Genomic DNA, 58,781 nt, shown 5'->3' with positions numbered 1-58,781 from the left:
GCAATCATCTTGAATAAGGTACGTGTGCAGCATTTGTTTCATTTTTTTGGAGCTTGAACTTAATAATTTGTCATGAGTATTTGTTGGTTTACAAATGGGAGTTGTGTGTGATTTTTGTTTGTAGGTTTTAGGTGATGGAACCTTTAACCTGACTGTCTACCATGGTGGTAGATTTGGATATGACAATGGTACATTGGAGTATATAGGGGGACAAAGGACAGTGATCGAAAATGTTGATATGGATTGCTATTCTATTTTTGAGGCATATGCTGATGTGGGACAGTTTGGGTACACAAAGAAAAAGATTTCAGCTTTCTGGTATAAGGACCCAAGCTCTGAATGGTTAGAAAAGGATCTAAAGTTATTTGAGGGAGACAGAGATGCCATTGAGATGTGTAAAATAGCGGAAAAGAGGGGTCATGTTGAGCTCTATGTGGTCCATAAGGTTGAGGATGCTGAAGAATTTTCCGAAGTAGGGTTTCTTGATGTTGGAGGCCAGGGTGAACAGGGTCAGGAGGCGGAGAGGGGCAATGATGAAGAGGTACATAATCAGAATCAGTTGGTGATTTTTCAGGGTGAACAGAGTCAGGAGGTGGAAAAGGACAATGTAGAGAAGGTTAACGAACGACATAAATTGAACCCGGAGGAGCAGGTTAAATCAAATAATGACGATGATAGCGATGATGAGAATTTCATTCCATCGATGGTGAGGTTGACAGTGCATATGATGTGATGTTTACAGACAGTGGAGAGGAGTACGGTGATGAGAGCAGATTTGATGAAGCTAAGTAAGAGGTGGGACGGATGGTGATCGGGTTGATAAAGGAAAAGGGGTTGCAGGAGGTGATTTCAGTGATGAGGAGGTCCACCAGGTCTAGATAATCATCTCAGCCCCAACCAGCCACCACCTCATCTAAATCCAACTCAACCCATTCCAGGTCCAAGCCCACATCATCATCAACTAGGTCCAACAGTCCACCAGCAGGTACTCTCCACTGAAGGCCCAAGAGAAAGTCCACCAGAAGCACCACACAGCAACCACCAGCACCAAAGGAGAAGGGTGCATCCACCTCCAGCCAACCAGCCAGGACTGTCACCTTCAGTCACAGAATTTCACTTCATGTATCTCCAAGAAAATTGAAGCTCATGGCAAAACTTCCACCAAGACTTTGGAAAAAATTTTAGACTATTGTGAAAACATGAGTTTTGTGCTACTATTAATGTACTGTTGATTGAATAGACACAATATTTGTGACACTTTTTTTGGTTTGTTTGAAACTTACATAACATGGTTTATGATTCATCTTTCTTAGTGAGCAACAGAGTTGCTCTAGGTTTCTGTATGTCATAGAAATCCAGCTTTTGTTGTTGTTTTTTTAAGCCTAAAGACTATATTTTGTTCTGTGTCCATGTAATGGAATTGATGGTGACTGAAGTTTTCACCTTTTGGTGTTATTTTTCTATTCTTATTAATGAATTACACATAGTTGTGTTTTGCCTAATATTATTCTGGTTCTGTTTGATGAATTTCCACCTTTTAGTTGATATACTGTAAAGTTGATTAACACAACTCTTCAGTCATAATTTTTAGGCTAACAGATAAATTTTCCTTTCCAATTAATTGTCAAATTACAAGGGCATCATTTCACTCACATAATTAATCACCAAAACCCTAAACCAAATCCACATGTTCATTCAAGACCCAGTACAACTCAATTTACATAACTCAGACACAATGAAACAAATCCAAACTGAACCCTAAATTCTCCCCTAAAATAACCCATCCAATCGTTCCTAACACTGCAGCAACCTTGAACTTCCACTCAATGTCCCTCACTTTTGCTTTCAGTGCCGCAACTTTTCTCTTCATCCTTGCAACATGAGGATCCTCACTCTCTGCTTCTGGGTCTGCCTATCGGAAGAAATCACACTCCTCTTGGATCTGCAGCAACCCACCATAGTCAGTGTCTAGAACAAACAATACATTGCCATCGCCGACCTACAAAAACTTAAAACCCTAACCTCATAGTAGATACACCCCCAAAATCGTCGCCCAGGGTTGTTCTTTGTTCCCGAAATTCTAAGCACGGGTCTCTCCCCATGTCACACACAAGCTCCCTCTTCTGCGCAGACGACCGACTCCGACACGACCGTGAGTTCTCGGCAACCATGGCTCCACTCACCTTCGCAAGCCCTAGCTCCTGCTCTGCTTCGTTGGTTAGGGTTGACTGCTCTGTTTTAATTCCAACCCTCCCCAAACCAATTATTTATAAAAATAAATAAATAAACAAATAAATTAACTTTATTCATTAAAAGCTCCAACAGATAGTAACGGCTGAAAGGGCAAAAGTGTCCAAAAATTTTGTTTTAAGGAGGGAAGGATGTCTTTAAAGTGTTTTTGAACGTTCGGGATGGTTTTAATAACCAAAAAAGGTCGGGGACGAATTTGATTTTCGTCCCAGACCTTAGGGACGATTTTCGTACTTAACCCTTTTCTAAAAGAAAGTACTAATAAAGACCTATAAGATAACAGATGTAAATATATAACTTTTAAATTAACTCTTATAATTATGATAAATAGTTTTAATTTAAACTAACTTGTCCACGTTTGTTATCCTAAAAGAGTTTATTCGCACTTTTTTTTAAACTAATCTGTTCGAAATATAAATATTTAGAATTTATTTATCATTTTACTCAAATTAAATTTTGGATTTTTAATATCCCATTGAATTACAAGTTTAAACATTTTCTCTTTAAAAACCTTAACAAGTACCCTAACAATGTTTGTTATCCAAAATACTTAAATAACAATATGATTTTAATTTTTTTTTCGGTTTACAATATGATTTTAATTTGATTTACTATATTTAGTTTATATTTGATAATGATTTTGGTTTTAGACAGTGTTTATTTTATCAAAAATAATTTGTTTGGTTCAGACCCAATTGATTATATTTAACCTAAACTGTTTTTGGTAGTAAACAAATTTAGTAGTAACATTGCTACTTATTTTATTGAATTGAATTGGTTTTAAAAAATGGAGATCGTTTTTGTTTTTTCGGCTGTGGGGTTATGTGAATATTTGGGCCTACATTAATAAAATAAAGCCCACGGCCCAAAACCGTATAATAAAAGGTTTTCTAGGGTTTTGGCAGCCATCATCTTCATTCTTCATCGTTCAGAGTGTGTGTGTGTGTGAAGAACAGAGTCATCGGTGACAATGGTTCAGAGGCTCACTTATCGTAAGCGCCATAGCTATGCCACCAAATCCAACCAGCACCGTGTTGTCAAAACCCCCGGTGGGAAGCTGGTGTACCAGAGTACGAAGAAGAGAGCAAGTGGACCAAAATGCCCTGTCACCGGAAAGAGGATCCAAGGGGTATGTATGTTTGTTAATCTATCTATCAATTTGTTCTGAATCTTAATATGCTTGAAAATGATGTAGACAGCGAGATCCGATGATGTTTGTTGATGAAATTTGATGATTTTTTATAGTGATTTTTATGTTATTATGCGGTGGATTGTTTTGTTGGAAGCTTAAATTATGTTGCCTTGTGTTTGTTGAAAGTCCCCAATGGATGAAGCTAGCTAATAGGAACTAATATGTTAAGGAGCATTTCATGAACGCTTCATTAACCAAAATCAGATTATTGTTATTTATTTGATACATCTGATTTCCCTATCCGAAGCTGTGGTCAAATCATCAAATTGATTCATTGAAATAAAAACAAAATTCCATTGAATACATCTTCGATGCACCCATTTTTTCTAGAGATGAGTGCTTTACTACTTCTTGCTTGTTATCTTGTTAACTTAAGTTTCCTTCAAATATTGTCATCTCTTTCATTTTCTTTTGTCTTAAGGCATAACCCTAACTTGGTTGTCGTGGGATGTGCCAACTTGTTTGTGTGTCTTTAATGGCCCTGTTTGTCTTTCTCTCCCTTTCTGGTTGATGAAGTAGTAGACTTGCATTCTGTATAGCACTGCACCTGCTCCTGTTATTATTTTCTAACGCAGACTTTATATGTAGATTCCCCATCTGAGACCTGCTGAATACAAGAGATCTAGGTTGCCTAGAAACCGCCGTACAGTGAACCGCGCCTATGGAGGTGTCTTGTCTGGAGGAGCAGTTAGAGAAAGGATTATCCGTGCTTTCCTTGTTGAGGAACAAAAAATTGTGAAGAAGGTGTTGAAGATCCAAAAGGCAAAAGAAAAGCAAGCATCAAGGAGTTAAGCTGAGTGGACCATGGATAAAATATTAAAACCTCTTGAATTTCTGTTAAAATTTTGACGTTGGATTGTGTTACTGTTAACTATGAATGTGGAACTTTATTTGAAGTTTATTTTATGGATTCTTGTGCGTTTTGTTAGTTAATTTTTCAGTTTCATACATTATCAGGCTAATGCTTTTCAAGTGCATATCTTTTTAAGGATCCCTACATATAGAACAATTACTTATTTGATATTTTCTTTCAGATTGAGGTATTATCCTAATCATCCATTAGCCTGTAGTCAAAACGATCTGAATTGAAAGAATCCCACTAGAGAACTAATTGAGTATTTATACAATGTGTATAGAAAATGAACATTTAGAAAAAATATTACTGATTTTTTAAACATAATATATCTATATTATCTAGAATAATTATTTGGGTATCAGAGATAATAAACATTTAATATGCTAATGAATTAAACATTTGCATATCTCTATTGTACATATTGAATTGATACTCTGTTGGTTTTTAATACTTCCTCAAATTAAAAAGGTACACGATAACATTAACAAGGCCAGTTCTATGGTGTGAGTGGCATTAAACATCCACATCTGTGGATATTATGTGGATACTTTTTTCAATGAACACGTTTGGGATGTTGTGGATATTATGTGGATACATTTTTCAATGAACACGTTTGGGATGTTCATAGGTTTAGCTGATAGGACAGCAAATCAGGGAGTGGTATGTAGGAAAATTAATAAGTGCAATGAGATGCTAATTATTTTTGGTAAGTTGGGACTAATGAACAAGTTGTATTTTTTTTGTGTATGTGGCTATGACTAGGTTTTGGGTTTGGGTCACCATTTTTTTATGCAACAAGTCAAAGATAGCATTAAAAAGAAATGGACTAATATGTTTTTGGATTTGTTTGGGTAATTTAGTTTTTTAATTTCCAGTGGCTAAGTTTTTCTAAGTGACACCACTAATATCTTCTCTCACATCTGACCTTAACTCAAGCCATTTTATATACCATCCTTGTAAAATACATTGCACGAATTGCACCCACATCTCATGTGCAATAATATAGTAATTATAAATATTAAAAATATTAATAAAAATAAGAACAATAACAAAAAATAATATACAAATTAATATCTTTATTTGGATGAATAAAAATACAAACGAGAAAAAAGTGTTAAATATTTATATTTATTTATTTTTTAACGCATTTCATAAATATTATAATAAATTGTGTACTCATAAAGATTTTATTTACATTATTAATATGACATATGTAATGTTTAAAAGAAATTTTCTATTTTTATAGTTCATTAAAACTATGAAAATTTAAGCTATATAAATAATTACTAATAACAACATAATAAAGAGTAACATTCAAAAAATAATAAAAATATTATTTTTCTGTCTTAAATATTATTTTTCTATCTTATTAGTAGCATACATCACATATTTATTTATTTATTTATTTAGGTGGTTAAATATCAAAACAATGCACTGCATTTTTTTGTTTTTTTTTTTGGTCAGTGGATTATTTTTTTTTTTGTGTTTTGACGGGGCTTAGCGCCCAAGAAAATTAAAAATCAAGGATAAAACGGGGCAATGATACCCCTCTAGCATCATCATCTATAATGTTCCTTAGCCCTGCTGGCATAGTGTCTATGAAATGAAATCCAAGGCATGCTTGTAAACTCTCCTTCGCAAGCCAATCGGCGCTTTTGTTTCCTTCCCTGTATGTGTGACAGAGTTTTACATTCCAGTCTCTTTGTATTAACTGGCTGATGCTTCTTATGATTGTTTCCGGATGATTGTCGCTTTCTTCTCTTTTGCTAAGAATTTGGAATGCTATTTTTGAATCAGTTTTAAGAATGATTTTTTTGAATCCCAAATCCCAAGCTAGTTTCAATCCATGGAGAATTCCCCAGGCTTCTGCCATGAATGCTGTTCCTCTGCCAATATTCGCCAAGAACCCTGCTACCCATCTTCCACGGCTGTCCCGAATCAAGCCTCCACACCCTGCTGTACAGTGCTCCTGTGAGACTGCTCCATCACTATTGATTTTTAGCCATCCATCCTCCAGAGGTTGCCACGCAATATGTATTTCTTTTTTCTTCCTTACTCCCTTAAAGATATTGACTTTTTTAAAAGCATTATTGATCCTCTGCAAATATTCTTTAATACATAAATGTGCATTGCTTGGTCTTCTAAAAGGGGGGGTCAAAGATCTCCTTATTCCTCCATTTCCACAGCCACCAGCAAGTCACAACAAATTGGGACAGCCATGGTTGTGCATTAGCACCGACTTCCTCTGTAAGATTCCAGCGGATCCATGTCTCGAAGGGAGCTCTATAAAAAGTGGTTATGTAAGAGGGTTTCACTAATTGCTGCCAAATTCTTGAGGCTTCTGTGCAGTCCCTTAATGTGTGGAGTAATGTTTCTGTATTATTGGGGCATCGGTGGCAGTTTGGATTTGCACCAAAGATCCTCTGCCTCCTTTCTGAGGTCATCAGCTTGTTTTGAGTTGCTAACCACATAAAACATTTTATACGCTGGGGGCCTTTCCATTTCCATATAATATTCCAGGTTTGGTCTTGATTTTCATTTGCTTGAGAGAGTGTTTTATAAGCACTGGCTACTGTGAAGTTTCTATCTTGGGAGGGACTCCACATGATCTTGTCCTCACCTAGGCTCTCTTTTGGGGGATGGCATGCAGTAATCTTTAATATTTTATCTTCTGGAATGAGTCCCCTTAGAAATTCCAAGTTCCATTCTCCATTTTCTAACACTACATCAGCCACTTTCATATTGAGAATGGAAGTGTTTATTTCCTGTATATCCTCAATAAGAGCTTGTTCATGATACAACCACTTATCTCTCCATAGAGAAGTCGACTTACCATTTCCAATAGAAACACTCAGGTTCTCTTTCATGTCTTCTTTGATCTTTATCAAATCTCTCCAAAACTTTGAGTCTGATGCCCTATTTTCCATGTTCAGGATTGAATCTTTTCCCCTTCCATATTTATTGAAAAGGACTTTCGCCCACAGTGTCTCTTTTTCATGCATTAACCTCCATACTTGTTTCATAAAAAAGGCATCATTCATGATATGAAGCTTTCTCATGCCTAGGCCCCCATTTCTTTTCGTTTTACAGAGAGTGTCCCATTTCACAGCATGCAATTTTTGTGTGTTTGAGTTTTCTCCCAAAATAAATTTTCTCTGCCATTTTTCCACTTCATTGCAAATTCCAATGAGAATTTTTGTATGTAGCATATCGAAATTGAGCATTGGGCTGATTACAGTTTGTGCAAGAGTGATGCGCCCTGCAAAGGATAGGCAATTGGCCTTCCATCCTTTTAATTTGCTCTTTGTTCTTTCAATAATGCTTTTAAAGTCTTCCTTCTTCTTTCGGTTGTTTGTCAAGTAAGCACCTAAGTATCTTCCTAGGCATGGCACTTCATGGAAGCTGCATATCTCCTTTATGCCTACTCTTTTGCAGTTGGGAACGTTCTTAGAGAATACAATGGATGTCTTTTCTGCATTGATTTTGAAGCCCGATGCAGCTCCAAATTCGTCTAGAGTTTCAAGCACAACTTTCATTTGATTTTTTGTTGCTTTCGCAAACAGCAAGAGATCATCAGCAAAGAGAAGGTGTGATATTTGAGGTCCTCTTTATCCCGCTTCCATTGGTATCCACTTTCCTTTTGTAACGGTCTCTTCTATGAGTTGCGAGAGCTTGTCCATGGCGATGACGAAAAGGTAAGGGGACAGAGGATCCCCTTGCCTTAGTCCTCTATTTGGCTTGAACATATCAAGTTTCTCGCCGTTCCACAAGATCTTGAAGGAAACTGATGACACACACTGCATGATGATGGAGATAGTTTTTTCTGACATTCCGTACTCCAAGCAGCATTTTTCCAAGAAACGCCAGTTCAAACGATCATAAGCTTTTTCAAAATCAATTTTAATAGCCATAAATGAATTTTTCCCCTTCATTTTTCCCATGGTATGAACCATTTCTTTTGCAATGATGATGTTGTCATGGATTAGCCGACTTGGAATGAAACTCAACTGATTCGAAGCAATTCTTTCATTCAAAGTGGGCTTTATCCTTTTGACCAGAATTTTGCTCAAACACTTATATATCACATTGCATAGGGCAATGGGTCGAAATTGAGAGACAAATTCAGGCTGGTTGATCTTGGGTATAAGTGTTAGAAGAGTTTGGTTTACCTGTTGTATTGAGGGGGGATCTTGCCATAGTTTCTGAATGAAAGCGCAGATGGAGCATTGGAGGACCTTCCAATTTTCTTTAAAGAACAGTGCGGGGTACCCGTCTTCTCCAGGCGCCTTTAGGGAACCTATGCTGTGGATAGCTTCTTCAATCTCACTTGGATTGGGCATTCTTTCTAACATCTGTCTCTATTCTTCTTCCAATCTTTTATATTGCCAGCTGCATCGAATAGTGGGGCGCTCTGGTCTTTCATCTCGGTATAGGTCAGTGAAAAAATTTGAGACTATCGATTTTACAGCTTCTACCTCTTCACACCAGATACCATTATTGTTCCTCAGCTTCACTATCTTGTTCTTCCTTCTTCGCACTAGAGTTTTTGTGTGAAAATATTTAGTGTTTCTATCTCCTTCTACTAGCCACTTTTGTCTGGATTTTTGTAGCCAGAAGATCTCCTCTTGATCCAGGATTTTTTCCAATTCCTCCGAAAGGTCTTTTTCCAGCCCATCAAGAAACTTGTTCCTACCATAAAGCCTAGATTTTTGTATCCCTTGAATTATATTCAAAATCCTCCTCTTCTTTCGAAATATGTTACCAAAAGTTTCATTATTCCATTTTTTCAGACTTTCAGTTAAATTGTTTAAGGCTACTGGAAAGTCATACTCATTATTCCAAGCACTTCTAATTACATTTGGGAGGTCCTCATGTGTATTCCACATGGCTTCATACCTGAAAGGTCTCTCTCCTTGGGTGCTAGTCTCAGGTCTTGTGTATAGCAGCAGAGGGTGATGATCTGATTGTATTCTTGGTAGCACCTCCATAAATGCATTTGAGAAATTTGTACGTCACTCTGAGTTACATAAAGCTCGATCCAGCCTTTTATAACTCTTTCTTGGCCTTCTCTTATTCCCCCCTTCCATGTGAATCTTGATCCAGAATAGCCTACGTCTATGAGGTTGCATTTGTCAATCCAGCCTCTGAAACGTCTACACGCATGGGTATCATTTCCCCCTCCTTTCTTCTCACTTTGCTCTGCGATGTCGTTGAAATCACCTATCATCAGCCACGGTAAGTTCATGTTTCTTGAGATGTTGTGCAAAAGCACCCACATTTCTTTTCTTTGTGCTTCATGTGGACTTGCATACACAGCCATAAGGCTCCATCTCCTCCGTTGATTGTTTTCAATTTCCATATGCACAAATTGCTTGTGGGTTGACATAACTTTGATTTTGAAATCATCATTCTTCCAGAGGATCCAGATCCCTCCAACAAAACCGACAGCTTCTTCGACTATGGCATGATTGAATCCCATTGCCTTAATCACCTCTCTTGCTTTATTTCCGCTACATTTGGTTTCTACCAGAATAGTGAGGTCAGGTTTCTTTTGGTTTTGCAACTCCTTGAGGGTGCGAATGGTACCTTTGTTCGCTGCTCCTCTAATGTTCCACATCATGATCTTCATTATATAACGCAAAAGTCTTATCCAAAACTCTAATCCAAAACAAAGACACCCTAACCCAAAAGGTTGGGAAAGCAAAGAGGCTCAAGGCCTCTTAATCATCATGCATATCCTCCCTCGTTAATGAAGGAGGTACTTCTTCCTGTGCTTCTCCTTGGGCTTGTTCTCTTTCGAAAACTTCCATGGCTTCTACTAGATCTTCTGAATTTCCGGATCCAAAGTCTAGCGGGACTGGGTCAGGCGGTTCCTCCATGTCACAAGCCTCTATTCCAGTGGCCTCAACCATTTCAGTGAGTTGAGAGTCTTGGGTATGGTTGTTGTTTGCCCAATTTTCCTGAAAATGAACGGCTTTGTCTATAATGTTCATGCTAGTATCTTCCTGGGTTTGGGTTTTAGTCTTGGTTTGGGTTCTTTCTTTTCTCATGGTTTGGGCTGTTGGGTTGTTTTGGTTTTGGGTTTCTTGTGTTTTGCTATTTGTCTGTCCTGGTTTTGGGCTATTTTTGTGGGTCTGGTTATTTTCTTGTGGGATTTGGTCTTTTAGTTTTGCAGGAGTATTCCTCTCCAGAGCTCCTTTATTTCTTTTGTCTTTTTCGGTGGTTGCCTTGCTTCCAGCTGGATTTGTCTTATCGCTCTCATCCTTCTGTGATATCACCACAACCTCATTTTGCTCCTTGTCTCCCTCCACTACCTCATACTGCAGAGCTGCAAAGCGAGAGGTGTGCTCCTCGTACGACATAGCTTTTTCTTTTCCTTTTTGACCGTTACTGGTTCCCTCTCCATTTTTCACTAATTTCTTCCTCCTTGTCCTTTGGACTAGCATCCAAGGGCCAAATCCGTTATTCTCCTCTACAATTACGCCTTTGCCCTTACTTAACTCCCCTTTTCCAATTTTGCCCCCGTCTTCTTCCTCTGTCCCTGCCTTTTCGTCTCCCTTTTCTTCATTATTGTTACTGGCGTCTAGTTTTTCTTGTGACTTTAAGCTTGGGCATGAGAATTTTTCATGTCCAAAGCAGCCGCAATTGAAACACACCATATGGAGGCCTTTGTATTCTACTAGATGAGTGACACCATTGATTTGGTATTGGGACACCAGGGGTTTGCTTAAATCTATCTCCACGCAAATTCTAGCATATTTACCTTTGGAGATGTTTTCTGTTGTCATGTCAATCTTCATGGTCCTCCCAATAATGTTGCCAATCTTCTCCAATATTGTTCTATTGTAATACTCTATCGCAAGGCCTGGGAGACGAATCCAAGTTGCCAGTGTATCTATTGTTGCTGTGAGGGGGTTGAATTCTGGTTTCCACCATCTAATGGTTAAGTAGTGGTCAAGAATTTTCCAGGGCCCCTCCATGAGTGCAAAATCCAAATCTTCCATATTATAGAATTTCACAAGGAAGAAATCATTTCCGAGATCGATAACGTCAATGCTGCCGTTCTTCCCCCACATTGTCTCTAGTCTTCTTTTGAGCGCCACAAGAGAAATTCTCCTTCCCAAGAGCTTAACTATGATTGATTCCCACCATTCTTTGCAAATTTCTTTTTTCAAAGATTCGCTAATCACCAGATTGTATACCCCATTTTCAGTTTTTTCAATGCTGATTTCTTGCTCTTCATCACTCTCCTCAGCACTTTCTTCTTCCATTTTGTCCTCCTGAGACTCCTTCTCTACTTCCTTTCCATTTCCCCCTTGTTGTGCTTTTCCTGCCCTGACAGCTTGGGCAAAGGATCTCTTGCTGTTTTCTTCATTGTTTGCTCTCATCACTCCGATTACATGTATATCTGCTTCTGCTCCTTCAGTACCCCTTTCTTCTTCCATCCAATCTTCTTTTCTGGCTACTGGTGTAGAATTTCCCGTAAATTCTTCATCTTCTACTATCTTTCTCACCTTCTTCGAAGACCTGTGTAGCAGCTCTCCTTCCGATCTTGCGCTCAGCCTTGGCCCATGCGGTCTAGCAGCTCCCCCTCTCACAAAGCCACCTCTCATGGGGCTCTCCTTCGTTATCGTTCAGACTCACTTTGATTGAAAATCCCTTTAGTTTGGATTGATTAAAACTATAAGAACAGTATTTTTGGTCAGTGGATTAGACAACTCCCAATCTATCATTTTGTTTTTTTATCCATTTAACAATATACAATCCCTTCCATTTTATGAGAACACAATGACAAAAAAAAGTTAGAAAAATTTAGCCACATTTCCAAAAAATTAAAAAACCAGATTACCCAAACAAATCCAAAAACACATTAGCCCATTTTCTTTTTAACGCTATCTTTGACTTATTTTTATTCACAACAAAATTTGCTTCTGCACAGTTGCATAAAAAATGGTGACCTAAGTTTAAAATCCAATCATGGCCACATAATTAACATATCATTACACTTATTAATTTTCTTACATTATGCAAAATTACTGCTATTCCCTAATATGCTGTCCCATCAGCTGAACCTGTGAGTATGAATAATTCAAACGTATTCATCCAATAAGGTGTCCACATAATATTCACAAATGTGGATGTTTAATACCATCCACAATATAGAATTCGCCCATTAACAATTGATATTTATTTAAAGGAAAATATATACGAGAGTACCAACAAATGATATCATTATAGGTTGGTATAACTTAGAATAAATTGATATTATTATTATCTTGGGTTTTTCTTTTAGTAATTCATTGGTGTCATTTGTTCTAACTACATGTTTATTGTCTTAACTCTTAAAGTACCAATCTAATAGTGGCATAGTTGATTCTCTTTCCTTAAACATTTAAGGACCTTGAAGGTTTTTTGTTATATATATATATATATATATATATATATATATATATATATATATATAGGAATTAGAGTGATGTTTAGACAAGGGGGAAAATGTTGAAATCCCAATCAGTAAAAGGGCTTTCAAGTTTCAAGGATACCTTGGTAGAAGTTAACAACTTAACATAAGGTTTAAATTTTAATCATCCATTATAGCAACAATGTTAGTAAAAACAATCATGTACTACGCAAGTGGAAGAACTTTTATCTCAGATTGACCTCGAGTTGAGATGTATGCTCCAACAATAATTGTGAAAGTCTGACTGTAATAGGCTAATAGCACATAACTAGGACTTAGCGTGTAAGACTTTCATGTCAACACCAATAGTGTTAATTACATTGTATTTGTGGACCAACTTGAGAATTTGTCGTTAAAAAGAGTCGTAAGTTTCTAACTATTACTATTTATGAAAAGTTAAACGTTTTCATGTCAAGAATGGGATTCGAACCCATGCCCTTTCGGACCAGTACCTGAAACTGGCGCCTTAGACCAACTCGGCCATCTTGACCTTTGTTCTTAAAAATTCACAAAAGTTTACTTAATTGCAAAAAAAATAAACATGCTCATAATCCGAAATAACTCATGGTACCTTCTTTATTTTATTAGTTTAGATTTCTTCTGCAGCTGTGCATGTAGTAGAATGTTTCACACCAATGAAATGCAATTTGCACATTAATATACATTGTGCATACGATATTTTAACCGTAAAAATATAATAATGCGTAATTGCTACTTGCTGGACAATATTGAACACAGTCATTTATTTTCAGTGTCTCAGAATATGTTGAATGTAATTTGCTCATTATGCTAAATTTGACGGCTATTCAGGTAATGTTATGTTATCAAATAAAATTCCGATTACCTAAAATCAGTTAAGTTCTAGATAAGATCGTATTATATATTTATAGTGTGTCATTATTACCCTTAATAGCGAATATAGATTATTAGTATTACGTTACCTTTTATTATTATTATTATTATTATTATTATTATTATTATTATTATTTACCTTAATAAAATAATTAAAGACAAAAATTACACAAATATCCTTAATAGAGTTTGGTTATACGTCTATCTTAATTAAACTTGTGTAAATAGAATCAAGTAGATTTGATTTATGCACAAAAGTTTGCAGTCATGTAAATCGAATTAAACTAATTCGATTTAGTAGCGTAACAAGGAGAAATGTAGGTAAATCAAATTATCCAAACTCGATTTACAGAAAACAATTTTCATTGTAAATCAAATGCACCTAATTTAATTTAACTGTTGGGTTGTCTATTTAAGGCTTGAATTGCCTTCATACGATTTACATTCACTCATTCTCTCTTCTACCTACGCAAGAGAGGGTTCAGATGGTAGAAAATGACAAACTTAAAAAATGGGGGTCATGGAGGACAATCTGGATCGTATCTACTGACTAAATGGAGTTGTCGTCTATGTTGCTAGCAACATCAATGAAGAGGTAAGTACACAAAATTTTTTTCTTCATATTAGATTAATAATGTTAGCAATTCTTTGTAACTTAGTGTTGAGTTAAGAAATTAACTAACATAATTGATGATGACAAACATTAATTTTATTGAGCCAACTACCCAATTAGTTTTGATGATTTTGGTTGAGTGATGTAGGCCAAAACCAATACACAACAGCAGCCCAATTGGATGAAATTAGAACAAGGATGGTGGGCTACAAATAAATAGAAGCCCAAAGGAAAAACAAACCAAGGAATCAACTGAGTCAAAGAAATCAAACGGGTTGCTTGATGGATATCCGATCCAAGCCCGATAGCAATCAATTCCCTCTCATTTGCTTTCACCAAAAGCAACGTCCACTTTTTCATCTTGGTCAGAAATCAAAGAGAGAGAGAGAATGCTTAGTCCCTAAGTTGTTCACCAAATAAGCAAGAAAGAGAAGGTTAAGCAAAAAGGCTAAAGTCTAATCACCCACATCAAACTGAATCAAGAAGTCAGAAGCTAAAAGGTGATTTTATTTCCTTCTACATGCATCTTATTTTCTTCTCTTCATCTTCAACTCTCTGCCAGTCCGAAATGGATTACATGGGAAAGATGATCTCTGCTACTCAATGCTGTGCATCTACGGTCATATATGTCTTAGGGACCAAGTTATTTTTTCAATGGCCAAGATTTGGGTTTATCATTGAATATATCTATTTCTGCTGATATGTAGCTTTTGGTCAACAAGAGAATGTCAGAATCAAAGTTCCTATTTTGATGATTAATGGAAAAAAGTGAGATGGTGGGTGAGTGAAACACACAACTCAAGAAGTTGACATAGAAGAGAGCAACTCAGCAACATGCAAGGAAATACAAAAGAAGTTGGTTCACCATTCTAAAGCTAAGGAGAGATAACCAATGTTCTTGAGGTGTATGTTCTGAGAAGAGCTCTATGAAGAAGTTCATCCACTTGGACAGTGCATCCTAGTCATAGGAGCATTCCGCCAGAATGAAAATCTGAATAAGATACTAGCAAATCTGGTTTATCACATAGCAAAGAGGCTGTTAAAGAATCAATCTCCTTCATGTTTTACAGATTGTAACTTTCTTTTTAATGTTTATCTTTCTGTAATTTCTCAAGTGAAAAGGCATAATGAGAGAGTTCAAGTAAAAGCCAATGTGTGAAAAGGCTGAGTGATACACTTAAGAGAAAAGCCTAGCGTTATTTCAGATTTCTTTAGATTAAGTATGTGTCTTGTATCATGTACATGTGAGGTACCCCTTTCTTAGTTGGGTGAGCATTAAGAGTGAATAGTTAGGTATTAGCATAATCAAGTCAAGTTAGGTTAGAACTTGAGAGTAAAGGATTGTGTCAATCCTGTAGAATTGATGTATGTAATACTTTAACTATAGTGGAAATTCCACCACTGTTGTAGTGGAGACTGGATGTAGGTTGCACTGCACAAGACAACTGAACCAAGATACATGATGGTGTCAGCTTCTCTCTTCTCTGCTCTATTCTGTTTTCTGATATTCATGAGACAAAAATAAATTGTCTTATAAATTTTCTGCTGCTAAGTTCAAACAGAATTAGAATTGAAAGTTTGTTTTAAAAGGTTATTTCAGTAACATAAAAGAAAGGCATAGATTCAACTCCCCTTCTCTAAGCCTTTTACAACCTTCACTTAGAGTCTTAGATATTATTAGATTATAAATGTTAGTTAGAGTAGTGATTTAAAATTGTTGATTAGAATTTGTTTTAATTAGAAATGTTAGTGATAGTAGTGATTTAAAATTGTTGATCATAGCTAAATTTAGATGGGTAATAATTGTAGTTAAATGTAGAATTATTGAAATTTGATTTTTATGAATTTTATCGATAAGGATAGAGTAGCATATATGGTAGAGATATCAATTAGATTTTACATATATGACATGACTAGGCTTTAACTTTTTAGGATAAGATTGTCATCATTTTTTATAAGTAGTGGTTAATAAATGATATGATTATGAATTAGGTATTATATAATTTTTTTCAATGGGTTACTAATAATATTAAATTTTTTTAATCGAGTTATTTGTTGATTGTTTAAAGTTTATTATGAATTCTTAATAGATATTTTTTTACTATTTTGTAACCGACCTGGTGTATCAGCAGCATGGAGGCAGTATGGTATAACTCTGGATGATTGGATCATACTATACCTAGAGAGTGTCGGATTATACCACCTTGCTAGGTTCAACGACTACTGGGTTAAGTTGGATGAATTACTCATTAGCGTTTTTGTTGACAGATGGTGTCCGGAGACGCATACGTTTCATATATCGTTCGAAGAGTGCACGATCACATTACAGGATGTGGCGTACCAGCTAAGCCTTTTGATCAATGGTGACTACATAAATAAGTGCTAGACAAACTTCGAGAGATTTATTGAGGACAACAGATCTGATTGGACTTAGTTCGAGGAGGTATTCAATGTACTACCTCTTGTGAACTGTATTGACAAGTTCACTGTGAAGTGCATGTGATTTCAGGAACAATCAGTGGGGGTGGCAGAGGAGATGGTGGTAGGGGTAGGGTTGAGATGGTGGTAGAGATGGCGGGGGATTCGGTGGTATCGTTGGGGGCTTTTAGTGGTAGTGGTTGTGGAGATAGTGGTGGTGATGGTGGTGGTGGGAGATCGGGTGTATATGTCTACTTTATAGTAGGATCTAGTAGTTATATATATGGCTGAAGAGGAAAACAATCAAATATATATTAGCCAGAGTCAGTTGTGTTCGGATTTCGCTAATCTTACAACTATAGAGGAGTAGTTTGAAGGTTCACAGTTAGGGATGGCGATAGGTATTCATGGGGACAGGGACCTTCTCCCCGTTCTCCATTTAGGAAATAAAACATTCAACTAAATTTCCAACATACAAACTAAAATAAAACAAAATAGTAGAAAAGTTTCCAACATAACAACATAATAAATATTGGTCGACGATTATAGCTCGGTGATAGTACTCCCTTCTTGTAATGATACAACTTTGAATAATTAGTTGATGCAAATTTAGATATTATGCACATCATTAATTTATTTCTAAATAAAACTGAAAAAAAAAAGAATTAAACATATACTTACATCATATATATAAAGGGTATTTAATAATTTCACTTTAGTGGGAATTGGGTGGATACTTCAATCTCGACCCCATTCCCATTCCATCCCCGTGGAGATTTAATGAGTCTCTATTTTTCTCCCCATCGTTGGTAATCCTCACGGATTCCCGCGAGTTCGAGTATTTTTTGCCATCCCTATTCAGAGTTCCTTGATGAGTTATGGATGATGCTATGAGAGGAGGACGGGGAGCGTCCTAGACCACATGCTACCGAGGTTCAGCCACATCTTACAGTTGACTTGAATGAGCCTCCAACTAGTCTGTACGATGATCTTTTTGCATTGGGTGGGATGTTGCCCTCAATATTTGGTATAGAACTCCCTTCATATTTTAGCTATGTTCGATCCCCAAAGCATATAGCTTCAAAGACAGAGATAGATGATGATGGAGATGAGGATGAGGTACCTCTGGTCCAAAGAACTGAGAGAATCAAGTGTGTAGGTGTTGCTTCACAAGGTCCTACCTCTTTTGATTATGTATTTTATACTATGTCTTTTATGACTTTTAGTATGTTATTCTAGTATATTATTTAGTATGTTCTAGTATGTTTAGTATGTTTTAGACTGTGTTTAGAAAGAAGATTGAGACTGAGAGACTGAAACTGGATTAAGTTTTTATATTGTATTTGGTATAAAATGTACTGAATTGAGTTATGTCTTAGTATTATGTTTAATTTAAAATAAATATAGAGATTGAGAGGTAGATTTGAAATTTAAAAATTTAAATGAAAATATTTTTGATAAAAAATATTATTAAAATCTCAGTCTCCGTCCCAAAATTTCAGTCCCCTATGTTCTCACTTTCTGGAGGTACTGGAGGGATTAAAATTTTAGTTCCAATCTCTGATCACCAAATATAATACTGAGTCTCAATCCCCCTAACCAAATGCTACCGTATGTATTACACCATTTTAGTTTATTATTCAACTTCTTAGCTAACGTCGATGTCCATGAACATGACTTCGTTGCGTTCTTAACTTATTATTGACAATTATTATGATACTTATTCTAGTTATATGTTGAATTCATCAATTCGAAATACATGGTTATCATTAAAGTAGTAGTTATAGACAAAATACATGATTGTTATCATCAACATTAAAGGAAAATACATCATATTCTCGTAATAAAACTAAAAAAAAAAATACACTGAAAGAAATTATATGAAATAAAAGAAAAACTAAACACTTAATGACATAATACAATAAACAAAGTGATAATGAAAACAGAATAAAGTTATGCATTGTTGCCAGACGTAGAACTCAAAGTAAGTACTCGTTGTGTGTAATTTTTCTGAGTGTGTCCAGGTTAATTTGCAGAGTCTATATCGCTTTGGTCTGTTAAGAACCACCTCATTCATAGTAGTTCGGTCCTTGGTGAAAGCAGGGATGACTATGAGACCATCATATGGGAGCCAAAGACCATATGGAATCGGATGATTGAATCCCATTTTATAGACTTTGAACATGATGTTAAGGCGATACACCTTATGGACATAGGTCTCCCAATTTAGATGAGAATATACACAATAAACCTAGGCAGAAGCAAACGTTCTAGGTGTATCTATTGGACCTAGCACTTGCTAAATCGAATTACCATATTTCATAATATGTTAACAAGTAAATCGAATTGACTGGATTCAATTCATCGTGTACTTTATTCCTTTATAAATCGAATTGGTCTGCTTAATTTACCATAGAAAGAAGTTTAGATTTTAAAAAATGACACTCTTTCTCCTACGCTACTAAATCGAATTAGTTTAATTTGATTTATATGGATGCAAATTTTTGCACATAAATCAAATATGCTTGATCTAATTATGAATATATGCGTAAATCAAATTTGTCTAATTTAATTTACATAAATTTAATTAGAACATACATACAACTAAACTCTATTTAGAATGTATGTATAATGTTGGTCTCAAATCATTTTTATTAAGGTAAATTGCTCTTATTATTATTAGGATTAAGTATGATTTTAGTTTATAAGATATAGGCCAAAAATTTTTTTCGTCCCTAAGGTTTAACTTAGCTTTAAAACCGTCCTTCGGACCAAAATATCATTCTCCTTCTTCACAAAAATACCCAGTTTCTATTATTCTTTTTCTTCTTCTCGAGCAGCACCTCTTCTTCCTTTTCTTTTTTTTCATCACATCACCAGCAACAATAACAATAAAATCAAAAGCAAAACCAATGTAATAAACATAAAAAATAGAATCAGAAATACAAAGCTCAAAGAATTGATTTTGTTTTCTCAAATATACAAAATTCAGAGAAATATGGTATTGTGCATTGTAGCTTGTTTTCTCTATTGATAAAGCACTAGAATATCAAAAAAATTAGAACACAAACAATCAGAAGAACAAAACACAAAGAGATTAAAGAAATAGAAGAACAATGAAATAAAAACGCAACAACAATGAGATTAAAGAAACAGAATCAAAAGTACAAGAACAATGAAATAAGAATAAGAATCAGAAGCACAAGAACAATAAAATCAGAATAAAAAATAGAAGAAATTAGAAGCAGAAGCAGAACGAATAAAAAACAGAATCGAAACCCTAAGAAGGACCAATGATGAGGAGCAGCAGCGAGGACGTGAAGCGGCGATGAGAACCAGAAACACCGACGGTAGCGGCAGAGCGCGATGACGACGAGGCACCCTCTTCCTCTCGCTGGCCGTGCGTTTTCTCTCTCTTTTCACGAGCTCTTCGACGGTGGCAAGGCTCACGTCTCATCTCTTCCTTGCGAGCTTTCTCTCCCTCTGATTCTTATTCCCGATGTCAGTGGCTTTAAATCTCACCGGCGCCGTCCTCCCTTCCCCCTCTTCCTTTCTTTTTTTCCCTTCTCCTCCTCCTTCTTTTTCCTTCTCCCTCGGGATTTCTTTTTTCCTCCCCGTTCTTTCTTTTTTCTTTTTTAATTTATAATTTTTTTATTAAAAATAATTTGATAATAAAAATTAAAATTTTAGTACAAAAAATGATATCAAAATTAAGTTAAGAGAAATTCTCCACATACAAGCATTTTTTTATACAAGTCTTTACAAGTGCACCTTCTTCTTCTTATTGCGCACGTTCTTCTTCCTCTTCCTCTTCTTCTTCTTCTTTTTTTTTTCTTTCGTTTCTTGCCTCCTCTTTCTCCTTCTTCAACCATTACTGCACGTTTTTACTGCACCTTCTTCTTCTTCTTGCTGCACGTTCTTCTTCCTATTTCTCTTCTTCTTCTTCTTTTATTTCGTTTCTTGCCTCACTGCACCTTCTTCTTCTTCTTGCTGCACGTTCTTCTTCTTCTTCTTCTTCTTCTTCTTTTCTTTCGTTTCTTACCTTCTCTTTCTCCTTCTCCATTTACGTACTTTTCTCTCTGTTTTCTTTCTTCGTTATTCTCGATTTCCATTGTTTTTTGACACCAAGCTCTGAAATCATTTTTGAAGAAGAAGAAGTAGCACAAGATGAGGAGGAGAAAGAGAAAGAGTTCTGAATTATGCATAAGATGTACTTCAACGAATTTTGGGTGTATTTCTTAAATCCTTTAGGTGTAGTTTTTATAATTCTTTGGGTGTATTTCTGTAATCCTTTAGGTGTATTTCTATAATCGTTTGGCTGAATTCCTGTAACCGTTTATGTGTATTTCTGTAATCTTTTGGGTGTATTTCTATAATTCTTTGAGTGTATTTTTGAAGTTTCATTATCTTCAAATTTGACAAGAAATTCGTTAGAAGAGTCGTTTATAATGCATGGTGAGTAGCGCGCTTTGAAAACAGGAAGTAGTTTAATAATGTGCGTTTATTTAGTCTTAAATGTGGGAGTGTAATGCGTATTTTTTATTGAATTTGTACCAACTTATAAAACTTGTAAGCCAAAAAAATTTATATATATAACAAGCCTCTTAAATTAAATCTTAAAAATAATTTTATATGCAAACAAAATTAGGGATAAAAAATTTTTCGACTTATGCCTCAAAAATTATAATCGTATTACCGTTTATTATTATTTAGATTTTGATGTATTAGTAATTTAGTATACTTACTACTACAGCTATTTTAAAGCATGATAATAACGTTTAGATATTGCTGAATAAAATGTCAAAAATAACCTTACACAAAACACAAATCAAGTTCGCTGCCAACATCTTTTGCAGCTAAAGAAAGGGTAATATCGACCTTTCATATGATAATGTGGTTTCCAGTTTCGCAGAGTGTATTGTGTCAGTCCCAAAATATCTTTATCTAAAACCTTAATCTGATGTTCGACAAGAATGTGGGTCCCACATTTGCAACACAACACTAGACAGCACCAAAGTGTTGCCTTTGCACCCTTCCCTTCATATAAATACTCTTTTATACCAACGCCACCATCAAACTTTCACCTTTTTCATTCACAAACAACCCTTCAGCCGAATTCCCCTAACCCTTCTTTTCCTTCCCCTTTGAGAGCAAAAAAAAAATTGCAAATTTGCTTTTAAGCGGTTTTGATACCAGAAACCATGGTGGCAGATAAGGCAAAAAAACCCAAAGTGGGTCAAGGGGATGATTCTTCTGAACACATTGATGGAGAGCTTGTTCTTAACATTGAGAAATTGCAGGAATTGCAGGATGAGCTGGAAAAGGTTATACCTTTGACCACCCCATTTTTTGTTTTGTTCATGATTGCCCTTTTTGTTCCTGTTGGCTGTGTTTTGAATCTCTAGTATATTGTGTAATTGTGAACCTCACTCTTGGTTTTGGTGTCAGTTTTGATGGCGCGTTGGGGAATGAGGTTTTTTTGTTGGCAAGCAAATTAATTTATTTTGCTTGATGAGGTTTTATCTTCATGGTTTTGTTTTGTCATGGAATCAAGGGTGAAAGATTGCAGCTTTGATTTGTTTGGTTTACATTCCTAGAGCTGAGAGCTTTTGTTGTTAGGTTACAACTTATTATCTATGATGTAAAATTGATAGGGTATCATCAAGGGTTTGAGATGTCGAGCCTGATAGCTTTTGTAACTCTTGTTTTTTGTGGATATTATTATTAATATTATTTGTGTTGCTTTTCATATGCGTAGCTTGTTCTGTAGAGGTTCTTATATTTGTGAGTGTTGCTTCCGTGTGTATGCTGACTTGTTATTGTTTTTGTTGGATGATATTTTTGGTTTGTAATGTGAGTCTTTAGTAATGTTGGAACTTTATAGTTATATCATTTTAAGATTGGTTTCATGTTTTGATGAAAAATGATCCAGAATCATGTGTATCTATTTGAACCAATGAATACAAGCCTTTCTAAAAATCAGTGATTCTGAATCCATGTAGTGCTGTTACATTGAACATTAATCAAAATAAGCCCCTAAACAGTAATGATGTATTTGAGTGATTTGATTTTAAAGTGTCAGAGTATGGTTGTAGTTATACTTTATTTTAAAGTGATTTGATGCAGTTCCATCTAATTTGAAAGCTGCTTCAAAGTTATCATGAGTAGTAGTACATATAAGACATGTTTTTTTTTTTTTTTTTGCTTTCTATTTTCCAATGCTGCTTCATTTATCATAATAGTATTTTATACTCATCAGGTTAATGAGGAGGCGAGTGATAAAGTTTTGGAAGTTGAACAGAAATATAATGAAATACGCAAGCCTGTTTATGATAAGAGGAATGAAATCATCAAATCCATTCCTGACTTCTGGTTAACTGCGGTTAGTGAATATCCATGCTCGATTCATTCTTACTATAGTTTCATTTATTTTTTAACATAGTTGCAATAAGTTATTATTTGATTATTATGATAAATTACTCGTTTTACGTTTCACTGTGCAGTTCTTGAGTCATCCTGCACTCTGTGATCTTCTGACTGAGGAAGACCAGAAGGTTTGGCAAATGCCGTGAACCTTATTTAACATTTTAAATAGAAATCCAGTTCCCCGAAAATTATCTTGTTTCCACTAAATTGACTTTTTTCTTTAAAAGTTGTTAGAGGTTAGAGTGTATCACACCGAGATTCTTGAACAATTTCTAATACATTGACCTTTTTGTATGACATAGATCTTCAAGTATTTACATTCACTTGATGTTGAAGATTTCAAAGATATGAAGTTGGGCTACTCGATCACCTTTGTAAGATTCTTCTCTCATTTTTTCCTATTTTTTTAATCTATTTTGTTTTTAATCATAGGATCAGTTTTGCTATTTCCTCTCAATTTTGCTTATTTTATGGCTTGATTCTAATAATGTAAAATTTCTAACCTTTTCAGAATTTTAAAGATAATCCTTATTTCGAAGATACCAAGTTGACTAAAACTTTCACATTCTTTGAGGAGGAGGGAACCACAAAGATTACTGGAACTGCCATCAAGTGGAAGGAGGGCATGGTAGCATGCTTATAACTGTATTCTTTTGACTTCCTTTCGCTTATTCTTTTTCTGCAGTGCTGGTTATAACATTTTTTTTTCTGTTTTGAAGGGTGCTGCTAATGGAGTTAATCACGAGACAAAAGGAAACAAGCGCACACTTGCTGAGGAGAGGTAGTTCTCTAACTAAAATGTGCCATTTTGTGAGTGGAAAGTTGTGAACATGATTGGTTAGACATTAATGCTTGTGATCATTATTAAACTTTGTTTCACATGAGATAAGGTTTAAAGTTATGTATCATGTATATCACTGCGGCTCGACACTTCATACGAGTAAGGTTAAACAGCTTATAGCACCATATCCCAGGGCTTATAACAGATGATTTCCATCGGTTAATACTAATATTAATAACGAATAGTATCCTTGTATTGTGTAATCAACCATTTTAAACAAAAAACAGTACTTGAAGCGTAACTCTTAGTTATTATGAATAATATCCTAAACTCTTTCATTTGTTAATTTGTATCTGATTCTCCCCCTCCTATCCTGCTCTTTTGTTTATGTAGCTTTTTCAGTTGGTTCGGCGAAACTGAGCAGAAGGACCTAGCCGAGTTTACCGATGAGGTAAATTTAAGGAGATGTGGTGTTATAATTTGTGTATAGAAACTGTGATCTTTAGCTGCCCTTGTATTTATTATTTATTATTAAAGACATAAGTGAGAATTGATGGATAATTAAATCATAGGAATAAAAAGAACAGCTATCTGTTCAAGTATATGGAAATTGCATGAAAGTTACGCAGAAGTTACATAAAATTCCTTTTGCTGCTTTATTATCATTCACTTTCTGTGCATGTTGTGTTTCAGGTTGCTGAAATAATTAAAGAAGACTTATGGCCTAACCCTCTAAAGTACTTCAATAATGTAATTTTCTATATCATGCTTACTTGTCCTCTTTTTACCAAAGAAATGCGTAGTGAAATATCCAGATAGAAGTTTGTAGTATCTGTACTCATTCGTGGAGTGAATTTATTTTTGCAGGATGCCGACGAAGAGGATTCAGATGGTGAAGAAGACGCTGATGAGGTAGGCTTTGTGGATCCTCTCTCTCTCTCTCTCACAATAATAATAATAATAACTTGAAAATAGGTAGGCTTAGGAGTTTCATTATAGACTTTGTATCAGCTCTTATGATGCATTATCTCATAGAAACTTGTATACGTTTCAAAGTTATTGTTTGGAGGTGCAAGCATTTATATGATTTTTATGTTATTGGCATTGGGTTGCTGCATCTAAGGCTCTAGTTGTGTTTCTTCTTCGGTGATCCTTCCCTATTCTCTTCTTCGACTGTCGAAGGCTATGTGCGACTTTTATCGGGAATGAAAAAGGGAAATTCCTTTGGTAAATGACCTAGTCGGAGTGAACCTTCTTAAGAAAACATGAATGCACTTTCTTTCATTCTAAGAAAACATACACGTGGGCACATGGCCTTTACTTCTGTCGTCTATGACCATATAACCAGCCACTTCTGAATTTCAGGTAGTGCTACGTGATATAAAATCTAGGTTATTTAACTTGATGATGAAGTCATGCGCCGTGAACCACTCACCATTATGCATAATTACATATTTGATTTAGCATCCTCTCCAAGCAATGAAGCAAATAGAGGTAGTTTTTGAGACTAATCATCTTGGATATTATGCTTGCTCAGGAAAACGGAGATGACGACGAAGGCGATGATGATGAAGATGATAACAAGGAAGATAGCTAAGCCTTTTCTCGGTCGGCAGAAAACAAAACGGTTCCGTGTTCTCCGGTTAGTATCGATGAGCCTGGTTGGTTGGGAAGAGTTATATTTGTAGAAGGGTAGCTACTTTGTAGCTTGACACTGATAGAGGTTTTAGTTTTAGGTTTTTCCTTTGGGGTGTTGAATCCTTAGGTTTTTTACTTAGCTTTTTGGACATTTCCATGCTTCTATTGTAGGTTCTCAATCTTATCCTTACCATATGATTATAACCTATGAAACTCTTATTAGATGACTTTGTTCTTTATAAAATGTGATTATACCTTAATTTCATTTGCATTATTTTGTTACTGATGTTGTTTGTATGATGATGATGCCAAATATGAATGACATTTTGTTCCTTGAAATAATGCATCTCTAAATGGCATGTTCATTACCATGAAATAACTAATGAGGTGATCAATTTTAATTAGTTAAGTTGAACCATGTATGGTGAATGATAACTATTAAATATATAATGTCAAATAACTCTTTCTTTGGTATCTTGTCACGCATGTTGAAGAGCCTAAGTTCTACAAAAAGATTGTGTATAATCTAGCAATCCATAAACTCGTGCTGAAAAGTGGAAACTATTTAGAACATTAGTAATAAGTTTGAACTAATTTCAATGGAGTAGTCACCAACTCTTGTTTTTTAACTATTTACTTTTTATAAATTTTCATTAGATCTTATTATTAGAAATTTGATTAATTAATCCGGTTCGACTTGTAAAGGTTCCAAATGGGGTTTAGGGTTTTCATCTTTTGAATACAAAACAATTGCTTATTTACCCCTCTTAACAAACTTCGATGGTTATTATGGGTTGGTATCTATTTTCCCTTGAAAAACAAGTATTACTTTCAGTATTCACCAGCTATGTCATCATTTAAATAAAACACTTAAGGGTAAACTTAGGGATGGCAAAACTTTTCGAGATGGATGGGGGACGAAATTCTCTCGAGACAGGCACTGGGATCCGAGCAGGGATCCCTGCCCCCATCCCTGCTAATCTCCAAAATTCATAAATTTACTTAGTTGTCCTTAATATATATATATATAGAGAGAGAGAGAGGCTTAAAATTTCTAATTCTCATTTACATAACCCTTCTTTAATTCATAGATCTCTAGCGTCGTCCATATTCCATCCAACCTCTTTGCAGCCACTCTCCTGTCTCACCGCATTGTCACCCCTCACCGTTCCATCATCCTCATTGTGTCGTTCTCTATATTTGTGGCGTTCCTTTCTACAACTATGTCGTCATGTCTATTCTTCTCTCTGCTGCTGCATTTTCCACCTCGTCTACTGCTATGTGTTCTAGCTCGCCATGGCATTCCCCACTGCGTCATTTTGAAAGTTACCATCTTATCGTTTAGATTTTTTGTATAAAATCTTGCTGTTTTATATAGGATTGATACTTTCAGTTCTATTCTCATGGAAATTAATAATGAGTTAAAACTATCAAAGAGATGGGAAATGTGGTCCCCCGCGAAGAATGGGACCCTGTAGAAAATGGGAATGTGGAGTAATATTCTCCTACGATGGAGAATGGGGACGAGGACGGGGACGGGGATGGAGAGCAGGGAGGCATTTCTCGCTCCCGCTCTGTTTCGTTGACATCCCTAGGTAAACTATGGTCAACATATTTTAAAATGTGACGAAAATACAATTTTTTTTATAAATAGCAAATGAATTTTGTTTGACAAATAATTTATGCATTTGATTTAAATTTTTGTAAAAAATTTGGATAAATATTTAGAAAGGAAATGTAAAAGTCCAGAATAAAATTTGATTATTAGAATGGACATGTAAAAAACCAGAATGAAGTTACTAAATTTTAAAGAGTTAGAATGGACATGTAAAAAACCAAAACGAAGTAACTAAATTTTAAGAGTGAAAGTCTTTTTTTTCTAATTATATTTGTTAAAAAGGGTATTAAAAATCAATCTTTAAAACCCTTTTGAAAAATATATATACAATGTTTGGATGTTTTTATCATGTTTCCAAATCTTTTAAAAATTTATTTATCATTTACATCTTTTAAAATTATTATTCTCGATCATATAATTTTTTGAATATCCTTTTAGTAGCTTCAAAAAAAAAAAGGTTCTTAGAACGGTAATCCTTCATCTGATTAACAGGCCAAAATACACTATTACATGGGTGTAATGTAATAAGCACAATTTCACAGCATACAAGAAACGATTTTTGGGCTTGTGATGAACTCTTCACTTATTTTCTATGAAATCAATGGATAACGGAAATTGGGCTTCTATTATGGATAATATGTGGCCCAAAAATAAAGTTCACTCCTCAGTAAAAAAAAAGAAGATAATGCTTGAGCCCAAAACAAAAAAAGCTAATAGATGATGCACAATCCGAGTATAACAAAACTAACCAATTTGGGTTGGTCGAATACTCAGTTTACTCGTATGTTTAAGTAAGTGTCAGGAGTTTAAATTCTACTTTGTGCATGTAACAATTTATTGGCCAGCAATAGACCCTTAAATGGAGTTCAGATCCGTGACAAATTAATACATTTCTTTCTTTATTAACACGTAACTCAACAATTAAAATTAAGGAAATGATAATTAGAAGCTGCTTTATTTTCTAATGTATTAAGCATTTACATCAACAGCATCAATTTGTTTCTAAGGAAATTTAATACTACTCAATTGATATCACCTTTTATGATCATAATAAGCTATACACACACACACACACTCTATTCATCATTAATTTGTCTCAAATCATGCTTGTTTCGTGCATTTATATCGGTGGCGGAGGAAGAGTAAGAAATTAAAAAGTATGAATGTATAAATTATGATAATTACTTTTTTTTAGACATGTTTGGACTTTGGATTATATTACTTTTATGAAATATACACCTCCCCCCCCCCTTCTCCCACGGAAAAAGTCTTGAAACTTATGATGGCAAACAGTTTGAAGTACTAAGTTAATTAAACTAGGAATAATTTATTTATTAATTTAATTAATCTTTTTAATATTCAAACTAATAAACATATAATATTATTTAATCATGTCTATTTTTTAGTTATTTTTAAGGGACGTTGTAAGGTATTTCTAGAACATTAGCTTGAATTTATTTATTTATTTATTTTATGTTTTAAAACTCAATCTGGATTCTAGATTACTTATTTAAAAAAAATCTAAATTTTACCAAAAAGGGTACTAAACCGCATGCATGGATCTGATCATCAGATTATTTTGTTTTTTCATTTGGTGATTATTATCCATATATAACTCTCGCTCGTGAGGGTCTTAATTATAACAACTTTAATAAGATTCAATGCTGGCCAACAAACATATTAACCTTAAGCTTAGACATACCAACCAAACATATTAATCTCAAGAACCATCATAATGTGGCAACTCTAATACCCAATAAGATTCATTAATTTAACCTTGAAGAAACTGAATAAATTAAAGTTAATTAGACTCATGAGCTAAGACAAAATCTATTGGTCTAGGCAATTGTTTTCTCAAAGGTTTAACAAATGATTAAAAAAAAACAGTAATTAAGTGTGACACATTCATTAGATTACTTTGCAAATTTTTAAAAGCTTGGACTTGAAATGTTAGGCAAGTATCCTTCAAATTAAAGTAACTAAATTACGGAACTAATGCGCGCATGCATTAGTATGAGAATGAAGTTGTGGCAACGCTTATGGAAGTGCCTTAGAAAACTAATTAACACTTTTTTGTTCTCTTTTTGGGCTATTATGATTATTGTTCATCATGCATGCGCTCCAACAGTATTGGAACTTCCAACTTCTTAGCAGATTTTGAATTTTTTTTTTAATTATTTCTAGAAGTTCATCATTACCATACTTAGCCACTTTTTAGCGGTGAACAGAAAAATGTCGGTAAATATAATTTAATACCATATTATATATTATAATTTTAGAGTTTGTTTAGGTGAGTTTTTAGAAAAAGATGTTTTTTTGAGTTATTTTTTGTTTTAAAGATTTTATGAAAAAGTAAAAGTAATTTTATGTTTAGTATCTCATGCAAAAAGATCTTTTTATCTATCGATTATATTTGGGTATAACAATATAAAAGTACTTTTTTGTTTATTTATTACATGAAAATATTTTTTTAAAGAAAAAATATATTTTAAAAAAAGATGTAAATTACAGTTTCTCAAAAAAGATATTTTTTATTTTTTTTAGTATTTTTATTTTTACTATACTAAAAATTTGTCAAATATACTAAAAAAATTTTTTTTATTAAGATAATGATACCCAAACAAATACTTAGTATAAACAGTTTTATACGTATATTTAATTATATAATTTTACATTAATAAAAATAAATATTTTTATATTCATTACGATAATAATCTTTAAAATGAATCGATATAATTAAATAATTATATAAAATATTTTATATTATTAATATACTAAAATTAAATTATTATAATATTTGGCACTTGGAACAAAGATGAAAGAGAATTTTGACCATCACTACGAAAAAGTTCTTATCTTCTTAAAAGGAATATATTATTGTTTTTATTTTTGTATATTTTAAATATAAATAAATAATTCAAAATAAAAAAAATACTTAATGTTAATGATTTATCCACAAGTTTTTTTTTTTTTTTGGGGTCGGTCAATTTATCCACACAAGTCTTATGGTATCATTATTGCAAGGTCTGTTCTTCTTTCTGCACTAGAACGTGCACTGGTAATAAATAAGCATAGTAATCTAATGTTGGTGCGTGTGATTTTACCACGTTAAAAACGAAGACATGATTTTAATATTGGCTGTCTGAATATAATAGAAAAATAATGAGATCAATGATTCATTCTTCTTATTATTTTTGTTACTTAAATTATTTTTTTTTATTAATAATAGGTGTAAATTTATTTATTATATTTTTTTAATAAAAGTATATAACAAGTATATAATATATAAAATATAATAACTCAACAAATAAAAATACAGGAGTATCTTCATCATCGATGAGTGGCCATGCCACTATAACGTTGAAAAATCCAAAGGGAATACTAATTCCAAATTTTCAACCTTCATTGTTTATGAAGAAAGAACTCACTCAGCAAGGGAAGTGAAAAAAAAAACCCTTCAAAAAAATGATAGTTCACAAACAGAATGAAGCTTTGGAATGGCATTTATATATAAAAAATAATCTAGGTAATATTTTTTTAATTTTTAAATCATCATTTGATTTTAAAATTTTTTATTTATCTAATATTAAATTAATTTTTAAATTAATAAAAATAAAATTCAAAATTTAGTCATAAAATTTTTGATATTAGGTTAAAAAATTATTTATTTTAACAATTTAAACAATCAGGTAATTAAGACAAATGAATAATTATGTTATTTTTTTTGTTTCTATGGTAATTTTTTGCCGAACACATTAAGAATTAATATTTGTCATGAATTGAAACTTCATTCAAAAGTTGCTGCATATACAATAAAATTCAATTTTTAATATTTATTTAATCGAATGAATTGACCAACATGTATGAATTTATGATATTTTTAATTTGACATGTGTAGTCTTTGATATAATATATAAACTCTTACCATTTTAATTTTTTTTTATTATTATTAAACAGCTAAGATTTATCGAACCTCTCATAAAAATTATAATAATTCTCTAATTGTGCTCCATATATATACGGGAAGAAAATTCAATGCATAAATCCATTAATTTAAAAAAAGTGAATAATTAAACAATATAATTTTTTAGATTTTAAATATGTAACTTTGAAGGTTTAATTATATTTATTTATTTTTGTTATTTCCTAACAGAACTAAAAGCACAACAGGCAATATATATGAGAGATGATTTATCATCTTAATATATTTTTAAAACACACACATCCTCTTGATTGTATAATAATCTCCATCACCTATAAAAACCTGTTTTTCTAATATATAGCAACTAGTACCCTTAACCTATCATCTCTACTAATAATAGCCTATGGATCAATTAATTATTGTATAATAATTAATAAACTTGATAGAAACATCTTCCAAATAAAATAGACATGTTTATATTGCTTTTTTATTTTTATTTTTTTGTTATTTCCCTGTGGTACAGGTCTAAATATAAGCTCCTGATATTATCAATAGGATAAGGTGTTAGGAGATAAAATATTGAATTGTTTATTACCTAGTTAGTATTAAGTAATTGAGTAGTACAATTTAGTACACAAACATGTTTGTTGAAGAATTAGTGAACATATAATAGAAAATATACAATTGCCGGTTGTTGGCTTTTTTTTTTTAAATGCGAAGAATCTAATATATAAGAAAGAAAAGTTTAGAGGACCAACAATTTTATTGTATTTTGGCCAGCATGTAATTAACAGAGAAAGGTGAGTTATTGGATAAAATTTTACACCAATTTTACACCATCAAATAATCATTAATGACTAATTGATAATTATTAATCACAAATATTGATGACACCCTAACATTGCTCATATAAAAGAAAGCAGAAGAGGCAATGAAGTTGAAAAGAGACGAAGAAATTAAGCTAAACTCAAAAGGTAAGAGATATTTTATACTTATAAATTATTTTTAAAAGTTTTTTTTTTGAGATTTGTTATACAAATTTTTATGTCCAAAAATAATCGATGAGACGTGAACATTTATAATGAACGATAGATCTAATAATATTAAGTTAAAGATATAATTATTTATGCTGTTTTTTTTATGTCAACGTAAATTTAAAAAAATTTATGATATAGTATTAAAATTCTGTGTTTAAAAAATATAAAATTTAATTTTTGATAAATTCTAAAAGAGAAAAAATATGATAAAACAAATAAAAATAAAATAAATTATACAAAAAATTAAAAAAATTTTGTTTAAAATTTTTTTCATCAGTTTAAGTTTTTTTAAAAAATAAATTTTTTTTACTAAAGATAAGAGATTCGAGCCCGCAACCTCTAAATTGAATATGGAAAGACTATGCTATTTAAGCTATTATTTATTGGCTTTAAAAAATAGATTTTTATATTATATTAAAATTAAAATTAAATAAATTTAATTTAACTTTAATTAAAAGTTAATTAAAAAATAAAAATATATCCTTCAAAAAATGTAAGATTTTTATGATAATGTAGATTAGAATGAGGTCCCAGAAAACAGGACGTTGAGGGGTGGTTGCAAGGGTGCACGTGATTTTGCTTCTTAAAAGCATGGAATTCTCTCAATCTCAATCTATGCTTTTTCCCCTACATTATATGACTAACATGCCACGTGTCATGTCGTGTGCGCCAGGAAATTTTGCATGTGATCAAAGCTTAGGGCATTGTTGGCCATACCTCACGCACTTCTGTCTCTAATCTCTATTAAGGATCAACTTCAACAATTATTTATATATACATAGAAATAGAATAATACAAGTCTAAGCTCTTCAGATTTAGAATAATGATAAATACGATTCTTTTTCTTTTAATAAATTTCATAAAACTCGAATCCATATTAATGTTATAGATAGAGTTTGATTATGTTTAAAAATATTATTTATACATTAAAATTAATTATTAAAATTAGTCACTAATATATTTGTGTATAAATATATATAGTTTAATTTATTTTTAATGTATATTTATATTTTAATATATATTTTATACTGATAACTGATTTTAATGATAATTTTAGTGTATATATAGTATAACTGATTAATTACTTGTATTGGGTACATATTATTATACGTAAATATATGGAAATTGATGTAGTAGAAAATGGTATTATCATATAAGAGTAAGGTTAGATAACTATATATATTTTTTTTAAATTAATATTAACAACTTTTTTTTATAGTTTTTTATTATATAAATAAATTTTTTTATAACTAACTCTAATTAAATTGATTTAATAATTTATAAGTACAACAAAAATTATCCATACAAACAAACGTGTGAGATCACACAGAGGTTTTATCTTATTCTTTTGCTACTATTGTTCCTCTATCTTCCTTTTCTTCATATTATTCTCTTCTCCATAGTTTTTTCATCTCAACTTATTCTTTTTCTTTTTATGTTTTGTATTACTTTAAAATAATTTATGTATATTCTTATACTTCTCTTTAAAAATAAAAAACTTTATTAAACAAATCAGCTTTTAAGTTAGATTGTATAAAAATATAACAAAACAAGCATAGAAGAAAAAAAATAAAAATTTTAGTTAAAAAATACATAGATTATTTTGAAGTATGCAAATTTTTTTCTTCTTTTTTTCTTTTTCAATACGTTTTTTTTCTATTTTTATATTTTATTATTGATACAAAATTATTTATGTATCTTCATATACTTTTTTAAAAAAATAGAAGATTTTATTTAAATAAAATAAATTTTAAGTTGAACTATACAAAAATATGTCAAAAAATATTATAGAAGAAAAACAAAAATTTTATTTAAAAAACACAAAAATTATTTTAAAATGTGCGTATATTTTCTCTTCTTCTTCTTCTTTTTTTTTTTCTCTCAACACGTTTTTCTTTTTCATCAGTTTTGTTATTATTGCAAAATTGGTGTGTTTCTCTTAAAATTAGAGAGGCGGATTTCATTCAAATTAATTAATTTTTAATTATACAAAAACATAACAAATAAATATAAAACAACAAAAATATTAAAATTTTAGTTAAAAAATACAGAAATTCTTTTAAAAATGTATATGTTTTTCATTTGAATGATATAGAATAATAATACAAAAATTTGAGTCAAATTAAAAGATACAAATCAAAATGTTAATAGAATAACACAAATTATTTAAACTGTACAAATTTTATAAGAATATTTTAAACGAAACATTTTAAATTTTATAGGAACCTAATAAATTAAAAATGATATTTACATATATAAATGGAAATAAAAATTACAAATTTAATTAACAAGAATAATAAAAATCGAAAAACTTATTTTAAATTTCAATGTTTGCAAGTTTCTATATAAGAATCCAAACATAATATAAATCAGTAAATTGCGTGTGACACCTTTTATTAATGCAAGAAACTCTTAAGTGTCTCCAGAGTAGGGGTTTATTTGGACGTCATCTGTCATTATCTTGATAAGAAAAAAGATATTTTTTAATGAAAAATATATTTTTTATTTTCTAGTGTGTTTGGCAAATTTTTAATAATAAAAGTAAAAATATTAGAAAAATAAAAGAAATATCTTTTTTAAAAAACTATAATTTATATCTTTTTTTAAAAGATTTTTTAAAAAAAAAATATTTTTCATATAATAAATAAATAAATAAAATACTTTTATATCGTTATACTCAAATATAATTGATAAATAATTTTTTTTTTGAATAAAATACCTAAATATACAATTACTTTTACTTTTTCATAAAATCTTTTAAAAAAAAATAATTCCAAAAAAAAGAACCTCACTCAAACAAGCCTAAGCCATCAATCAGTGTTGTCTTGATCAATTAATTGTCTTTCTTAACGACATTATAAGTCTATTATTATTATCTTTAATTTAATTTTTAATACATTAATAAAATAAAAAATAATCTAAAATTGGCAAAATAAATAGTGATACACAACAAAATTTCCTTTAATGCTGATATGCCTCCGCAACTCAAGTAATCTGCATTTTTTCCCTCATAAAAAGTAACATATTCATACATGAAATATGATAGCTACTAATAAACTTTCCTGATTTGATTGTTTGAATCAACCCATACATCATGTTCTACCGACCAAACTTAGCTACCTATAAAAAAAAAACTACAATATATATGGTATAAATTTAGAAGTTTAAATTTATAGATTAACTTCATTTAGTCGAGTGGTAAGTTCATTTGTTTAAGTGTTGAGAGTTTGAATTTTATTTTGTGCATGCAATAATATTCATTAGTCAGCGATAGATTTCAGATCTACAACAAATTAGTCATTGACATGTTAGATTAAAAAATATTATGAAAAATCAAACAAAAATAAAACTAAAATTAATAAATTTAATTATATATTAGTAATAATTTGGTTTTTTAAATGCATTAATTGCAGGCATGATTTTGAAAAAGAAAAAAAAAGAAAAGAAAAGAAAAAAAAACTCCGTGACTCTTGTGGGCAAGTGTGTTTTGGAGTAGGATCAGATTCACATGGAATTCTGTGATTTGCGGAGAAAATTTAGATGCAGCCCTGAATTGGAGAGAATCTGTTATTTTATGATCACATGCTGCTGCTTAGAGAAACATGCACATGAAGGCCCACTCTGTTATCTTAAAAGCAAACACACTCTTCCTAATGCACTTAAGATTAAACCCCAAATTCGGAACACAAGGCAAGAGCATAAAACCTAGCTCTGCTTTCTCTCTCTCTCCTAACCAACATTAATCAAGTTTTCTAAATGTATTTGAGCCAATTTTTTCTTTTGAACTTTTGGTTTTCTATAGTATCTGTCACAAGTCTAGCAGACGAAAAATTAATTCGTTACAGTACTAAATTATATTTAAAAATTGATTGTTGATAAATAAATTGGTGCATGCATAAAATAAAATTTAAACTCTTAACATTTAATTAAACTAACTAATATACTAACCAATAGATCAACTGAACATAAGACACTGAATTAAGTAGCAAGATATCAAATCCAATCATATTTTGCCAAACTAGGTAGGAGTTGGGTACAATAAATCTCTCCCTAATCTTTTGTGGATTCACTATAAATAATTGGGAAAACAATCTACCTTAGGTGATGTCATTTTTTTTCTCCTAATCTTTATACTTTTTAGATTTTCACTGATTTGATGGTAGAGTTTTTTTTACGGTTATTATCTCTATCCGGCCATGAATTATTTTTTGAATTTGCTTAAGTTTTTAATATATATATATATATATATGGTGAATTCTATCTAACTCCCTCTAAAATATATATATGGTGAATTCTATCAAATCCCCTCTAAAATAACATGTAAGTTACTCTTCATTATGTGTCACACTTTAATTGGTTATTATCTTAACTATAGTCAGGTTATTTTGTAATTTATTATTTTAGATGGGTAATTGTTTAATTTCTTAAAATATTAAAATTTTATTCCGTAAGCAGCGCTGACTTAGTTGATCTACTGCCTCTCACGCAATCTCTTTTTACAGTGCATCATTCCTTAACGAGTCGTTGAATTCCCATGGCTTGTAACTTTCCCGTTCTTCCCAGTATAGTCAGCGCCGACTTCATTGCTATCTCCTATCCTCTCACTCAATCCTTTTTTTTTTTGCCAGTGGATCGACTTCATTGCTATCTCCTATCCTCTCATTCAATCTTTTTTTGCCGTGGATCACTCCTTACCAACATAATTAATGGTTAGTTCGGTTATTAAATTTTTTTCATTAAAAATAATATATGGAATATATATTCATATGTAAAATATAATATAATAAAATAAATCTATTCAGAGTACTTAAAAGTATAATTAAAATTAGGAATATACAAATATAATAATAAAATTTGTACTCTAAACAAGTAAATATATCTTTTATCATACATAAATTATTTAAAAAATATAAATTGTTAAAATTAATAACACAAATTTAAAATGATAAAATTCAATTTTCTTACAAGTATTTTTTATAGTATTTTTATTCTTTTAATTTTTAATTTATTAATATTTTATTATTTAATTAATGATTAAACAAATTATTTTCATGAGAAATCATTTTTTGTATAATCTTAAAGAAGAGACCAATATAACAGTTTAAAAATTAATGTAAAAATAATATTTTAAATAAAAAATAGTTAATATTAAAATTTTTAAATACAAAAATAAATTGTATAGATATTCAAGATATAAATATGAAATATATGTTTAAAATAAATAAAGAAGACAAAAATAATTATTTATTTCTCATGAGTACTTCCATTTTATCTGTTTTATTTATTTTATGCATATATTTATATTTATCTTTTAAATGTTTATATAAATTATTTTTGTATTTAAAAATTTTAATATTAAATATTTTTATTTAAAATTTTATTTTTATGTTATTTTTTAAACTATTATATTGGTCTCTTCTCTAAGATAATACAAAAAAATAATTTTTTATAAAAATAATTTGTTTAATCATTAATTAAATAATAAAGTACTAATAAATTATAAATTAAAAAAATAAAAATATTATAAAAAATACAATAAGAAAATTGGATTTTATTATTGTAAATTTGTATTATTAATTTTAATAATATATTTATTTTTTAAATAATTTATATATGATAAAAAATATGTTTACTTGGTTAGAATATAAATTTTATTATTATATTTATATGTTCATGATTTTAAATATACTCTTAAGTATTTTGAATAGATTTATTTTATTATATTATATTTTACATATGAATATATATTCCATCATGTAATTAAATAAAGATATATTTTTTTAATGAAAAAAATTTAATAACTGGACTAATCATTAATGATGTTGATGTTGGTAAGGAGTGATTCATGGATCATGGCCAAAAAAAGGGGATTGAGTGAGAGGACAAGAGATAGAAATGAAGTCGGCTGTGGCTATACTGGGAAGAACGGGGAAGTTACGAGTCATGGAAATTCAATGATCCGTTAAAGAATGATGCATTGTACAAAGAGATTGCGTGAGAACGTGCTTCAATTAACGGGGTAGAATTGTAATATTTTAAAAAATTATACAATTACTCATTGATGAGCGGATAATTTGTATGCTTTTTGGCATTGTTTTTAGTATGTTTTTAGTATGATTTAGTTAGTTTTTAGTATATTTTTATTAGTTTTTAATTAAAATTCACTTTTCTGGACTTTACTATGAGTTTGTGTGTTTTTCTGTGATTTCAGGTATTTTCTGACTGAAATTGAGGGTTCTGAGCAAAAATCTGATCCTGAGACTGAAAAGGACTGCAGATGCTGTTGGATTCTGACCTCCCTGCACTCGAAGTGGATTTTCTGGAGCTACAGAAGCCCAATTGGCGCGCTCTCAATGGCATTGGAAAGTAGACATCCTGGGCTTTCCAGCAATATATAATAGTCCATACTTTGCCCAAGATTTGATGGCCCAAACCGGCGCTCAAAGTCACCTACAGAAATTCCAGCGTTAAACGCCGGAACTGGCATAAAATTTGGAGTTAAACGCCCAAACTGGCATGAAAGCTGGCGTTTAACTCCAGAAAACGTCTCTACACATAAAAGCTTCAATGCTCAGCCCAAGCACACACCAAGTGGGCCCGGAAGTGGATTTTTCTGTCATTTACTCATTTCTGTAAACCTTAGGACACTAGTTTACTACATATAGGATCTTTGGACATTGTATCTGTACCTTATGACCCCATAACATTTTGTAAACATTTCTTTCCACAGTATGAGCCTCTAAACCCCATGGTTGGGGGTGAGGAGCTCTGCTGTGTCTTGATGGATTAATGCAATTACTACTGTTTCTTATTCAATCATGCTTGCTTCGATTCTAAGATAACACTTGTTCTTAATCCGGATGAATATGATGATCCGTGACAATCATCATCATTCTCAACTATGAACACGTGCCTGACAACCACCTCTGTTCTATCTTAGATTGAGTAGTTATCTCTTGGGTTCTTTAATCGGAATCTTCGTGGTATAGGCAGGACCTGATGGCAGCATTCAAGAGAATCCGGAAGGTCTAAACCTTGTCTGTGGTATTCTGAGTAGGATTCAATGATTGAATGACTGTGACGTGCTTCAAACCTGTAACCTACTGGGCGTTAGTGACAGACGCAAAAGAGGGATTCTATTCCGGTAGGGGAGGGAACCAAACCGGTGATTGGCAGTACTGTGACAGAGTGCGTGCATTAGCTTTCACTGCGAGGATGGGAGGTAGCCATTGACAACGGTGAAACCCTACATGAGCTTGCCATGGAAGGAGGCTTGCGTGTTTGATGAAGAAGACAGTAGGAAAGCAGAGATTCAGAAGATGGAGCATCTCCAAACCTCAACCTATTCTCCATTACTGCAAAACAAGTAACCATTTCATGTTCTTTTACTTTTTACAATCAATCCTGATAATTTCTGATATCCTGACTAAGATATACAAGATAACCATAGCTTGCTTCAAGCCGACAATCTCCGTGGGATCGACACTTGCTCACGCAAGGTATTACTTGGACGACCCAGTGCACTTGCTGGTTAGTTGTGCGGAGTTGCAAAAGTGTTATTGCAATTTCGTGCACCACTCATCTAAAATAATAAATTATAAAATAACTCAACTATAGTTAAGATAATGACCAATTAAAGTGTGACACATCACAAAAAAATTTTACATGTTATTTCAGAGGAGGTTGGATAGAATTTACCTCTCTCTCTATATATATATATATATATATTCTTATAACTTATTAAAGATCGAACTCTAAACTCTTTAAATATAAATATTTTGATATTATGTCATGATCATTCTTCTCCTAAAAACTTAATATGATCAAAAGAGACACTAAGCAAAAATTAAACGAAGAGATATAAAAGAGTCGAATACATAATTCTAAAATCAAATGAAATACAAGATATATATTTTATCATAAAATTACGAACTTAATTACATTTCAGGCAACTGTTTAATATGTAGTATTATAATTAGTTTAGAATATAAATATATTAAAAATAATTCAAAATTTTTTGCAATTTTTTATCAATAAACATCTAATCTAAATTGAGAAAATTTTTGTCACTACTCCTTATAAAACATAATTTTTTTTCCAAAAATTAGATTGACATATGTTTATATGTGTAAAAATAAATGAATGAAACTGACGTATATTTCTTTTACTCTTGGCTTACATATATATAGCATGAGATTGTTATTAATTTTAAAATTGAATTTTTTAAATTTTATTAATCATATCACAATTCCATTTGAAATCGAAAAAATTAAGATCTTATCTAAATTTAAAAATATAATAACTAATTATTCTCAATTCTCATTTAATTTTTTCAATTATCATATTGTTATAATATTTTTTTTGCTAACAAAAAATAATAATTAAATAATTCTTTAACAAAGATTAAAATACTCGTTAGTGTGTAACACCGTAGATTCAATACTAAGCGAGTAATAAATTAGTCGTACTAAATTTACTAATCAAGGTTGACGTAAAGACCAAATAGTATGAAGAAATATATTTTTATTAAGAACTTGAGAAGAACAAAGTATAATTCATTCCATCTTTTCAACTCTTAGTTAGCCTTTAGAATATGGTTTAATTGTCAAACTCTAACTTGTAATCATTATTATAATAAACTGTGAATAATCTAAAAAATTCATTTCTTCATTCATTCAATCTTTTTGGTCAAAATTTTATTTATCTCAATCATTATAATCATAGAGTTCAAACGTTTTATCAAAAATTGATAAATTTTTTATTGATTAATTATTAATTTTATAAATATTTAAATTATACTTAATATCTATTTGACTAGATCATAGGACAATATAAAATAATAACAACAAATTATTTGATATATAATAAATGAAATTATAATCATACCAATTTTTCTACTTTTTATACGTTAAACATATATATAATCAAAATAACCTAGGTGATTTTTTTTAAATTCAATAATTATGCTGGTATTATTTTATATATATATATATATATATATATATATATATAAGTATCAAACTTAAAATAAGAGGAGTAGGATAGCAAGAGTCTTATAACATATATTAAAATTAGGCCAAAGCAATTTAGCCATGAGTAAAATATATATGATAAGACATACGCTCTTTTTAATTTTGTAATTAAATTTTTGATAGTATAAAAAATATTAAAGTTAATAGAATATTTTTTATAAATTAAAAATATTTATAATTAAAAATTTAATTAAATTTTTTATTATATATTTTAAAAAAATATTTTTTTAATTTTAATATTTTTAATATAAAAATAATTTAATTATAAAATTAAAACTAAAATAATAGAAAGACCAATTAAAAAAATATATAAAAATCTAATTGTAAACCTTTTAAATATTCCAGACCATCAAAATATTTCTAGCAACCAACAATTTTTTTCTCTAACCCTAATTTACATCTTTTCCAACATTAAATATAACTCAGGTGTATCATGCATCCATAGATTATAATTCCACCAACTTAACATTTCCATCCACAATTCTCATTATTTTTATTTGAGAAAAATAAATTCTTTATAATTTTAACTTTATAGAGTGGCAAAAAGGGCAAAGTACCTCAATAAATTTTAAAATATCTAGTCTATAAAGTCTCTCCTTAATATTCAATCTTTAGATATAAAGAGGCCATGCAATTATCTCTGATCTAGGAGCTAGGGACAGTCTTTTTCATAATTTTGACACTTCTTCGAAAATGGAATTCACCATCTCCAAATTCTCCTTTCCTTGTACCTGTAAGGAAGATTGCTTAGGATCAAAGATCCAAAAGAAGCATTGCAAGGTCAATAATGTTCATTAATTCATCAACTTGTACATTTTCCTAATTTAGTAAGAATCTATTCCCCTTTAATAAGGATCACTTCACTCACTTCCATTATTCCACACCATTCCCTATCTATATAAATATAATACAAGAATTTTGTTGACTCCACAAATCACCATGGAAAAGTCTATTTAATTAGAGATGAACCAATCCAAGTGAGTCTTACATTCCTTAGTAGGAAGGTCTTGATTCTATTTCTATATATGAATATCTCTTTACCGCAACTTGAAACACTCCTAGAAAATTGATTATTATAAACGGATTTATAAACAGATAGATTTTTAGTTATCGACAAATTTTGTCCATTAATAAAAGTCTCATCGAAAATTATTTATCAATATACAAATATTTTTTATTTAAAAAAATCGCCACTAAATATCTGCCATTATCTGTCGATTTTCTTGTAGTGTACCCAAAAATTTTCATGTTCCTTAACTATTTGGATGCGTTTTCTCATTTTATATAAAGAAATATTCTATTCAAAATTGCACTTTTTTTAGTGAGAATTGTTTTTATAGTTTTATTATTTTATGAATGACCCTTTTAGACATTTTGATTTTTGAATATGGTCATATAGTAGATCGGGAGACATGCACTTAAAAACTGATTTATTGAATATCAAGTTGTTGGGCTTAGATAAGACACTCATTTTCCATTCCGCTAATCTCTCATTAACTTTTTCTATTATTGGTTTCCAAGTAGCTACACATAAGTGACGAAATTTTCTAATAGAAAGTGTGTTGGGATGTGGAACTAAGGAAAGATATAATGAAAGAAATGGATTTGGATTCTACGTTTCACATTGATTAAGAAAAACTCTTATTCAATGATCTGTAAGTACTTTCTTACTTTATCATATATTTATTGTAAAGAATCTTAACTCAAAGAAAGTGTAGTGCATATGTTCTCCAAATTTAGAAGATTTATCAAAAAATAAAATAAAAAGAATGAAGAAAAGAAAGCAAATGTGAAAAAGAATTATAAACTTGATTCAAAACCTTGATCTCGTTATTTTTATACGTTTGTATGATGATATGTTTTGAAGATAGATGAAGGGAAGAAAAAGTTGTTTGAGCATATTATTTAAAATTAACTGTGAAGATATTTTTATGTGAAAAAAATAATTAAAAACTGTTAAATATATTTTATATTTAATCAAATTATTTAACATAATAGGTGTCTTGTTATATTTTAACTGTTATTTTTATAGATTTTTTTTTATAAATAGTTATTTTATTTAGATAATTTAATTTTGGTATATTCAATATAAAATAATTTATTTTACATATACATCTAATTATATAATAAAATATCAGTAAATAAATTATATTTTACTTCCACCGTATAAATGGTCATATTAAAGAACTAATGTAATTGTTTAAAATTCTAAAACGATTTTATTGCATCAAAATTACTTTCTTTATTTGAAATAAAAGTTTCTTTTATTTACTAAAAACTAACTAATTAACCTATAAAGTTTCCAAAAATAGTCGGTTTTGAACTCTTACCAAAGAATAAGAGAAACTTCTTAATTTTTTATTCCGATTCACTTCTTAATTCTTCAAAACAAGCTTCATATTATTTTTTTTTATTTATACCTAATAAGCTTATCCATGGTAATATTACGTCACATTACTTGGTATATAGATATAATATTATATAACTTGTAACTGACATTATCAACAATGGCGGTGATGTGGCAGTGTAGCGTTAATGTCATGAAAATATGGCACAATGGGTGAGGCGGTGGTCACAATGTTGGTTGCGGTGGTGGCGCGGCAAAGATGTCATGATGATGGCATTGCAAATGCTAGCAATTGTGACTGTGGTTGTGGTTGTGGTTGCGACTGTGATTGTGGCCGTTGACAATGGGTGTCATGGTGTTTGTGGGAGACGAGGATGGATAGGAGTGGTGTTGAAGCCACATTTATGGTTTATTTGGTATTAATTAGTATAGTGACGAAGAATAATCAAGACTAATGTTTTTGTTACAGAAATTAATTTTTAGTTAATTAATTAATTTTATGTAAAATTGATAGTTAAAAATTTATTTTATAATTTTTAGTTATTAATTTCATATCAAATTAACTGTATTTGAGTTTTTATTGTCCGTGTGTTATATTAATAAAAAAATATTTTTTATATAAAAAGTTAAAATTGATGTTATATCTATAAAAAATAAATTAGATTGATAAAATAATCTAAATCTTCAAATATTATACAAAATCCCTAAACTATCTTAACCTAATCTAAATTTTCAATTTATTACTTTATCCTGTTAGAAAAAAAAAATCCCACTTTAATGGGAAAAAAAAATCGTCGGCATTACTCTTTTTTCTTTAGCTTGTCTTTTCCTCCAAGAGTGATTACCAATCAATGAATATGAAGCTCCAGGTCTAACATTATTTCACCTCCACAAGCACCATATATTCCTCATTTTCTTCACCGCCACTTCAACTTCCAAGGCTTTGTCGACTCCGGTAGGAGAAAATGATTTATGTTTGGTTGGTGATGGATGAGGTATGAGGAAGGAAAAGGAGACAAGTGAAAGAGAAAGAGATGCTGAGGATCTTTTTCCCTCTAAGCTCTAACAGTGTAAAACAAGAAATTGCAAGTGGGTTAGAATTGGAAATTTAGATTAGGTTAGGGCATGTTGAGAATTTTGAATAATTTTTTAAAAATGAGATAGTTTTGTTGATTGGAACTTATTTTTTATGATTATAATGTTAGTTTCAAATTTTTCGTAGATAAATTTATTAGTGTCTAAATCTTTCTTATAATAAAAAATGGTATTTATTCTGTATAAAAATATATAAATTTTTTTTAAATAAAAAAATATATATATTTGTAATTTTTGTTATAAAAATTTTATAATGAACTAAATTTAAAACTTAATTATTTTTAATATTAAAAATAACAAAATCAATGAGTAATACTAATTTTACTTATTTTTAAAATATAATAATTACTCATTAATAATAATATATAGTTTGTGATTAAATTAAAGTTTTGTTAATTCTGTTTTTTTTTTAATTTCTTCTAGAATAATATTAGTGGTTGAATTTATAGATATTTTTACTTTATTCATGAATAAAATTCTTAAACTCTTTTAAACAAGTACAATTTAATAGGAGATAAATTTTGTCTTTAGATTACCTTTGTTATTATCATAACAAAAAAAATTATTATAGAAAAATATTTTTATTAAGATCTACCTAACTAAAACTATTTTATACTTTAATATCATATTTATTCTTAGAATTAATCAAATAAATATGATTAATATTGTTATTTATTAAACCTTACTAACATATTTAGAGTTAACAATTATTTATGGTTTAAAATTTAAAATTTAAGATAATCTAAATAATTTTAAAAAAATAATTGATGTTGACTGAAAAAAATTAATTATTTAATATTATTCTTGAAAATAATATGACAACTATGATCAAAATAGTTCAACTTTAGAGATAATTTTTTTAAAATTATTTTTTATTATAAATTATAAATTTTAAATTTTAAATCTTAAATATTAAATTTTAAATTTTAACTATAAATCTTTTAAAAAATATTTATAATAAAAAATTAACTAATAGTAATTAACTAAATTTTTTTTATATTTATTATTCTAAATTATCACTAATTTTTTAAAAATTAATTACTCAAAAGCGCGCATAAAGAAAACAGCAAACAAACAAACGAAAAATCTCAAAAAATTATCACTAATTTGTTAAAATGGTTTATATCTAGTTATATATTTTAAAAATAAACATATAATTACTAGTTTTTTATATAACTTTTAATTATTTATAAATTAAAGTAAATGGTTATATTTATTCTTTTATACTACTCTAATAAGAAAATGTAAACATTCTCTCTCTCTCTCTCTCTCTCTCTCTCTCTCTCTCTCTCTCTCTCTCTCTCTCTCTCTCTCCACCCTCTTGATGTGTTCCTTCCCTCTCTATATATATTCCACTTATCATTTTCTCTTCTATTCTTTCATACTTACATAGCTATCTTACTTCTTCTTTCAAAACTGTGGAAACTAATATAAGCTAAGCTGAGCTATTAGAACTTCAATTAAGCAAAGTAGTGAAGTACATAGCTAAGTAGAGCTTTCATTTATATACACACCAAAATCAAACATGTCTAGCGGAAGCAGATCATCAAGGCAGCGATCTCACTCTACAAGGATCTCCGACGATCAAATCATCCAGCTTGTTTCCAAGTTGCGCCAACTTGTTCCAGAGATTCGCAACAGGCGCTCCGACAAGGTACATTCTATTAAAAATATAACTATTCATATATATTTTTTATTAATTTAAATTGTCAAAATAAATAATTTCAAAATTAATAATATTCTTATTATTAAGCTAAACATAGATATATACATTAATGGTGAAGATGCCTGAAAGTTGAAACCAAAAGAATAAAAAAATGAAAGCAATAAAAGATTAAAATATTGTAAAATAGTGGCATGATGTATAGTTCGTGCAGCACATGTATTATAATAAGGGATAGTCAGATACTGACCCGTATATTATGGACTAAGCTCCAAACAATTCCAAATTCTATGCACATCGATCTCTTCCATACACTTCAATTCAAACCCTTTGCATTGACCGCTATAATAAATTCAATTCTAAACATAGAAAACCATGTTACGTATAATAAATATAGTGACTGATATGATTGAGTAATTATATATTCAATTATTTCTTTTTTATATATGGAACACTACTTCAGGTATCGGCTTCTAAGGTGCTGCAAGAGACTTGCAATTACATAAAAAACTTACACAGAGAGGTTGATGATTTAAGCGAGCGTTTGGGTCAGTTGTTATCCACAATTGATGCTGATAGTGCTGAAGCTGCCATCATTAGGAGCCTACTTAGCAACTAATTAATTAATAATAATAATTTTCTGCTTATTCAAGGAGATATATATGTATAATGCAAGAGTGAGTGGTGTACTTGAAATTATTTGGTAGAGAGTGAAGTATGTACCTTCCATATGGCAGGTAGGGCACTTTGTTAAATAGGGTTCTTGAATGAACATTAAGTACTTTGTACTAAAGAAAGCTATATCATCATCATGCCTCTTTTATTGGTAGCGGTTGTTCAATTTTATTTAAGGTTTCTAGCTTATAGTTCTGATTTGTACTTCCATGACTTCACCTATCTAGATGTTTCATGTCAGAATTGTAAGACACATGATATATATATTTATATGCATGACTTTGGTCAACAATATTTCTTCATCCTCCTCTTATATTTTATTAAGTTTGAATAGATTTAGAAAATTAATTTTGGTGAAAACTCAAGTGAAGTCGATTTACGTGAAGTTGATATTTGAGAGTCGTTAGATGAAAATTTAGTCAAATTAGTTAAATCATCTAACGGCTCTCAAATACCAACTTCACGTGAAGTCGACTGTCGACTGCACCTGAATTTCCACCACAATAAAATTGTAAGAAAAAGACCTTTCTTTTTCCTTCGTTAGAAATTCTAAAAAGTCCATTCTAAAAAAGAGTCATAAAGTAATAAAAAATGGGTTGAAATCTACACATTGATTTATTTTTGTGATCTTTTTGTGGTCAATACAGATTAATTAATATTTAGTTTAAGTATAAAGGATATATATTATCTCCCATTTTCCTTCCCTTTCATTCAAAAAAGAATGATTGAAGTTTTTCTATTTGAAATTGTGTTAGGACTAATCCCTATTACTTTGGCTGGATTATGGTTTAAATTTTTTATTGTAAAATTATGTTCTTAATTTTTATTTTTTAAAAGATTTAGAATTTATAATTTAAAATAAAAAAAATTTGGCTCCCTAGTTGAATTTAATTTAATGTTTGCTTATTTTTATCAAATTAAGAGAGATTATATATATGATGAACAACAATACTAGATTGATCTAAAATAAATGTTATGATGCTAATGCTAATTTAATATGATTTGCTCAAGAGTATACAAGTAACGAAAAGTTGAATGTGTATGGATATGTATGTAAATTACTAGAAACAATGTAGAATATAAAAAAATAGTGTGTGTGTCGGTAAAGTTGGGTTCAAGTTCCCACACTGAGTGTGTTGACGTGAGTGTGATTTGATGAAATGTTGGACGGTTTGTTAAATAATATGAGAGAGATAAAGATCCACCCTTTTAGACTTTTAGTAACACAAAGTGACAACTACATGAGACAATTTCACACAGAAAAATTAAGTGAATGAGAGATTGGAATGTTGCGGTTATTCAAGGAAGCGTGATGTCGCTTCTTTTGCCCTTTTTCTTTTTCTTCACAAACGATTCATCTACATACTCATAAGTTCCTTTTCACTTTTCAAAAATAATATTCATACACTAAAATAAGTCATTAAAATTAGCTATCAATATATTTATATATAAATATATTTGTGATTTAATTTATTTATAATGTGTATTTATATTTCAACATGTATTTTATACTGGTGGCCGATTTTATTAATTGATTTTAATGTAAACGTAACATTATTTTTCATTTTTTGTTTGGATAGAGTTAGATTAAAGAAGTAGGGGGCACAATGATAGAAATGTAATCTTTGAATTTGAATTTAGAGCATTTTTAAAATTTTTACGGTATTTTACACAAAATATGTCAATGACTAATTATTAAATCTTTGATATTATTTAAATAGATTAATAAATTAATCACTTAATTAATTAAAATTAGTTTCTGATTTTTGAATGAAATTTGACTACTACTTGACCTTAATATTCTTTTATGAATAATTTCTGTATTGCAAAATGAAGTTATATCATCTAAGTCTTGATTATATTGGAGCAAATCTTTTATTTTTTTTATTTTTTATAATAAAAAGATGTTTGATATGATTGTATAGAAAGAAAAGCAAAATACAACAATGTTTGAAATCATATTCTAAAGCAACAAAAAATTCAAATAAAATTATGGAAATAAAAATTAATTACAACAAACTAATTCTGATACAGAATTTAAGCAATACTACTTGTTATTAATTCATATCATCATCTAACTAAGGAAATCTTAGAAAATAAGACAACCACTCAATTAACGAATGATATAAATTTTATGTATTGATAACTGTTAAATAATGTTACATTATCACACAATAGAATGAGAGTTGGTCATTTGGTCTAAGTTGATCATATGTAGTATACATATATATTGTGGATTGTGAAAATATTTTCTTCTTAACTAGTCATTGATTTGGCTTTAATATATACCGTATCTATATATATAGATGTAGTTAATGGATATTCAAATAAGAATAATCTTAAGAAACAATTTTTCTTTCTAACATCAATCAATTTTTTTTAAATTATTTTGTTTATCTTAAATTCTAGATCCTAAATCATAAACTCTTAATTTTACACTCTAAATTATAAATTTTAAACCCTAAAATTAACTAATATTAACTAATTAAAAGTTGGTTGTCTGTCATTTTTTTCAACAAAATGTTGAGCAAAAAGTGTGATATAGTAAAATCTTAGGAGGGAAATAGAATAATAACTTGGTGTATGTAGATATTATGTTTCTGTGGAAAGTACATGCATTCTAGTATTTATAGTATGCATTCTAATATTACTATTAATTTATAGTATGCATTCAAATAGAATAATAATTTATAGTACGCATTCTAATATTAATATTATTTAGGAGTGAATGAAGCCAAACATATTTTATGACGAAAATGTTTGGTAACTAAAGAAAATCAGCCAAATACAGCTATAACTTATCTTATTTAATATTCATTAATTATTGCGATAATTAATTAATGCTAAATAAGATAAGTTCTTGTTATTTTTTTTGTATACCTAACATTACCCATTTTATGGTATCCTCTCCCATTACGATTAAACTTTTCAATGAGCCAATTCAATTTCTACCCCTTAAAAACTACCTCAATCTCTTTCATTTCTAGTTTTTATGTGTTCCAACAATAATTGTAAAATATTTTGCGACTTACAATTTTTTCTTTTCAAGGGAAAGTTAAAATTTTTTTAACTAACAAAGAATGCAACCTTTTTATTTAGTAAAAAACGTTTACTAATTATTATTTTATATTTTAAACTAAAAAAATGTCAAAATAAGAGATTGAAAATCTTTCATCTCATAAACTAATTTTGAGTGTTAAGTTGACTAATAACTCGATCTTTATATTTGTATTGGGTAAGAAGTTCTCTTTTATTTCGACTATGTTACGTATACACTAAAATTAATTATCAAAGACCGTCATTAATATTAAATACATATTATAATAATACAGATACATATTAAAAATAAATTATATCATACATATATTTATATACAAATATATTAGTCGCTAATTTTAGTAGTTAATTTTAATGTAAAAATAATATTTTTATATTATTTTTATTTTACCCTATATTTATTATATTTTTCACATTAATGTTTCTCATTAGGGCTGAAAAGAAAGGTAACCTACAAATTAAAGTTAATCGAGCAAAGTAGCAAACAATAAATTGATCAAACTAATTAATTAAAATAAAATAAGAAATTTAATTTTTATTACTTGTTCATGATATTCTCTACTTCGATAGACTAATGACTAATCTGTCTCGAATTTGAGTTCTATTTAAATGGATGTTGTTGGTAAATAAATTACTATATGTACAAAGTAGAATTCAAACCTCTAATATTCTCTTAAACGAACGAATGAGTTGACTACTCGAACAATTCAAGTTGGTTATAAAAACCCTAATTAGGTGTGTGGATTCAAAGCATTATTTAAGAAAACAACTTTTCTAAGTTAGTGGCAAGTTGATAGTATGATATTGCGTCCCAAATTTGAAGGAAAGCTGAAACATGTACGGATATATTATATATGTTGAATGATTAGGTAGCCACAATACTGACACTTTTATTTAATTGTCATGGTTTCTGATTCTGATTTGAAAACAAAGCACTGCAACTAGAAGAAAATGACTAAACATTTTATGACGGATCTGATTGGATCCAAAGCATCTATGATCTCTCAGATTCGAAAACGATAACTCATGATTGATGACTCGTTAATTCTGCTGAAATCCATGATTAACAATGTCACACTCACTGTCAATAAATAAATTAATATTTTGCCAATTTGTTCACCTTAGTTGTATATATAAAAATTTAGGATTTGATGCTTTAAAAAATATGCAACTTCACAATATAAGACAATGTAGTTAGAGAGCCATTGCTGTGAGTTTGGAAACTCCACCATTTAAAGCTCTTAGCTAATATTTTGATTAACACAGATTTGTCGTCTTAGCATTTTATATCTTTTCTTTGTATTACTGATGGGTATTATTTTTTTTCTTAAGAATTGAGAGTACAAATCATTTGATTTAGCACTCTAAAATATTTAGAAGGCATCGTTTGAATTGACTCAACAACTAACTATTATGTGTCATGATCATAATAATAAGTCTAAAAAATAAAATAATCACAAACCCTAGTTTTTTATTTTTAACTAACATAAAAAAATAATTTTTATTTATTCAATAGAACCCTAATATATTCCTATAATTTATATTCTTAATCTATATTTCAAATATACTCCTAAACCTTTAATGACATGAATTATCAATTATTGACTAATGTACCAATTATAATATATTTATTAGACAACATACATAATATAAAATTATTCAAAAATAATTTTAGATCTACTAATTATAATTTAAACTAATCTGATCATTCAAATGTTCTTTAATATAATATATCTACTTTTGTTCAATCCATCAATGTGGTTATTATTTGACATTGTTTATTTCCTTTGTACATCTTCATTAAGGGTATTAGCTCTGCATATAACTTATTTGTCCGAATTATAAACATTGAATAAATTAAAGTTAAATAACTTCCATTAAATTAATACTACTATCTCTTACTAAATGCTATAGTTATATATATAGTTATATCACTTTTTTTATTTATAATATATATGAAAATAACAAATGTGAGATTTTATTATTAGCAATTTCTATTGGTAAAATTGACATTGTCAAAAAGAATAACATTAAAAGTTAAAAAATCATGAAAATATGAAGAACAAAAATCTTATTTTTTTTTGTAAAAAAAAAGGAGAAAATAAAAAATGAGTTGAGAAATCGAAATATCACATGTCTAAAATATACATATAATATTAGAATCACGTGGCATGCACAAATTTTAACTTTTATCAACTTTTTTCCATATTGTGTTCTAATAATTATTTCACAACTGCATATTGAGTTCATGATATAGTACAATTTTGGTTGGGATAAAAAAGGGTATGTTTTTGTGTGAGAGTGTTTGACTATATTGCATGCCGTCCCCATGCATGCATGTGAAGCTATTATCCGAAAGAGATGCACTAACATGCAAGGAAAGGAACCTCAATCAAATAGGGACTCAATTGGAAAACCTATGTCTTTCAATTTCTCAACAAAGTGCCTCACTTATTAGGTAAATTACTTGCATGCACCGGTGTTTCATTAATGTGGTCCAACCATGATTATTCATTTAATTTGTACCTAGCGAATCAGATATATAAGGCCAAATGATTAAACAACTTAAAGAAGTAATTAAGGACATTTTTTACTAGGTCCAATTAGTTCAACACACATGCATACTAAAAAAAGCATTATTTAGGAACTTTAATTTTAATAAATTGACAGTTTAAAGATGTTTTATATAAAACACGTTTATTTTTTTAGATAATTATTTATACTATTAATATAAAATGTAATTTTTTTGCAAACGTAATGTTATGTATGCGATTAAATAATGTACGTATAAAACTGTTTTACAATGCATCAAAATTAAAATTCTTATTTATACATAAAGATTTATGTTGGTAGCTAACTATATAAGACATATGTCTTGTTGCCTTAGAATTGATATATATATGGTGCATTTTTTTTATGATGATTTTATTACTTAATTTTTTTACTATAATGAAAAAGTTATAAATTGAAAACTTAACAAAATTATTGTGCATAACAAAATTTTAATAATTAAGACATGTAGAGGTTAGTATCATATTTATTTTGTTGTAGTAAAAGCCAACATGCATTTTGATCTATTATTAAAATGTTCCTGGGTTTGATGAAGAAAACAATTTGACATAAATGAAAACACACCGTACAGTTCTATCAATCAATGTCATGATCAAAGTTTGGCATAATAATAATTAAACGTAGATCTATTGTATTGAATAATATTAATGTATTAGTATGTATGTAGGTTTAGAAAATTAAGTTAGATTATATTCAAAATAACGAGTATTTTTCATAACTCAAGCAAAGATTTTTTTTATCGTTAAATTTTAGTAATTTGGATCAATTTTTAAGAGACTCGTCAATTAAAGTTGACAAACTGTTGGAATATAACGTGGAAAAAAAATAAAGAGAAGATGGAATGATTTTCTCTCACTAATTAAACAGTTTAATTTCACTTATCAAATCAAATTAATTAGTATTTGAAAGCTACCAAACATGGGAACCTTATCTTTCAGTTGTATTGCCATTGAAAGCTAAGCATGATACTAATAACCTCCTAAATATGATAAAAATATGATGTGCTTGGTTAATGACTCAAAAATGGAAATTCTATATATTATAAAAACAAAACAAATGTTATAAAACAAATTAAGTTAGGCTTAATTTGGGGTAATGGGAACAACACTAAACTGAATAGGAAAACAAACAAACAATATTTGGAAACCATAATTTGAAAAAAATATTTGGAAACCATTAAGTTGATTAAATAAAATAATTTTATATTATTGTTCCTCTAATATTGTCAATATATAATTTAAAATTAAATGCAAAATATGTGGGTGCATATGAACGCTAGAATAAATAAAAAAACCAATGAACAAAAAGACGAATATTATATATATATATAGAATAAAAAACTAAAATGAAGCTGAAAATGATATGGTTTGGTCATTGGTGTCTTATGTTTTGGGTGTTCTTGTGTAAATCTTCAGGAAGAAAACTATATCATTTTCACCATGGGTTTTTTTTTTTTGCTTAAAACAAAATTGGGTTTGCGTTTTCAGATTTTGTAGGACCTTGTTGTTATATTCCAGGACTCAATAATTGGGCCGAAGTGTGGGCCAAGGCCTAGCTACTAGCTAGAGTACTCAATGTGTAAAAATTACTGGATTTAGTCTGGCCCCGAAAAGGTAAGCCCAAAACATAATGGTGATTACTCAACAAATCTATAAAGAAATGATACACCTAAAGGCCCATTTATTCTGAAATTTAGATTATGACAAAAAAATTTGAGAAATTTAGATATTTCGAAGAGTACTAACTAGCTCTGGATTCAAATCACATTTTGCACTTAACCACAGCTAATCCATATGTCCAAAAAAATAAAGAAAACAAACACAACTAATCCATTGATTCTTTAACATTAGTCAATTTGGACCTTCATTTAGTTTCACCAATTTTTAGCCTAATTATACCTAGATTTTTTTATTGTGGATGTATAACTCATTTTGACAAAAAATTTGCAGATATTCGTTGGTGGACGAATTATATAGTGACTAACCTCCACAAGAATAGTTAGTAATTTTGCAAATCAATTTAGGTTGATATAGTAATTAATTCATTAATCTATTTAAATAAATGTTAAAAATTCGACACTTTATGTATGTAACCATTCATTAGACAATAATAAATTCTTAAATTTTGGGACGTAAAAATAGGACTGTTAAACGGGATAGACTAACCCATTTAGACCCGATCCGTTAAACTCATGAATTAGATGGGTTGAACCGTTTAAGTTCGCTTCATTCGCGTGCCGTAATTTTTTAGTTCAGACCATTTATGATCAGCTCGATGAGTTAAATGAACCAATCCAATTATCTTTTTATTTTATTTTAAAAAATTATTTTGACAAAAAAATACTTTTAAGTAAAAAACTTTAAACAAATAATATTTTTTAATTGATTGGTTAGATTTTCGAATTAAATTAGGAGAATATCAATTAAAAATATTATTTAAAAAAAAAAATAAACCATTTGTTTAATTCGTTATTTTTTTTTGGATCAATGAAACTAAATTCATTTAATCTAAAATTTAAATAGACTTAATTTAAAAGATAAGATCCGCTCATTTATATAAGTCACCTGATAGATTTGGCCCATTTTAACTCCCTAGGTGATGATAACTGTAAGGGTGCAATAAGAAGTTTCTTGTTGTTATAGTATTAGAGCCGTATTTTGCTTTCATTAAGACACCAACTACCACATACTATTCCCCACCAATCAAATGATGAAAAAACGGGACACATGCATTCAAACAATAATCAACACCGTCATTCAAATATTCAACTTTACGCGCGTGTAATCCACTTCCACTCTCACTACCTTTTCTTTTTGTCAAAATAATAATAATGTCTCCAAATATGACCAACAAAACATGATCCTACTTTGGATTGCTTCGCCGCTCTCTTTCATTCATCTCTGCAAGTAACACAATTCTGCTTCAGTTAACAGTATCTGTTTCACCAATTTCAATCTTGCTTCACTCTTTCAGGGTACTTTTACTTTCACTACCTTTAATTTTTATTCAACTTCAACCCCCTTTGATTTTCCATAATGTTCTTTTTTTCTTCCAATTTTTAAGGCCTTGTTTGGTTACATGTCCTTGTTCTGTTCAGTGCCTCACTTCTTCATGATCAAATCAATCTGGGAATTTTTTTAAAAGCTTGTTAATTTTGGATTCTTTTGATCCTTGAGGATCAAACCCAATTGGGGATTTTGGGATTTGGAACAGTTTGCATTGGTGTTGGTGGTGTTTGTGAGTTTGGACATTGATGTTATGTTCCCTTTGCATGTCAGGATCTGATGTGTGATTAAATAGCAAATAATCAAATTAGTAATTAAAAAGTTAAAAACTTTGTGATTTGAGAGCATTGTTTTGTGTGCTGAAATTGAGGCTCATATGTGTTTGGGACCACTACATGTTTTTGGAATTCAGCATCTAGTAAGATAGCTAGATAGATAATGTTTTTAACTCTTATGCTTATCTTCATTGTTTGTTACTTTGTTCATTCTTGAACTAAGCTTATGAGTAATGAGTTTCTCAAGTGACATTAATAAATTTCCTTGCAGGGTTATTCACTCTCTATTTTGTTCTAATCACTTGTTAAGGTTTTGACCTACATTGCTTTCTGCAGGTTTGTTGAATTGAATCAAGGTTCATTTTTGTTTTCCTTCCAAATTGAGAAATTTTTTATTCACTTCGCAGCTATGTATCCTGGTGGTTACACTGCTGAAGTTACAAGCTTATCCCCAAGAGCTACAGAAAAGGATGTGCACAATTTCTTCACATATTGTGGCATAATTGAGAATGTCGAAATCATCAGGCAATGTTTCTCAACCTTTATTCACTGATAAAAGTATATTATACTGAAATTGAATCATTTTTGCTAGTTTTTGTGATCAAGTGTTGACTTCGATTAGATTGTATAGTTTGGTATTCATGGTTCTATAAAAAAATGTTGGAAAGTCACAATTCTTCTGCATTTTTCTTTATGTAGGTTGCATATTGAATTTCTACCAAGTCTTGATATTAATATAATTTTTAAACAATATAAATGAAATGAGTAGCTATCGGTATTCTTGGAATACGCATTTTGAATATGTTTTAAGATCATACAAGTATTTCTGGTGTGATGGACGATCATACGAACTTGTGATATTTGTCTACAAGACAATGCGAGTAAGTCGCAAATGTTAAGACTGGTAGAATATTATCCCTCAATTTGAGAGAGACATTAGTGTTTCTATATTGGAGGATGTGTTTATGTCCATTACTTTCTTTATATTTGATAGATTCCAGATTATCTCAAATTCGCTGTTGTTTTGAGCTTCCTTTGCTATATATACTTTTGCAATGTATTGAGCTATTGCGCAATATGTCTATTCAAAGGTTTTTCATTACTAATTGCTGCTGTTACAATTAAGGAAGTCATAGATTTCTCTTTCTAATTTACATTGCCATAATGTTTATTCTTTTCTGAACAATAAGATAAATAAAAATCAGCATGCTGAAATACACTATTTTAAAGATGTTGATATGGGTTTGTTCACTTCACTCCACAGTTCTGTTGAATATAAAGAATGTATACTTGTAAGTTGCAAGGTTCAAATGATATCATGGAAATAATAATAGGAAGAACTTGTTCTTGTCATTGTCAAGATACAGATCCGATGAATGTTCATCCACTGCATATGTGACTTTTAGAGATGCTTATGCCTTGGAAACTGCATTGTTGCTGAATGTAAGTTGTTTACCCTGTTGCTTCTTTGATCACTTTGTGAATATCACGGATCGAATTTTGGCGTAATATACCATAGATTTCTTTCTCTTGAATTTCTACTAATGCGCGCTACATAAATATCGTTTTTAGTTGATGCTGATTTGTTTACCATTGAAGTGCAAGATGAATATGAAACCTCTTCAAATCACTTTCAAGTTCTGTCTGATCAAGCTAATAATTGAGTTTTAGTTCAGCATGTAAATATTAATAACCCTTGTTAATATTAATTCGGATTAACATGTAATGAAAGTTATTAATCCAAAGGTGGTTGATGCATCACTCTCTCACTACTTTACAATCCAAATCCTTTGGTATTCTTGAATGATGTTTGCTAACCTGCATATTTTGGTGCAATGCAATTTCAGGGATCCATGATTTTGGACCAATGCATATGCATTTCGCGTGGTGCAGATTACATCGATGACTGCCATAATTGGAACAGCCACGAATCAAAGCCTGAATACAACGTTACAACCTCAGAAGTATGCTTGAAATTCTTCCTTAGGAATAATGTCTGTGTTTAGTTTGACCAAGTTGATATTCAACCATTGATTAACACTGTTTTCTTCAACAGGACATGCATATGGATAAGTTTGTTTCTTCCCCTGGAGAAGCACTAGTTATGGCGCAGGAGGTCGTAAAAACAATGGTAGCTAAGGGATATGTTTTGGGAAAAGATGCATTTGTCATGGCAAAATCGTTTGATGAATCTTACAGTGTATCATCTACTGCGGCGACCAAGGTTGCCGAACTCAGCAGTAAAATTGGGTTAACTGACATAATCAATTCTGGTTCCGAAACCTTTAGATCCGTCGATGAGAAGTACCATGTTACAGACATCACTAAATCAGCTGCAACTGTGACCGGAACAACAGCTATAGTAGTGGCAACAGTTACAGGGAAAGCCGCTGTGGCGACCAGTAATGCCATTGTCAACAGCAAATACTTTGCAAAAGGGGCTCTCTGGGTTTCAGACATGTTGAGCCGTGCCTCGAAAGCTGCCGCTGATCTTGGGCAGCATGGGAAGTGAAACTCCAAAGATGTAAATTGATCTCATATATGTTCAACTGTTGTATGTACTCAAAATAAACCAATAGAAATGCTTGTGTTATTGATCTAAGCTATAGAGTATGAGGATTGAACTTGTTTGTGTATCATTTTTAGAAATCAGAGAAAAATGTAGAGTTTCTGTGTTACATACATTGTTCCTTGTAAGTGTTGCATAATGTTAAACTAATGTTCATGTCTGAATTTTGGAGCATATTAAGAGACATGAAAGGTGATGCAGAGAAAATATTCAATGCGGGTAAAGAAACTCTGATACCATGTTATGAATCATAACAAGAAGTTGAATACACAAGCAGATTGTAACTTTATATATAGGGTGATAAATATTAAATTTTTAACAAACAGTATAATATTCCCTAGCTTGCTACATAAAAGATGATTAATTTTAGATTCAAGTAGATTTGTTGAATCAAGACATCAACCATCTTTTTCATGATGCATAACACA

The 58,781-nt window shown here is 30.4% G+C and overlaps 5 protein-coding genes and 1 non-coding gene across 12 annotated transcripts; 4 read left to right on the top strand and 2 right to left on the bottom strand.

Moving 5' to 3' along the window:
• The first annotated feature begins 3,156 nt into the window (after positions 1–3,156).
• On the top strand, positions 3,157–4,375 carry LOC130973323 (60S ribosomal protein L34). The gene is made up of 2 exons (XM_057897801.1): positions 3,157–3,379; positions 4,031–4,375. The coding sequence occupies exons 1-2, from the start codon at positions 3,221–3,223 to the stop codon at positions 4,232–4,234; spliced, it is 363 nt and encodes a 120-aa protein (XP_057753784.1). The 5' UTR covers positions 3,157–3,220; the 3' UTR covers positions 4,235–4,375.
• Positions 4,376–8,656: 4,281 nt separating this feature from the next.
• LOC130975820 (uncharacterized) lies at positions 8,657–9,927 on the bottom strand. Its single transcript, XM_057900551.1, has 2 exons — positions 9,195–9,927; positions 8,657–9,111 (listed from the first exon to the last, which is right to left on the bottom strand). Exons 1-2 carry the CDS (start codon positions 9,925–9,927, stop codon positions 8,657–8,659), a joined length of 1,188 nt encoding a protein of 395 aa, XP_057756534.1.
• A 3,241-nt stretch (positions 9,928–13,168) lies between these two features.
• Positions 13,169–13,249, bottom strand: TRNAL-CAG (transfer RNA leucine (anticodon CAG)). The gene has a single exon. It is a non-coding gene; the product is annotated as a tRNA-Leu (tRNA).
• An 8,451-nt stretch (positions 13,250–21,700) lies between these two features.
• On the top strand, positions 21,701–25,761 carry LOC130973023 (NAP1-related protein 2-like). Its single transcript, XM_057897386.1, has 10 exons — positions 21,701–21,966; positions 22,902–23,024; positions 23,146–23,196; positions 23,371–23,442; positions 23,580–23,696; positions 23,788–23,849; positions 24,243–24,300; positions 24,543–24,599; positions 24,717–24,761; positions 25,387–25,761. The coding sequence occupies exons 1-10, from the start codon at positions 21,844–21,846 to the stop codon at positions 25,444–25,446; spliced, it is 768 nt and encodes a 255-aa protein (XP_057753369.1). The 5' UTR covers positions 21,701–21,843; the 3' UTR covers positions 25,447–25,761.
• A 20,174-nt stretch (positions 25,762–45,935) lies between these two features.
• Positions 45,936–47,089, top strand: LOC130976994 (transcription factor PRE6-like). The gene is made up of 2 exons (XM_057901982.1): positions 45,936–46,192; positions 46,665–47,089. The coding sequence occupies exons 1-2, from the start codon at positions 46,064–46,066 to the stop codon at positions 46,818–46,820; spliced, it is 285 nt and encodes a 94-aa protein (XP_057757965.1). The 5' UTR covers positions 45,936–46,063; the 3' UTR covers positions 46,821–47,089.
• Positions 47,090–55,241: 8,152 nt separating this feature from the next.
• LOC130976822 (binding partner of ACD11 1) lies at positions 55,242–58,503 on the top strand. Of its 7 annotated transcripts, none has more exons than XM_057901750.1 (6): positions 55,255–55,478; positions 56,056–56,094; positions 56,192–56,309; positions 57,152–57,227; positions 57,632–57,748; positions 57,841–58,503. In XM_057901750.1, exons 3-6 carry the CDS (start codon positions 56,194–56,196, stop codon positions 58,294–58,296), a joined length of 765 nt encoding a protein of 254 aa, XP_057757733.1. In that variant the 5' UTR covers positions 55,255–55,478; positions 56,056–56,094; positions 56,192–56,193; the 3' UTR covers positions 58,297–58,503. The 7 variants fall into 7 exon arrangements, with proteins under 7 accessions (XP_057757727.1, XP_057757733.1, XP_057757731.1 ...); XM_057901748.1 differs by having other exon boundaries at positions 56,056–56,120; XM_057901744.1 differs by lacking the exon at positions 56,056–56,094 and having other exon boundaries at positions 55,242–55,478; positions 56,121–56,309.
• The last annotated feature ends 278 nt before the right edge of the window (positions 58,504–58,781 follow it).

The sequence above is a fragment of the Arachis stenosperma genome, chromosome 4, assembly GCF_014773155.1.
Source record: "Arachis stenosperma cultivar V10309 chromosome 4, arast.V10309.gnm1.PFL2, whole genome shotgun sequence".
In the NCBI taxonomy this organism is placed as follows: domain Eukaryota; kingdom Viridiplantae; phylum Streptophyta; class Magnoliopsida; order Fabales; family Fabaceae; genus Arachis; species Arachis stenosperma.
The sequence above is the reverse complement of the archived record's forward strand: the minus strand, read 5'-3'. Positions and strand labels throughout refer to the sequence as shown.

What these genes read in the sequence shown, in the direction of transcription:
- LOC130973323 (XM_057897801.1), top strand. Translation starts at nt 3,221, where the DNA reads ATGGTTCAGAGGCTCACTTATCGTAAGCGCCATAGCTATGCCACCAAA. An exon ending in CCGGAAAGAGGATCCAAGGG is followed by an intron (nt 3,380 to 4,030) that starts GTATGTATGTTT and finishes CTTTATATGTAG; the next exon opens with ATTCCCCATCTGAGACCTGC.
- LOC130975820 (XM_057900551.1), bottom strand. Translation starts at nt 9,927, where the DNA reads ATGAAGATCATGATGTGGAACATTAGAGGAGCAGCGAACAAAGGTACC. An exon ending in CAAGGAGAGAGACCTTTCAG is followed by an intron (nt 9,112 to 9,194) that starts GTATGAAGCCAT and finishes ACTTTCCAGTAG; the next exon opens with CCTTAAACAATTTAACTGAA.
- LOC130973023 (XM_057897386.1), top strand. Translation starts at nt 21,844, where the DNA reads ATGGTGGCAGATAAGGCAAAAAAACCCAAAGTGGGTCAAGGGGATGAT. An exon ending in TGACTGAGGAAGACCAGAAG is followed by an intron (nt 23,197 to 23,370) that starts GTTTGGCAAATG and finishes TGTATGACATAG; the next exon opens with ATCTTCAAGTATTTACATTC. An exon ending in TGGGCTACTCGATCACCTTT is followed by an intron (nt 23,443 to 23,579) that starts GTAAGATTCTTC and finishes TAACCTTTTCAG; the next exon opens with AATTTTAAAGATAATCCTTA.
- LOC130976994 (XM_057901982.1), top strand. Translation starts at nt 46,064, where the DNA reads ATGTCTAGCGGAAGCAGATCATCAAGGCAGCGATCTCACTCTACAAGG. An exon ending in GCAACAGGCGCTCCGACAAG is followed by an intron (nt 46,193 to 46,664) that starts GTACATTCTATT and finishes ACACTACTTCAG; the next exon opens with GTATCGGCTTCTAAGGTGCT.
- LOC130976822 (XM_057901744.1), top strand. Translation starts at nt 56,194, where the DNA reads ATGTATCCTGGTGGTTACACTGCTGAAGTTACAAGCTTATCCCCAAGA. An exon ending in GAGAATGTCGAAATCATCAG is followed by an intron (nt 56,310 to 57,151) that starts GCAATGTTTCTC and finishes GTCAAGATACAG; the next exon opens with ATCCGATGAATGTTCATCCA. An exon ending in ACAACGTTACAACCTCAGAA is followed by an intron (nt 57,749 to 57,840) that starts GTATGCTTGAAA and finishes TTTCTTCAACAG; the next exon opens with GACATGCATATGGATAAGTT.